The sequence below is a fragment of the Malania oleifera genome, chromosome 8 (assembly GCF_029873635.1).
Source record: "Malania oleifera isolate guangnan ecotype guangnan chromosome 8, ASM2987363v1, whole genome shotgun sequence".
In the NCBI taxonomy this organism is placed as follows: Eukaryota; Viridiplantae; Streptophyta; class Magnoliopsida; order Santalales; family Ximeniaceae; genus Malania; species Malania oleifera.
Window position 1 is genome coordinate 106,491,015 of NC_080424.1, and position 72,089 is coordinate 106,563,103.

The window sequence follows — 72,089 nt, forward strand, 5'->3', positions numbered from 1 at the left end:
TTTACATTCTTCCAAAAAATTTCAAAATAACTCTAGGATCAAACACAAAATAATCCTCATCCTAGTACAAAATCTCACCCTTCTAGTGGGGTAATACACTGACTCCACGGCGGCTACGACCCGCCGGTTACTCAGGGTCTCCTGAAAAATGTATTTAGTTCGGAGGTGAGATACTTTTCAGTAAGAGAAAATAAACTAAATACAACTGTGTGGCAACATGAATACTTATTACAATTATATATATACAGTACATTTCATATAACTGTAAACATTCATCATAATATACTGAATCATCATATACTTTCATATTTGCTCATAAATCATAACGTACATAAAACATCTGTTATAACTGATAATACTGAAAACATACCCAGGATGAATAGTTAGCTAATGTCATGTATTACCCCCATAATGGGTTGTGCAGCCCGAAGGCAGGACCCGACAATGGCTGGCCAACCATTGCCGAGTCAAATATGTCTGTAAGTACGATGGGCTCGCCACACCCTGGTCCAGACTGCCAGGTGGACGTCCACACTCTACTGAAAGCCACATCAACTATCCATCTCCCACCCCCTCGTGGAGTGGTTAGCACTAATCTAAACATAGATATCTGATCTATATAGCTACGGTACCGAACTCCTGAACTGAACTAAACTAACATCCGGGTTCTAATAACATATAGTACATGATTATATAGCATTTTTATAAGTACGGCCTCGTGCCGAACATATCGTAATTACGGCTTCGTGCCAAACATATCATAATTATGGCCTCGCACCAACATTTCATATATAAGGCCTCGTGCTAATCTGAACATAGATATCTGATCTATATAGCTACGGTACCGAGCTCCTGAACTGAACTAAACTAACATCCGGGTTCTGATAACATATAGTACATGATTATATAGCATCTTTTATAAGTACGGCCTCGTGCCGAACATATCGTAATTACGATTTCGTGCCAAACATATCATAATTACGGCCTCGCGCCGACATTTCATATATAAGGCCTCGTGCTAAAGTCATTTCATAAATACATGGCCTCGCACCGGAATCATACATAAATACAGCCTCGCGCCGAAATCATACATAAATACGTCATTCTGAAAATAATCAATTTATTATGTATTTGTCAACATCATAATATATTGTATACTTTCATAATTTCTCAAATCGTACTTTCATTCATGTCATTTTCATTTCATAATATTTCTCCACATAAAATAATATTCATGTCACACATTTGTTGTAATAAACCATACATTATATTCTAAAAATCAAGATTGCTGCCATCTTATACATATATACACGTTTCAACATAATAGCAATATTTTTCCCAAACGTGCATTTATTCCATAATAATATTCAAGTATCATACATATTTTCAGGAAATCAATTTACTCACAAATAATAGTAATTTGCTTGAAAAATAACTGCTTTAGTTTATTCCCTTACCTGGTTACTAAGAAAGCTCCTAAAATATCCTAATCTAACCCCCCTAGAACTTCTTGATCAATACACTGAAACTGAAAATTTTCAGTGCTAAACTTCAGTATTTTTATGTGTACATCATTTCCTATAACTACCACAAGACCAAATTTGGCTTAAAAAATCTTACCTCAACTTAGGGATGATTTCCAACTTGCTTTTACCAACGATCTGCTCCGGCAGATTTGGAGAGAATTTCCCCAGGAGCGTCGTGGTGACTTCGGATTGTCGATCCGGCTTAAATCTGACCCAAAATCGATGAAAGAGAGAGAGAGAGAGAGAGAGAGAGAGAGAGAGAGAGGAGAGAGTTAGCTTAATTGTGAAGTAAAATCAGGATTTTTGTATACATATATATATATATATATATATATATATATAACTGGATTCGTCGACGAGCCACGTCATTCATCGACAAAATTCAATCCCCGTCAACGAAATTCAGTCCTTGTCGACGAAATTCAGTAAGCTCAAAACCTCTCTCGGTATTTTTTTCGTCGAAGAAATATAGTCTTCGTCGATGAATCCCCTGTATTCGTCGACGAAGTTGACTTCCTCCTTTTGTTACTGTATTCACTTCCCTTCCTCTTTATTATTTAAATTCCATTTTTATTCGGGTTGTCACATTTTAAGTGTATTTTACAATCACAAAGCACACTTGAAGCACTTCTCCATTTTACCCAACTTGCTTTAATTCTATGTATTATATCATCTTCAATTTCTCTTTTAGCTTACATAATAGATCAAAGGTATCAAAATGTACAAGTGTTCTTTATTTCTTTATCATCAAGTTTAACTTTGTCTCTAATATTCCTCTTACTATTACTGAAATTACATTTCATATATTTTATTTTATTTATACTTATCTTTAAGCCTCTAGATTCTAAAACTTCTTTCCATATATTTCCAACTCAACCTTTACTCCGCCCCTAATTTCATCAATTAATACAATATCATCTGCAAACAACGTACACCATGGAGCCTCATTTTGAATATTTTTAATCAGTTGGTCCATCACTAAAGCAAAAAATATACGGGCTCAAAAGAGATCCTTGATGTACACCTATGTTGATTGAAAATTCTCAAGTTTCTCCATCTATAGTTCTTACACTAGTCATTACTTCATTGTACATGTCATTAATGACATCATTATACTACCCACCATAGAACTTCCCTAGGTATCCTATCATATGCTTTCTCTAAGTCCATAAATACCATATGCAAGTCCCTCTTATTTTTCCTAAGCTTTTTCATTAATCTTCTTAAGAGATATATAGTTTTTGTGATAGATCTCCCAGACATAAAATCAAATTAGTTTTCCAAGACCTTCGCTTATAACCTTAATCTTTGTTAGACTACTCTTTCCCATAGTTTCATCGTATGACTCATAAGTTTAATTGCACGATAGTTATTACAATTTTGCTTATCTTCTTTATTTTTGATATATGTATTAAAGTGTTTTTCCTCCATTCATATGAAATTTTCTTATTTTTTATAATTGTATTAAATAAATTAATTAACCATATAATTCCATTATCACCTAAACATTCCCAAACTTCAATTGGGATGTTATCCAGTCCCATAGCTTTCCCATTTTTCATCCTTTTAATGCAAACTTAACTTGTTAACTATAATTTTACGAATAAATCTCATATTTTTAGTCTTTTTCTCATTTGTCAAATCTAAGTTTAAGTCTTCTATTTTGTTTTCATTAAACAACTTACTAAAGTAATTCCGCCATTTTCTTTAATGTCTCTATCTTTAACCAAAACAATATCATCCTTATTTTTTATACATTTTACATTTCTCAAGTCATTATTCTTCATTTCTTTAGCTTTAGCAAGTTTATATGTAGAGACCTGAACCCGTGAATGAGGAAGTAAATAAGAAACAGATAGAAAGGGAGTATTTCTACTGGGTTCATCGACAAGGGCAGCTTTCTCGTCGACGAAGTCCCATAAGTCCTCGTCGACGAGGTAATACCGAGAGAGTCAGAAAAATATTCGGAAAGGGCTCGGCAACGAAGGTAGGGCTTCGTCGACGAAGTGTGTGGCGAACTCGTTGACGAAGACACCGCCTCGTCGATGAGTTTGACTCGGTCAAAAGCTCTATAAATATCCTTTTGTGGTTGCTTAAGAGCTAAGTTTCTCCCAAAAGCTCTCGCTCTCTCTCCCAAACCTGAGGTTTTTCTCTTTTTCTCTCTCTCTCCAAGATTCTTTGTCATTTGACGTCCGTTTCTAAAAACGGAGGTTCCCGCGAGGATCAGAAGAGGGAACTCTACAATTCTAGAGGATCGAATCGTCATTTTGAGGATTTTCGAGTTTTCCCCAAAAATCGAGGTAAGGATCTGATTCCGTTTTTTATTAGGTAGTTGTGTAGTAATCTAGATTTTAGAGAAGTTATGTTCTGTGGTTTTTAGGTTTCGGGGATCCCAGGTTGTCGATTTGGACCATTTTGTACGTGATTTCGTTTCGGGTTTAAGGTAAGGGGAATTGTTTACAACAATATTTTTTGTAAAACCAATCCACTAAAAAGTTAGTTTATATCGATATGTATATTTTGACTGTTCATTTGCTAAATTCCATCGGGTAGAAATGCTGATTTTACGATTTTACGGTTTTTGGTAAAGATACGGTTTTGGCGTATGGTCTCCAAATGTTTCAAAACTTCTTAATTTGTATCATTATGTATGTAGGAGATGCCTGAATCCCTTATTTTTATTTAAATGATGTTTATTGTATTATATACTATATAGCGGATTTTTGTTTAAATTAGTGTGACATGTGGATGAAAATGAACTTGTGAACATTTGATATTATTGATATGGATTATGGGAACAAAGTTCCAAATTGTTATACTGGAAAATGTTGAAAAACAGGTGTCGGTTATATACCGTGCTAATTATGCAAAAAGGGTAAACCGAGAGGGTGTGTGCCGGTTTATACCAGATATAGATATATGAGTTTGTGAAAATACTGAAATTGCACAAGTTATCATAGTTTGTTAAAAATTGTATATATGATTAAGGGAATCACAACTTGCTACCAAGAAGTTGAAAGAGACTTCAGTTAAAGAAGTTGAAATATACTTCAGTGCGGGGGTTGAAATATACTCCTAGGGTTCGGTTCCTTAGCTGGTAAGTACAGTGCAATCACACATGTGAATCAGTGTGAGTACGTGAGATAGTAGGCTAACAGGAGTTTGAAATCACCGATGAAGAAATAAACCAGGGGAGGCAGTTGGACTATAAAATAGATGCTCGACATTGTCTGCATGAATAGGGTATGTTAGAGTTATCAGTGCACAACCCATGCCACGGGGTAAAGAGGCATAATTATGTCACACCAAGCTGATTGTTGTTCTAATATTCATATATATGATTTAAAGGCTTTTGTGGAAGAAATTTATGGTATTTACTTTATTATACCTGTTGCAACACAGTATTGAAAAAGTTTATACTATATGTATTGAATTTGATTGAAATAAGCATATGCAATCACACTCTATTGTAATACTTTCCACCTTACTGAGAAGTGTCTCACCCCGTATCTAACCTTGTTTTTCAGGTCCATTAGGACGTCGATCCTAGTAGTTAGAGGGATTCGGGAGGTTGTATTTTTTGGGTATAGTCTACGTAAGTGTTTTGATGATGTATTGAACTTAGTTGAAAGATTTTTTTTTTTGGGATTGTAAATATTGGACACATGCTAGGTAAATGTCTGTAATTATAAACTTGACAGGTAAACTCTGGTATAAGTCTAGTAGAAATCCTAATGGATGTTTATGTTTTTCCACGACATTTACATCGAAATTTTGTATGATTTATACTCGTATGTCCTTGTTTAGAGCAGGTTGTCTATGTATGTTTAGCAGGTACATGTATTCTGTATTTGTGTTAATGGTACTGATCTGTATTAAGGGCTGGGTCGTTACATTAAATATATCTATTTTTCCTTATTTTGTATATAATCTATCATACAAATTATTAAATGATTTGTATTTAACTTCATTAATGACCTTTTTTACATATTTTTTTGTTTCTTTATACTTTTCAAAGTTATCAATGTTTCTACATTTTTACTATGTTTTATATCAAATTCTTTTTGTCTTTACAGTATTTGGATATTTTTATCACACCACCAACTTTATTTGCTATTCAAGAATCTTCCTTTTGATTTATCTAAAATCTCTTTTGTTATCTTTTTAATAGAGCTAGTTAATCTACTCAAAAGAGTATTTGTATTTATTCCATCCTTTATAGTACAATTCCCATCTTTGATCATTTTATCTTTTAATTTTATTATATTTTTTCTCTTTAAGTTCCACCACCTAGTTCTCTTACATTGATTTATTTTATCCATTTTCTTTGATTTTTTAGCACATAAATCTAACACTACGACTCTATATTGTGTAGTTAAACTTTCACCCATAACTTTACAATCCTTGCATGATAAATGACAAACCCTCGTAGTTTAAAAAAAAAATTATTTGACTCATATTTTGTTTACTTTTAAAAGTTATTAAGTGTTCTTCTCATTTCTTAAAATAAGTATTTATTATACTAAAATTATATGACATAGTGAAGTTTAAGATCATCTCCCCCAAACTCATTTTTGTTTTCATATCCATATCCTCTATGTATCATCTTATAACTTTTATTATCCCTTCCAACGTGTCTATTTAGATATTCTTCTATAAATATTTTCTCAATCCTTGATATGTCTTGTATAATACCTATCCATATCTTCCCAAAATTGTCTTTTAAGACTTTTTGTTAAGCCTATTTGAGGAGCATAAACACTAATGATATTTATTATCTTTTGGCTTAATACCATCTTGATTTTTATAATAACGACATATTTTAAGTTTTTGTTTACAATAATTCCTACTTCATTTTTATGTTTTTATTTTCCCCTATACCAAATTTTAAATTTTGATTTATCAATTTTTTTAATTTTCTCCCTCACCCACTTAGTTTCTTAAAGGCAAATTATATTAATTCTTTTTCTAATCCTTATGTCCACAATTTTCATGTTTTTACCCGTAAGTGTCCCTATATTCAAAGTTGTTAATCTTTTCATAGTTTATTGAACTAATTTCTTTACTTGCCCATGTCCAGAATGATACAGGAACCCTCACATATTTGACACCGTACCCAGACGCTGACACGGCATGTCGTTTCGGGACAATGACCTAACCTACCCTCGCCCACTTTTCGCTACACTCAGGTGGTACAAGTGCAACATATCGCTTGTAGAGGATGTCCCAACAAATATTCGGTAAGGATTCGTATCATAATGATCTAACAAATTTTACGCTTGCTGTCAGCTACCTAACGCAATCCTTCTATTTTACACGGGCTTAAGCCCTACCGTGTGTGAAAAAATTAGGACATTAAGTGCATCATAGGTGAAACTCTCTCTGAAAATTGTCTAATAATGGTAATTAAATGTCGTGCACATGGATCAGTTAATGATTGGAGCACATCGCTTGTTGAATCACTATAATTTCTTCAAATTTTGCAATTTAAATATTAATTATAATAATAAAATTACAATTCATATGAATATAATTTTTTTTACACAATGTTTATCTACATTATCTCGCACAAAATAAAACTCATTAATCATGTTCATATATTTGTAAATGGTAGCATGCAAAATTATAATAATTCACTTGTAGAAGAGGATGCATAAGATCTCTTGCATACTTGCATTTGCAAAATAGTTGATATGCCTATAACTAGATAATGATAATAATAGAACAGGTACAATTTTATTTTATTTATATATATATATATTTATTTGTAGAAAGAAAAATTGATCGATATGTTTTTTTCATGTATTTACATAAATCAAAATCCAAGTTCTCTTTAAATGTAGGATTAGAATTTTTAGTTAGGAAGTAAATGCGCATAAATCTTATTATTAAATTTTTTACATTGTTATACTGATTTTCTATCTCCATATCATGCAATATAATGATTGATGTGTCGGGAATTAGATAAATTTTGATGAATTTTTTTAATTGTTATGATTTTTTAAAATAGATGCCACAAACTCGTGAGTAATATAGCTTCCCGATTTTTATTTTAACAATTCATCATTGTTATTTATTTAATAATAAAGTTCAAGAATTCTTTCCACACAAAATATGGATTTCTATTTTTTGTATGACTCACATTAATATTAGCTTGAGGCATCAACACAATGCGCTCTAATTGTTTGTCATCCATTTTGTTGTTTAGTTTATTTCTTTTTTATTTTACTATTTGGCACTATTTTAAAATTGTTTTTGAAAGTATTTTAAAACAAAAAAAATATATTACAAATTTAGTTTAAATAAGATGAAACAATCACATACTAGCAATTACTTTAAAATCAAATAGTAATTTATACACAAGTTATAAAAAATTATTAAAAATTAAAAATCTAAATAAAACTAAATTATAAAAATAGTTAATTGATTTTGCAATTCAATTTATTTCAATTTTATATAATTTGATTTATCTATTTTCCTATACCCACGTCAATTTTTAGTGCCACCAACCAAGCCCAGTAACGAATGAACCCGGTAGAAGGCCTCTAACCGAAAAGGCCCAAGGTGAGAACAGGTCCACCCTGGAGAAGCCCAAGCCCAAGAGATTGTGTGGTGACTTGGCTCGCCCCCTGCGTAACTAACGGCCCAGCTCTGAGTCAGTGCTGCGATTCCGCACTCATCACAGTTCCATGATTTCCATCTTCTGAATCTGTTCCCTGTTATTCATTTGAAAGGCTTAGGGCTTGTTTGGAGAGAGAGAGAGAGAGAGAGAGAGAGATGGGAGGAGGAGGGCATGGACATAGCACGACGTATAAGGGTGTCACTCTGCATCATCCCAAGAGGTGGCATGTCGTAACCGGAAAAGGCCTGTGCGCCGTCATGTGGTACTCTCTCTCCCTCTTCTCCATTTTATTTAAAAATTTATTTTGCATTAAACCTGGCGACGCTATTGTCAGATTCATCACACATCTATTGTTCAATTTTCAAAATCGATTTCCAGACAATATGCCGAATGATTCCGGCTTTAGTTGTTGAATTGAATCTTGCTTGGTTTTTTTGTATCGGACTTGCTTGCCGGCCTTCATAATATATCTTAATTTTTGTCGCTGTGGCTGCTGAGTTCATTGAATTTTCTTTTGGGGTCCCCCCCCCCCCCAATTTTTTTTTTTTAGGTTTTAAAGAAGAAAATGTTAGTGTGTTGGACAGTATCTTCAAAGGACACGCGAATATTAAATTTAGTATGTTGCGCTTGAGAACATGAATGTGGGACCGTGACTATGAAAAATTCAGATATATTCTGTGTAAATTTGTCTTACAAATTCCCACAATTTCGAATTTGCAGCCCAAAACTTGTATCCCGTTACCCTAGTGGTCTGCTTGGAGCTTGGAAAATATTGGGGAAAGGCAAGAAAAATAAAAAATGATTTTATTTTTTTACGTTTGGTTATCAAGAAAAATGAGAAAAAAAAAAAAAAAAAAGCAAAATCAATGAACAAAATTTAAAATTTACGTATCTTTCTTAATTTTTGAATCATATTAGAACAATTATTCGTTTTAAATGAGATTTGATATAGGGAGAAAATGTAGTGGAAAATGTCTTTTTTTTATTTCTCTTTACTTTATTTTCCTTTCCCCAAGTAAAATCCTTGATCCAAATTGGACCTAGGTGTGTGGCAAATACTGATGGTTATTTAAAAAACTCGGGGAAAATTTCCAGTTTTCTGGAAAATTTGAAAAAGTTTTCCATGTAAATGGAGGAACAGAATTGTGCTCAAGGGCGTTTTTTTTTTTTTCATTTGAAGATTCTTTGGGTAGCTAGCCATTGTCAGCCATTATTGCTGTATATTTGGTGTTGATGGCTTCTCTGTTGTATAATTGTTCAATGTTTCACAACTGCTTACAAATCATGAGCGTGCCTTTCCCTTTTCAACACATGAAACTGCGAAAGTGAAAGAAAGTGCTTTTAGATAAATAATGTAAAAGTTATGCTTTTTGAGAAGTTAAAAAAATATAAAAATTTAAAAGCCGCATTGAGGAGAAAAAAATCCTCAAAAGAAAAAGGCAAGGGAAAAAAAAAAGAAGGTACTAGAGCATAGAAAAGAGGATCAAATTAGCCCAATGTGGCAATTGGACTATAGCAATGATCGTCAAGTGGCAGCTCAAGTTAAAGCCATGAAACAAGTAGGTGGCAAATTCAAATTAGAATTGGCACAATTCGCAGAGTTAGAAGCGTTTGCACAATTCGCTTATGATCTCGATAAAGCTACTCTGAATCAATTGGCAAGAGGTCAGTGATTGCGAGAATTGCTCAAACAGTAGCAGTCAGATCCTCTCGCAGTTCATTGAGGCAATGCTAGGCCCAAGTAAAAGGAGGTGATCTAGCTCTGTAGGTAACCATGTTGAGTTACCTCGGTTAACTTGTTTAGGTTGGCTAAGTTTGACTCAATATTTTCGCTTTATTTTATTTATCATTTAGAATTTTTATATTAAATCTCTAAAAGTGTGTAAATTTGTTTAGAAAAAATATATGGAAAAAATATAAAATGGAACAAGTTAAAATAAGAATTGAGATATTGTTTGTTTGACTAATTATGATAAAATCAAAATGTGTTTTTTGGGATAAAAATTTGTTATTTCTTTTAGTTCTTCCCTAATTATAAAAGTTTTTTTTATTAACATGAGAGTCTTTTCAAGGACATACCAGATTTTCAATCTAAGATTTTAGTATTTGCTTTATTTTTCATTCTTATTAAAGTAAATCTTCATCAATAAAAAAAAGAAAATAATTGAGGAGCAAAATAGAAGATTTTTGGGTAGTTTTAGGATTATTATTTTTACTATTTTTTTTTTTAATTTTTACAAAATAAAAAATATTTTTAAAAATATTTTATTTCTTAGTTTCATTTTTTAAATATAAAATTATTCTAAAGAATCTAAAAAATTCCAAAAAATGTAAAATTGTCATAAATCCAAAAAAAAACAATTGTTTTTTTATTTTTTTAAGAAGATTGAGTTTCTAGAATCTTTTTGGTAGATATTTACTTATTGCTCTTAAAAAATTTAAATAAAATTATAGAATTCAAAAGTGTTAAAAAAAAGAAAAAGAAATTGTGAAATGCTAAAAATGATGAATTTGTTTCTTAGAGGATTCATGATAGAATTATAGTTTGTGTAGTGTGTTCTAATATTTTTTCTTTTCGTTTAAAAAACTTAGTATCCTTGAGTTTTGTTTGCATAGATAGGTTTAATTATATTGTCTTTGTTAAGACTCGTCTTGGAAAAACCATAATTGGAAGCAAGCTGCTGATGGAGACCTGAAAAGGGCGCACTAGCACTCTCTTAAGGACTCCCAAAGGTGAGACAACCCGTAGATAGCCAATCAGATTACCATGACAGGCTATAAGAGGATTCAACTAAAAGGAAGGTTAAATTTTTTTAAGAAAAAAACTCAAAGACTATTTATCTAATTGGTTATCATACGTGGCTAAGTAGATACTATTTGTGGAATAGGTGTGTTTGGGGGCACTGGCACAAGCTGTTAGTGTGGTGAGTAAGTTTCTTTCAATTCCGGGTAGACAACATTAGGATGCAGTCAAGTGGATTTTTAGATACTTGTGGGGTACTTCACACTATGACATCATGTTCGGCAGGCAACAGAGTGATTCTTCAGTTGTGGGATATGTGGATGCAGATTATGCAGGGGACTTGGATGACAGTAGGTTTACAACAGGGTATGTGTTCATCCTTTTGGGAAGGCCTATTTGTTGGAGGTCCATGGTATAGTCTCTAGTAGCATTATCAACAACTGAGTTGGAGTATATGGCACTCGCCGAAGCTGCCAAGGAAGCATTGTGGCTTACAGGTTTAGTCAAGGAGCTGGGTATTTAGTAAGGTAGAGTTCAGCTGCGTTGTGACAGTCAGAGTGCTATTTATTTGGTGAAGAACCAAGTGTATCATGCGAAGACCAAGCACATAGATGTGAGGTTTCATAGGATTCGGGAGTTGGTTTCTTCTGGTGAACTATTTCTTGAGAAAGTTCACATTCTGAGAATGCAACAGACTTTTTGACAAAGCTTGTTACCACGGATAAGTTCCAGCATTGCTTGGAATTGCTTAATGTCTTCAATTGCTAGACGAGAGGCAGTCCCAACCTATTGTCTTAGGTGTAGCTGTGGGTTATGTGTTTGGTTTTCTTCTAAGGGGTGTATATTTGTCAAGGTGGAGATTGTAGTAATATGTGACTCATATGTTGAGTGGAATGTATAAAGAAAACATGGTGAAAAAACATAGAAGCTGACTTGCAAGAAGAAATCGGCGATGGTTTTTCTAAAACCCTCGACGGTTTTGTTTAGGGTAAGAGGAATTAGTCGACGATTTTGCGGAGTTATTTCGACGGTTTGGCTCAATTGCTCAACGCTGTTTTTTGAATTTTGAATTAGGAAGTTGAATAGGTTGGGTTTTGGGGGGAAAACCTTCGGGAGGGTTATATTTATATATACAATGTTGTATGTTGCAACTCAAGGTCTTTTGACACAAGAGAGTGAAAATTCACAGCTGTTTGCTCCCGTGGATGTAGGCATTGCCGAACCACGTAATTCTTCATGTCATTATTTTATTGCTTTCATATAATTTGCGTGATTGTGTTTTCTGTATATTTCATTGTTGATTGCTGCATTGTGTATTTGGTTTTCTACTGCGCATTAATTTGCACAACACATCCTCTTCAATTTCTCCTTCAACTTGCATAATGATGTAGGACGGGAAAGGGTTTGCCTATGTCCTACGGTTCAACCCTCACAAGCACATACATTCGAAACACTTTAAATTAAGAATTCAATTATTCGAACATAAACACAATAAATCATGCTATATTTCACATGTTTAAGGATTTTGAAAAGGTGTATGATGCTGTTTAGAGATAAGTCCCAAGAGTTTTTTCACAAAGGAATCAAGTTATGTGCAACAAAGATGTTATTTCAATATTTCAAGAAATAAGTTCTGTGTTTAGCATAACAGTATTCCACAATTGTTTTAGACTAACAAGCAATAATATTGAAAGTCTAAGGATTCAGTTATGCTATTCAAGTTTTGGAATTCTGAATTTCAGGCAGAGGGTTTATCAAATATGAAAGTGCAGAATTTGAAACTAAGGTTTAGTAATAGCAGGGGCTGTAAGATACAACAAGGGTTCAAAGAGAAACTGAAGTTACTAGGAAATTCTATGGATGCTTGACGTTGTTCAACACAAGTCTTAGACCATGCTAGAAATTTCCTTGGAACAAGCTTTGAAACACCGAGACGAACGCAGCAATGTAATTGTGGGGAAGTGGCCGTGTGGATGCGTTGGAGGATAGTTAGAACTTGTCTGAAGTTCGTCGTGCACTCTTTGAAATATGGATATGTATGCAGCAAATGAAATGATGGATTGGTGGCCTTGGGGTGTAAGTTGGTGATGGCCGTGTGGGTGATGGAGGGAAGTCGTGAAGGTGGGATAGGTATGAAGTTGCTGGATAGAATAGTGGTCTCTCACCACCCGATCTCTGAAGAGAACGATGTAGCCTCTCACTACACAATCACAAGGATTGGACAAAGCTAAATAAGCTTCAACAAAGACAATGTCTTTTAATTTAATATCAATACCATCTCTCTCTGTACATAGTTCTTATAATGAAGGGGTATATATATAGCTAGCATGGGGGGACAAAGCATTAATAAGCTTAGCTAGCATTGGGGGACAGAAATTAAACAACTAACAATTCCCACACAAGCATGGGAGACACAAATAATAAAGACACCAACTTGCTAGACACATTAATTACTCGTACAAGTTACTAACAAAATAATTGCTCCAACTTTGTAGACACAATAAATACTAAGTACAACTTACTAACACTCCAACTCACTAGGCATACTCACTCAATTTCCTAACATGCATATGCAAGCAAGTTGTCTTGCATGTTTACAAATTAAATACAAACAAAAGTCAAAGGGAGGCCCAATTCTTCTGGGCCCAATGGAGCCGTGTGGGGCCCACAAGACCGTGTGAGGCCCAAATGGGTCTTGAACTCGGACTTGCTTCGGCATCTCTACTCGGGTTTTTCTCACACTGAAAAGTCTTCAAAACAAGTCTTTAAATAATCCATTCAAAATCTACAAACAATTATGAACCGATGTGGACATTGGGAGGTCGTCCACGTGTCATCATGTCGGCAAAGGAAATGTGGACATCGAGAGGCCGTCCACGTGTCACAACATTTGAAAATGACATAGGTAGGGCATGCTCATCCCCATCACATAATAGATTCAAGGTATCAAAATTTACAACTGCTATTTATTTCTACATCAACAAGCTTGACTTTGTCTCCAATATTCCTCCTACTATTATTAAAATTACATTTTTATTTCTACTTATCCTAAAACCTTTAGATTCCAAAGTTTCTCTTCATAATTCTAACTTAGTCCCTACTCCACCCCTAGTTTCATCGATCAATACAATATCATCAGCAAACAACATACACCTTGGAACCTCATTTTGGATACTCCCAATCAATTGATCAATCACTAAAGCGAAAGATAAGGGCTCAAGGCAGATCCTTGATGTACACCTATTATGATTGGAAATTCTCTAGTCTCTCCACCTATAGTCCTTACATTAGTCATTACTCCATCGTACATATCCTTAATGACGTCAGTATACCTACTACATACACTTTTTTTTTTTCCTTCTAAAATCCACCATAGAACTCCCCTAGGGTACCTATCATAAGCTTTCTCTAAATCAATAAATACCACATGCAAGTCCCTCGTCTTTTTCCCTAAACTTTTCCATTAATCTTCTTAAAATATATATAGCTTCTGTGGTAAATTTCCAGGCATAAAACCAAATTGGTTTTTTGAGACCTTCGTTTCTAGTCTTAACATTTGTTCAACTGCCTTTTCCCACAATTTCCTTGTATGACTCATAAGTTTAATTCCACGATAGTTATTTAAATTTTGAATATCTCCTTTATTTTTGTACATAGGTGTTAAAGTGTTTTTCCTCCATTTTCATCTAGCATTTTCTTATTTTTTTTTAATAATTGTGTTAAATAAATTAGTTAACCATACAATTCCATTATCACCTAAGCATTTTCAAAACTTCAATTGGGATGTTATCAGATCCTATAAATTTCTAGTTTTTCATCTTTTTTAGTGTAAACTTAATTTCGTTAACTCTAATATTGCGAATAAATTTCATATTTTTAGTCTTTTCCTCATTTGTCAATTCTAAGTTTAAGCCTTCTATTTGGTTTTCATTACATAGCTTATTAAAGTAACTTCGCCATCTTTCTTTTATGTATTCTTCCTTAACCAAGACAATATCATCCTCACTTTTTATATAATTTACATTACCTAAGTCCTTACTTTTTCTTTCTCTCGCTCTAGCAAGTTTAAATATATCTCTTTCCCCTTATTTTGTATCTAATCTATCATAAAAATTATTAAATAATCTATGTCTAGCTTCACTAACAGCCTTTTTTGCATCTTTTCTCGCCTCTTTATGTTTTTCAAAGCTATCCATATTTCTATATTTTTGCCATGTTTTATGCAATTTTTTTTTTCTTTACGGTTTTTTGAACATCTTGATTCCACTACCAACTTTTTTTTCTATTCAAGAATCTTTCTCTTGACTCACCGAAAATCTCTTTTGCTATTTTTTAATAGAGATTTGAAGGAGTATTTGTGTCTGCACCATCCTCTATAGTCAAATCACCATCTTTAATCATTTTATCTTTAAATTTTATTTTGTTTTCTCCCTTTAGGTTCCACCATCTAGTTTTCTTACATTGATTTATTTTATCATTTCCCTTCTATTTTTTAATACATATAATTTAACACTAAAATTCTATGTTGTGTGGTTAAGCTTTCACTTGGGATAACTTTACAATCCTTACATGATAAATGATCTACCCTCCTAGTTAAGAAATAATCTATTTGACTTTTATTTTGTCCACTTTTAAAGGTTATTAAGTGTTCTTCTCTCTTCTTAAAGCAATTATTCATTGTAATAAAATCATATGTCATAGCAAAGTCTAAGATCATCTCTCCATGCTCATTTTTGTCTCCATTCATATCCTCCATGTATCCTCTCATAACCTTTATTATTCCTTCCAATGTATCCATTTAGATATGCTCCTATGAATATTTTCTCAGTACTTGATATGCCTTGGATAATACTATTTATATCATTCCAAAGCTGTCTCTTAAGATTTTCTGATAAGCCCACTTGAGGAGCATAAGCACTAATGATATTTATTATCTCTTGGCCTAAGACCATCTTGATTTTTATAATTCCATCCCCTACTCTTGGCTTAAGTTTTACCCCTCCGAAAACCTGAAAATGATATAACCAAAAAATCCTCCATTGACTCCGAACACACCTAACTCTCTCCAAATAAGCCAAAAAGATTATTCCACACCCTCTGTGAAAAGGTGCAATGATGGAACAAGTGCAAATTAATTCTATTCATAATAAAAAACCAAACAAAAGTCTTAATCTTTGTGATCGAGGGGACTTTAGCTTTACAGATAAAACTATGAAGCAGGAAGCACAAGTTTTTATTAGTTAAATGCTAAAAAAAAATACTTACTAGAATATTCCCAAGAAGAATCAAGGATCCACGAACAGCAGTCCCTCCTTTTGGAAAAAGGTGACCCTCCAACAAACTTAATAAGGAGGCGTGCTCCAACACCTCTCTATCATTAAGAGCACTACGAAAATGGAAATCCCTAGAGAATCCAAACCCATTTGAAATATAGAATGGAGAGATAGATTCATGGTGCAAAGAGGACAATTATATGAACGGGTAAAATATGTGCAAAGCAAAGAACCCTCCACCCAAACGTCTTCCCAAAACCTTGTGACCCATTTCCTAAAATACATTTGTTTAAGGAATAAAAGGAGGATATAACTGTGAAATAACCTTTGAAGGACTTCCAAAAGAGCATCGTAACCCCAACTTAGCGTCCCACCTTTATTGACAAGCCAAATTTACTTTTAATAACTTTGTGCCAAAGGGAAGACTCTTTTGAGGGACACAACCATGTATCCATTAAACTATGTTCTTAGACTCCAATTTACTGAGACCCAAACACCCATCATTCTTAGACCCACAAACAACAACCCTACTAACCAAAAGATCCTTTTTCTCCTCCATTCCCTGACCGGAAAAAATCTCTCATGATTTTCTCCATGTTATTAGCTACCCTAACAGGAATTTGAAAGACAAGAAATAAAGAGGAATATTGGCAAGGCAAGCTTGAATGAGAGTAATATGCTCGTCTAGAGAAAATTATTTTGTTAAATAATTAGTTAACCAGATTATTCTATTATCACCTAAGCATTTCTAAGCTTCAATTGGGATGTCATTTGTTGTATAGTTTCTCCATTTTTTATCTTATTTAATATATACTTAACTTCATTTATTCTAATTTTGTGGATAAAACTCAAATTTTTAGCCTTTTTGTCATTTGTCAATTCGAAGCTAAGTCATCTACTTGGTTTTCATTGGATAGTATGTTAAAATAAGTTGCCATGTTTTTTAAAATATATTTTTCTTTAACTAGCACACTATCATTTTTAGTTTTTTATACATTTGATATCACCCAAGTTTCTGCTCTCCTTTCTTAGTTTCTCGAGTCTAGTATATAAATTATTATATGTTCTAAGTTTAGTTTCATTAATAATTTTTCTTGCATCTTTTCCTCCTATTTATACTTCTTGAAGTATTTTGTATTTCTATGTTGTTGCCATGTCTTAAATCACATTTTTTTTTGTCTCAAGTGCTTTTTGGATGTCTTGATATCAGCACTAACCCTCTTTACTAGTTATTCTTCTTCATTTTTTTTTTATACATTTGATATCACCCAAGTCTCTGCTCTTCTTTCTCAGTTTTTCTAGTCTAGTATATAAATTATAATACGCTCTAAGCTTAGCTTCATTAATTTTCTTGCATCTTTTCTTCCTCTTTATACTTGAAGTTTTTCACATTTCTACGTTGTTGCTATGTCTTAAACCGCATTTTTTTTTGTCCTGACTGCTTTTTAGATGTCTTGATCTTGCCAGTAACTCTCTTTACTAGTTATTTATCTTTGTCTAGATCCACCTAAAAATCCTTTTTTCTATCCCTTTAATAGAACTAGCTGTCCTATTTCAAAGAGTGTCTTTGTCTACATTATCTCCTATTATCCAATATTTAAATTTTATTGTATTCTCTCCCTTTAGGTCCCCCACTGAATTCTCTTACATTGTTTTCACTACCTAATTTTCTTACATTGGTCTATGATACCCTTTCTTCCATTACTCAATGGATGAGTAATACTAGTACTTTTGGCTGTGTAGTTGAACTTTCACATGGATAACTTTATCCTTACATGATATAAATACAATGAAATGGTTTACCCTCATTAAGAAAATATCTATTAGACTTTTAATTTGTCCACTCTTGCGGTTATTAATTGTTCTTCTCTTCTTAAAGCTTGTATTCTTTGTTATAACATCATATGACATAGCACACTCTCAGATCATACGTATCACCAGGAAGTTATAGCTAAAGAAGAAGAAGAGTTTTCAGATATTGTGCTGTAGGTATCAGAGAGCTTAGGTGGGTCTTTCCCGAGTCAAAAGGGGAGAAAATGCTCTATTTACGAACTTGCTGTAGTCAAAGTAAAAAGAAAAAAAAAAGTCACATTACTGACTCGTTGAAGACTATTGAAAATTTGATATTTCAGGTTTTGGGTGCTGTACAGGGCTAAGCAAGATGGTCCTGTAGTATTGGTAAGCTTTAATTCTAGTTCTAACTTCATCGTAACTAAAATCTTCTTTTTAAATTTACTTCTCCTTGTGTAGTGACATTTGCTTGCAATTAGGGTTGGCGACATCCTTGGGAGGGCCATGAAGATCATTCCCATTGAAATGGACTTGAAAAAAATGAGGTAATTTCTTTCCGATTGCTTCCAAATGGATAGATACTTATAACCATCACATCTTCTATCCCGGTAAAATTGTGTTTTAAAAAAGAAAGTTAATTGAATACTGAGTTATAAGGACGCAACTACTGATTTATTTTGCCTTTTGACACTTGAAAACATGTATTGATATTTTGAATCCGATCTGAAGGTAGACTTAAGTGTATATATATATTTTTGGGTGTGTGTGTTGGGGGGGGGGGGGGTTGTGAATCAGCTTTGTTAAAGCTTGATGTACATTGTTGGTCCACAACCTAACAGCTTGAGCTTTTAGGTAAAGTGGTAATCTGACATGGTATCAGAGTGTTCTCCTTTCCCCAGACATGTTATTTTGGGATTTATGCGTGATATTTTGATCTGCAATGAGATACCTTGATTGTTGATTGGATATTTTGCGAGCAAGGGTGGTAAGTTGAATTGAAAGGCTGGAAATTTGTTTGCCAACATCAAGAATCAGATCAAATTGCTGCTATTTGCAAGTTGTTTATGAGGGTTTGTTTTACTTGAAGATTGTTCTTAAGAAATTGGGAGTGAAACTTGCGGTTTGCATGAATTATTGAGGATCGTTAGCAAATTGTTTAAGAATCTTTGGTGATATATAATTGCATGATGGTGATCATGTTGAATTGTCTATAAAGGTGGAATTGTTATCCGATAGGGTACAAAACATGGAAAATGCCTTGGAGACTATTTACCAATGCTTTGAATAGGCTAATGACTGAAGTTGCGGCCTTGGGTAAATGGCCCATGGATTTTCCTAACAAACAAGATTGTGGAATAGCTGCTGTCCCTTGTACTTTTGAGTTGTGTGAAGGCCGAAATAATCATTTGAGTAAGGGCATTAAACTAGAAGTCCCAGGTTTTTATGGTGATGGTTCTCCTGATGAATATGATGGTTGGGTGTATTCTTTGGAGTATTATTTCTGATGGTATGATATGAATGAGGCTAGAAAGTTGTACTTGGATGAATCAAAATTGAAAGGAACTGCTTGAATTTGTTAGATTAAACAATAGGAGATCTGTAGAAGGAGATTTAGTGAGATTACAACATGGGATGAGATAAGCGAGCCATGTAGGAGCAATTTGCGCTTCCCATTATTAGCATCATGTTCATCTCCAACTTTTTGATTTGAAGCAAGAATAAAAAACAGTGACATAATACACTAGTAGATTCCATCATTTGGCTTCTCATGCCGACATTGAATGGAAAGAGGATGTGATGATAGCTTTGTATAGGAAAGGGTTGGAGCCAGCTGTTGCCTCCAAACTTGCTACCTGCCGTCTCATTACAGCCAGGGATGCAGTATAGGTTGCCACTCAGATTGAGGAGGATATGCAACATAATCCTCCTAAAGCAACATCAGCCCTAGTTAGGAAATGTACTAGTGAGTTATATGAGAGAAGATAATTGACCAATTAGGTAAAGGAGTTTAGACTAGTACCCCTTGGAAGACTCTTGAGCATTCTGGAACTACTTCTAAGAGCCAATCATCTCTTAAATGCTTTAAATCAAGGTTTTGGACATTGAGCTGCACAATGTCCTAACCAAGTCATGGCTGTTGCAGAAAAAGAAGAAGAAGAAGAAGATGATGATGGCACTCAAGTAGTTGAAGCTGAAACATAGATCTTGAGTGACTTGGATGATGATGGCCATGTGAAAATCTGTTTAGTGCTTCAACATATGCTCTCTTTTCACAAGGTTGAAGAAAAAGAAAAAATCCATCCATGGTTATTTGATAGGAAGGTGCAGCATGATGGATATGAGAAAATTTTTATTCCCTCTCCATTGATAGCAAAAGTATAAGTTGATGCCATCTTGAGCTTTCTCACTTACCAAGTTGAAGCGTTCTGCTGATTTCTTTCTTGTGAAAATGAGATGATTCTATTCATGGTGATGGATTCCTTGGTACTTTCCCCAACTGGACGGATTTGAGTTCTTTTTGGAAAGAGGGAATTGATGTAGGACGAGAAGCAGGTATTTGAATGGATCATTTTGACCCAATTTGGAAGCCTATGTCAAAGAATAGGGTTAATGGTTTATTGTGTCCTAAACCCAAATGTGCTTTGTTAGTTGTTTAATTATGTGTGTTTAGTTTGCTTGTATTAGGATTATGTATGTTGGGGGCTTGTTTGTAGTATTCGCGCTTTCTATGGATATGTTTGTAATGTAATGTAGTTTTAGGGCTATATATGTAATTTCATGCTTTTAGAGGCTTTCTTGTAAATAGTGTGCGAAAGTCTTGTTGTAGGCAGTTGTTGAATTTGAATTGATTTTAACATGAGTGCGCCCCCTCCTGTCTCCTATCCTTCTCCTCCTTCTTTTCAACTTCTTCTACTTATAATTTCTCCCATGGCTGCAGGGATGCTGCCCCTGCCTCACGATGCCTTCTCTCCTTTGCCTTCTTCTGTTGGTCCATCCAGTGGCGAAGCCCTTGAGCCTCTTTTTGGATTCTATGCCTTCATTTTGACATCTGTTGCCTTTGATGTCTGTCTTGGTCAAAATCAGCAAAGGGAGGAGGGGTCTCTGCTGCCTAGGAGTCAAGTGGACAATCTGGCTTTAATCCCTATTGGGGAACCTGATCCTCTGTTTGATGCTCCTGGCCTCTCTTTTCCCTTGGAAGATCTGAATAATTTGGATTTGGCATTCCCACCTTCTACTAGAAGGTTTTGGACTGTGTTCTTGGTAAAATGAATTTTTTCTGAGCAAGGCGATTGGGGTTATCCTTTGAAGGCTTTGAGGAAGGAGCTTTGTTTCTATTTTGAGGAAATTGGAAAAAAAGAGAAGGGATGAAGGGTTGGTTGGTGAGAAGAAACATCAGGGCAGCAGCTGCAAGAAAAGAAAGAATAAGGAGCTGAAAATATTGGAATTTTCCATTTACTGTGTTAATGCAACAGGGATTCAGACATGGGTGTTGCTAGCAAGGTTGTTAGAATCAGGGTTCTAAGTGGGATTGTTGGAGGGGTCTGCAGGATCGAATCGTAGAATGGGATGGAGAATTGTAAGATTCTACTTTTAATGTAAAATAAATATTAAAATATTATGTGTGGAACTTTATGACAAGTCTTAAGACTAAACACTTGATTAGTAACTTAATAATCATAAGAAATTAAAAAAACAATAAAAAGTTAAAACAATAAAAAAGAAGAAAAAGAAGAAGAGCAAGAAAAGGAGGAGAAAGAGAGTGCTCACTGTTGAGTCTTTTCAAGAAGCAGATCTGCTTCATAGCATACCTCTGCAGCCCTGCTGGGCCTGCTGCTTGGCTCTTTTCTTGGCTGCTGCTGACCAAACAACAAGAACTCTGTTGAAGAGGACTGACGCGTTCTTGTCTAACACTAAAGAAGGAGGACTGAGTTCCTGTAAACACCAAGAAGTCAAGAACTCAAGTTGTCTAACGCCAAAGAACTACTGATCAAACAGTAAGACTGCTAGCTGCTGCTGATCGAACACCAGTCACCAGACGGAGGGTTCTCTGGTTGTCGTACAGGAGAGAGAAATTCAGGTGCTGGGTTGCTGACCTTCAATAAGTATGAGTTGTCGAACTCCAGGGAAGTCAGGTGCAGATTCTGTTGAATCTGTTCATCGATGGGAGGCTGGGATATATTTTGCTCCATTCTTTGAAGACTTTGGACCAAACATGAACCTTTTGGAGCCTTTGGGCCAAAAAAACATGTATTGGGCCGTATTATTGAAGCCCAAAAAAGGAAAAAAAAAAAAAACCCAATCCAGGTCTCAAAGTAGGATCTGTTCAATTCTACTTGATTGTGATTTTTGTTGCGACTTCGATCGTTTTGCTGAATCTGGACCGTAGAAGCATACAATTCTATAATCCAGATCGCGATTTTAATAACCATGGTTGCTAGTAACAGTGGGACTATTGTGAACTTATGTTGAGGAAAATAATCTCTTGGAACGTGAGGGGGCTAAATGACAAGGCCAAAAGAGCAGTTATTATATCCTTTCACAATGATTGGAGAGGGGATGTCATCTGCTTTCAGGAAACGAACGTTGAAACTCTAAATCGCTGATTGGTAAATAGCTTATGGGGTGCAAAAATCTGTAGTTGAGTTGCTTTAAAAGCTGCAAGCACAGCTAGAGGGATTCTCATCACATGGAACAATTTGGTAGTGGAATTACTAGATCACTCCATTAATTCCTTCTTGGTGTCTCGTCTATTCAAGAACTTTGATGACAACTTCTTGTCAACTTACACCGGGTCTATGGTCTTGGAGAAGGCCCTTCTAGGCATCTCTTTTGGAACAGGTGTGTGGAAACTGGAAATAAATGGATGCTCCCTGGATTGTTTGGGAGGGGGGTGGTTTCAACATTGTCTTGTATGCTCATGAAAGGAGTGGGAGACCCTTGGACTCTTCTAGTATTCAGGAGTTTCATGACTTCGTGAGTGATTCACCGGGAATGCTCAACTTGTTGGACTGTTTCAAACATTCCTCTGATCAGTAATATTTTTGACTGGGAGATTGATACTCATATTAATTTTTACAAGAGTCTTTACAATGTTTAGAGCTAAAACTTCCCCAACAAACCCATATATCCCTGAACAAGGAACTTTCACTATTAAATCTTATTACAGCCACCTTAGCTGCCTTATGGAACACATCAGTTTTCCTTGGAAGCCCATTTTGGAAAACAACGCCCCTTTAGTTGTTGCTTTTTTCACTTGGGAGACATCTTTGGGAAAGATCCTCACTTTTGACTACCTCCAAAGAAAGGGCTTCTATATTGTGATGGGTGTTTCTTGTGCCTTGAGGAAGTGGAATTTGTGGATCACATTCTCCTTCATTGCCCCTGGACTAGGAATCTTTGGAGCTCGGTCACTTCCATGGTTAATCATAATTGAGTCACTGTAGCTTTTATTAAAGGTGAGATTTGGGCTTGGAAAGGGATCTGCTCCAACAAGTTCAAAAGGAGAGTTCTTTCCCTTATTCCTCTTTCTGTTTTTGGGCGGTTTGGTAAGAAAGAAGCAAAAGGGCTTTTGATAGTACGACCTCCGCTCTGCAGGCTGTCAAGGATTATTGGATTTCTATGATCTCTACTTGGCATTGTGGGATATTTGAGAGGAACTTCTCTATAATTTTAGATTTTCTTGATGTACTTCACTATAAATATATTATCAATATTGTTAAATGTGACACATCTTCAAGGATTACTGTACTTCACTTTTGACAACCTCCAAAGAAAGGGCTTCTATATTGTGATGGGTGTTTCTTGCGCCTTGAGGAAGTGGAATTTGTGGATCACATTCTCCTTCATTGTCCCTAGACTAGGAATCTTCGGAGCTCGGTCACTTCCATGGTCAATCAGAATTGAGTCACTGTAGCTTTGATTAAAGGTGAGATTTTGGCTTGGAAAGGGATCTGCTCCAACAAGTTCAAAAGGAGAGTTCTTTCCCTTATTCCTCTTTCTGTTTTTGGGCGGTTTGGTAAGAAAGAAACAAAAGGGCTTTTGATGGGACGACCTCCACTCTGCAAGCTGTCAAGGATTATTGGATTTCTATGATCTCTACTTGGCATTGTGGGATATTTGAGAGGGACTTCTTTATAATTTTGGATTTTCTTGATGTACTTCACTATTTATATATTATCAATATTGTTAAATGTGACACATCTTCTTCATGCTTAATAAATATAAAGTAGTCAAGAATTGTGGCTAATGGGTAGGTGCAAGTCGGTTATAAGCATGGGCGGCTAACTACCAATTGCAGTAGCCAAATAGAACAAGACAGCAAGTCAAAAGAAGGCAACAATGTTTTTTCAAAGTTTTGTTGCCGCACACCTTGATTGTCTGCTTTCCATTTAGATGGTGAAGTTTTTTTATAAAGCCATGTGATGTGCGTGTGTGCAAAAGTTTGTAAGGAAAAGTCAAAAGTAGCTAAGTGTGTGTCGTATGAGAATTGCACTTTGGTGCAAAGTGCTACACACCATATGAATAGTGTAGTCACTATATGAATAGTATAGCCGCTATATGAATAGTGTAGCCACCATATGAATAGTATAGCCATCATATGAATTGTTTAGCTACTTACTGAACTTGAAAGCCTATAAATAGGCATGGTTGTTTAGCATTGTAAGGGGTGAAATATATGCCATCTTTCTCTCTCTCTTTCATTCCCTCTCATCATACGAATATATATGTTTTTTTATTACTTACATTTTTTTTTTGCATGAACTATTAACATAGTTTAATACTATGTATATGCACTAAATTTCCAAAAAAGTGGTATCAGAGCACAAGTCGATCACAAAGGGCACGATTCCGGCATGACGCTCGCACAATTCAAGCACTAGTCTAGCACTACTTCGACACTATTTCGGAAAAAAACAATATTGACAAAATCGACATGGCCTCATCCAGCTCAGGTCAACTTGTACTTGGCTTCACAAGAGAAAACTATGATTTTTGAAGCATAAAAATCAAAATGATCTTACAAGCCTATGACTTGTGGGATGTAGTCGAGAACGGCATTCCGAAACATGTAGAACCGTCAAAAACAAAAACGAAAACTATTGAAGAACCGCCCGCTACACCTGCATCATTTGAGAGTTCTATGATGTCATCGCCGACAATTCCGATGAAGGAATGGCTTAAAAGGATGCTGACGCACTAGCCAAAATTCATCAAGCTGTTGTCGACTCCTTTTTTCCAAGAATCATGAATTCGACTTCGGAAAAACAAGCATGGGACACATTGCGAGATGAATTCCAAGGTACCGTCGAAGTTCAGGCCATTGAACTTCAAACTCTACGAAGAGATTTCAAGAATCTCCGAATGAAAGACGGAGAGTTCATTAAAGATTTCTCTTCCCGAGTTATTAAAGTTGTCAACCAAATCAAGGCCTACTGCGACAACATCATGGATCAAAGAGCGGTCAAGAAAATTTTAATTTCTCTTACTGAAAATTTTGATTCTATGGTGAGCATCATTGAAGAATTAAAGGACCTCTCCAAGCTCTCAATCACTGAACTTGTGGGTTCATTACAAGCTCACGAGTAGCGGATTTTGCGACGAAACGAGTCTTCGACCAAAGGCGCTTTTTAGTCGCAACACAAAAATCGATTTCCATCTAAGGGTAGGAAAAATAAGAAGGGCAAAGGCATCCCAAACAACTCCAAGGAAGGTGAAAAGAAAGGAAAATACCCTCCTTGCGGTGTTTGCAAAAGAACCAATCACCTCGAGAAAGATTGTTGGCACAAAGGAAAACCGCAGTGCAAAATTTGCAAGAGATTTGGTCACACTGACCAAACTTGCAGATTGAAGCAAAACCAGCGAGTTAGTGTGGCCGAGACCGAGGAGGAGGAGGAGGACCAAATTTTCTATGCATGTCAAGCTGCCATGACAAAGAAGGATGATGTGTGGTTGATTGATAGTTGTTGCACCAACCACATGGCAAAAGATCAGAGTTTTTTCACTCATTTGGACGCTACTGTTAAAGTATCAGTCCGAATAGGTCATGGAGCTTTGGTTGAATCCAAAGGAAAAGACACCGTTGCTTTCCAAACAAACAAAGGCACCGGATTCATCAAGGATGTTCTTTACGTCCCTGGTTTGGATCAAAATTTGCTAAGCATTCCTTAAATGATGATGAATGGTTATTCATTGTTATTTGAAGAAAGTGCTTGTGCAATTTTTTACCCTAAAAAGAAGCAGATAGTACGTGGCAACATGGTGAATAAAATTTTTCCAATCAAGTGGAACCACCCGACTGAAAAATTACTGATGCAAAAGTTGAAGCGAATACTACACTTTGGCACAAAAGGTTTGGGCATTGCAATATTCAAAGTTTGAAAATGCTTTCCCAAAAAGCCATGGTGAAAGATTTGCCCACCATCAGTGATTTGAACAGTGTTTGTGAAGGCTGCCAACTCGGAAAGATGCACTGACAACCATTTCCAATAGGCGAAGCATGGCGAGCCATGCAGAAACTTCACTTAGTGCACACCGACGTTTGTGGTCCGATGAGAACTCCATCATTGGACAACAGTCGATATTTCATCCTCTTCATCGATGACTACTCTCAAATGACTTGGGTGTACTTTCTCAAAGAAAGATTCGAGGTATTTCAGACATTCCAAAAGTTTAAAAAATTGGTGGAAAATCAAAGTGGCTTCCAGATTGAGACACTATGCAGCGACCGAGGTACGGAGTACACCTCGGCATAATTTAATAAATTCTGTGACGAAGAAGTTACATCGACAACTCATCGTTGCATACACACTGCAACAAAATGGTGTTTCTGAAAGAAAGAACAGAACAATCAAGGAGATGGCGAGACCCATGATTAAAGATAAAGGGATGCCAAACAAATTCTGGGTTGAAGTAGTTTATACAACTGTTTATCTCCAGAATAGAAGCACCACTAAAGCTATCCCAAACATGACTCCTCTGGAAGCATGGACAGGAAACATTTTCTCTCCTCCCTATGAAAAGTATAGCCATTCCTTCATCGGAATTGTTGACGACGACGTCATCGAACTCTCAGATGATGCGGGTGTAGTGTGCAGTTCTTCCGTAGTTTCCGTTTTTGTTTTTGACGGTTCTACGGGTGTAGGAACGCCGCTCTCGACTACATTCCACAAGTCGTAGGCTCATAAGATCGTCTTGATTTTTATGCTCCAAAAATCATAGTTTTCTCTAGTGAAGCCAGGTACAAGTTGACTTGAGCTAGATGAGGCCATGGCGATTTTGTCGGTGTTGCTTTTTGTCAGAGTAGTGCTTGAATTGTGCTAGTGTCATGCCGGAATCGTGCCCGTTGTGATCGACTTGTGCTTTGATACCACTTGTTGGAAATTTAGTGCATGTACATAGTATTAAACTATGTTAATAGTTCATGCAAAAATAATGTAAATAATAATTATATATATATATATATATATATATTTGTATGATGATACGAAATGAAAGAGAGAGAGAGAAAGATGGTATATACTTCACACCTTACAACACTAAACAACCATGCTTATTTATAGGCTCTCAAACTCGGGTAGCTATACTATTCATATGATGGCTACACTATTCATATAGTGGCTATACTATTTATATAGTGGTTATACTATTCATATGGTGTATCACTTTGCACCAACGTGCAATTCCCATATGATACACACTTTGTTAGTTTTGACTTTTCCTTACAAACTTTTGCTAATAGACATCACATGGAAAAACTTCACCATCTAAATGGAAAGCAGACAATCAAGGTGTGCGGCAGCAAAACTTTGAAAAAATATTGTTGCCTTCTTTTGACTTGTTTTCTTGTTCTATTTGGCTACTACAATTGGTAGTTAGTTGTCTATGCCGATAGCTGACTTGCACCTACCTATTAGCCACAAGGAGAGGTGAAACTCAACTCCTGAATCTCCGCCATTGAAGAGAAGATTTTTAGTTGACATTTATGAAAATTGTCCACAAATGGAACTTTGTAAAAGTTGTTTTTTTGCAGTTCATGAACCAAGCAATTATGATGAGGCAGCTCAACACAAAGAATGGCAACTTGCTATGAAGGAGGAGATCCTGATGATTAAGAAAAATCAAACTTGGGAATTGGTTGAAAAACCAGCTCACGAGGATGTTGTAGGAGTCAAATGGATTTACGAGACCAAAGTAAATCCAGATGGCTCAGTGCTGAAACACAAAGCCATACTCATTGCAAAAGGCTTCACTCAACAATTTGGAGTAGACTACAACGAGACATTTGCTCCAATTTATAGACAAGATACTGTGAGAACCATTCTTGTACTAGCAGCACAAAAAGGATGAAGTTAAATCTGCTTTCCTCAATGGTCATCTTCGAGAGGAAATTTTCATTGAACAACCACCACGCTTTGTGGTAAAAGGTGAAGAAGAGAAAGTCCTAAAGCTAAAAAAGGCCTTGTATGGTCTAAAACAAGCTCCACGAGTTTGGTACAACAGAATTGATACATATTTTATAGATTGTGGCTTTAGGAGTCCTAGTGAACCTACACTATATATTAAGGCTCAAGGATCTGATAATTTTATTATCTCTTTGTATGTTGATGATCTAATTGTCACAGGAAGAAGTTCCACTCTGATCACGACATTCAAGGAAGATATGAAAAAAGAATTAGAGATGACAAATCTTGGGTTGATGAAACTATTTTCTGGGCATGGAGATCACTCAAACTAATGAAGGCATCTTCATCTGTCAGGAAAAGTATGCCAAGAATCTGCTGGAAAAAATTCAAGATGGAAGGAAGCAAGGCTGTCACCACATCACTAGTTCCAAATCAGAAATTGACCAAGGATGATGGTGCACCTAATGCTGATGAGAGGCAATACGGAAGCATCATCGGCAGTTTGTTGTATCTGACAGCAACCATACCGGACATCATGTTTGCAACAAGCTTACTGTCTAGGTTTATGCAAACTCCAAGCCAAGTACACCTCACTGCAGCAAAGAGACTGCTCAGGTACGTCAAAGGTGCTGTGAATTTCAGCATATGGTATAAACCAACAAATAATTCAGAGTTTGTTGGTTATATTGATAGTGATTGGGCTGGTTCAGTGGATGACATGAAAAGTACATCAGGTTATACATGTTTGTTCAATAGTGGTGTATTTTCATGGCTCTCACAAAAGCAGGATACGGTAGCTCAATCCACCGTGGAGGCCGAGTACATCGCAGCTTGCGCTGCCGCAAATTAAGCAATTTGGCTCAGAAGAATTCTAAAGGAAATGGGCGAAACCCAGCACAATGCTACCAAACTGTATTGTGATAGCAAATTTGCTATTGCAATAACAAAAAATCTGGTCCAACACAGGAAGACCAAGCACATCAAGATTAAATATCACTTTCTTAGAGAAGCTGAAAGTGATGGTGAAATTAGTTTGGTACACTGCAGGATTGATAAACAAATTGTTGACATTTTTACCAAGGCATTACCAAAAGCTAAATTTGAATACTTGCGAAGCAAATTTGGATTGCGTGGAAAGAGTGTCTATTAGCATGGGCGGCTAACTACCAACTGCAGCTGCGAAATAGGACAAGACAGCAAGTCAAAAGAAGGCAACAATGTATTTTCAAAGTTTTGTTGCTGCGCGCCTTAGTTGTTTGCTTTCCATTTTAGATGGTGAAGCTTTTTTATAAAGCCATGTGATGTGTGTTTGTAAAAGTTTGTAAGGAAAAGTCAAAAGTAGCAAAGTATGTGTCGTATGGGAATTGCACTTTGGTGCAAAGTGCTACACCATGTGAATAGTGTAGCCATCATATAAATAGCATAGTCATTATATGAATAGTTTAGCCACCTACCGAGTTTGAGAGCCTATAAATAGGCATGGTTGTTTAGTGTTGTAAGGGGTGAAGTATATACCATCTTTTTCTCTCTCTCTCTCTCATTCCCTCTCATCATACAAATATATATATATATATATGTTTTTTATTATTTATATTATTTTTGCATGAACTATTAACATAGTTTAATACTATGTACATGCGCTAAATTTCCAACAAATATAGAAAAATTATTAGAAAAAAGCAGGGCATCAAGAAGATGCCAATTAGGTGCAAAGATAACCAAGAAAAACAAAACAAAAAACAGTGAAGTACATCAAGAAAATCCGAAATTATAGAGAAGTCCCTCTCAAATATCCCCCAATGCCAAGTAGAGATCATAGAAATCCAGTAATCCTTGACAGCCTGCAGAGCGGAGGTCGTCCCATCAAAAGCCCTTTTTTTTCTTTCTATATATAAAAATATGTATTCTTGAACTATAAAATTTTAAAAAATAACGTAAGAGATTTAATATGAATCCAAAGGAAGAGTCTTAGACAACAAAGAAAACTAATGGTGTGATCAATGATGTCCAAATGGCAGTGAGACAAAAAGAATTTAATATAAAATGTGGAAAAAGTTTAGGAATATAGGAAACTTTAAAAAGCATACAGAGGCTAGAAAAGAGGCTAAAATGGTCATTAGTGAAGCTAAACGTAGAGCTTATGATAATCTATATGCTAAACTAGATACAGAAGCAGGGGAAAGAGACATATATAAACTAGCTTGAGCTAGAGAAAGAAAGTGCAAAGATTTTGGGAATATAAAATGCATAAAGGAAGAGAGTATAATGTCTTGGTAAAGAAGAAGACATAAAAGAGAGATGAGAGAAAGATAGTTAAGTTGTTTAGTGAAAACAAAATTGAAGGCTTAAACCTAGAAGTGACAAATGAGGAAAAGACAAAAAAAAAATTGAGATTTATTTGCAAAATTGGAGTCATTGAAGATAAGGTGACTTTATAAAAGAAGAAAAGTGAGAAATCTCTAGGACTAGATAACAAACCAATTAAGGATAAAGGAAGTATATGGTTAACTAATCTATGTTAACCCTATTGTAAAGGGACTTGCATATGGTTTTTAGATAAAGCTTATGGTAGGGTACCTAGGGAAGTTATATGGTGGGTTCTATAAAAGAAGGGAGTATGCAACAGATATATTAAATTCATTAAGGATATGTATGGAAGAGTAACGACTAGCGTTAAGACTGTAGGAAGAGAGTCTAGAGATTTCTCGATAACTATTGGTATACATTGAGGTTAAGCCCCTATTTGTTTGCTTTAGTGATTAATGAAAGTAAAAGTGGGGTAGTATCTAAGAGTCTAGAGGGTGGGGACGAGTAGAAATAAGACTGAATATATGATATGTAATTTCTGCCATGTAAGGAGGAGTATTGAAGACAATACTAAACTTGATAATCAAGAAATCAATAGCACTAATAGATTTTGATATCGTGGATCTATTATGCAAGTGAAGGAAGAAATTGAAGAGGATTTAGTACATGGAATCAAATCATGTTGGGTAAAATGGAGGATTGCATCGGGTGTGCTATACGATTGTAGAACATTAGTAAACTTAAAGGAAAGTTTTATAGGATAGTTATAGGACTAGTTATGCTTTATGGATCAAAATGTTGGGCAACTAAGAAACAACCCAATCAAAAAGTAAAAGTGGCTGAAATATGCATGCTAAGATGGATGAGTAATATAACAGTAAAGGATAAATTAAGGAATGGACTTATGTGAAACCAGTTTGGCATAGCATCGGTAAAAGTTAAGATAAGGGAGGGGTGACTTAGATGGTTTAGGCATTTGAAACGTAGGTCAATTAGTGCATCAGTTAGGAGGAGCAATCTAGCTATTATAAATGGTATTAGAAGAGGAAGAGATAGACATAAAGTAACTTGAAATGAGGTAGTGAGAAAGGATTTAATAGATCTTAAGTTAGTCAAAGGAAAGTGCTCATTTACGTGAATTGGCGGAAAATGATTCACATAGCCAACCCCACACACTAGACTTGAGGCTTGTTATTATTGTTATTGTAAAAAATAAAAGCTAGTTGATTTACCATCTGGTCATGTTTTGAAAACATTGGTATTATTCAATAGTTATAGGACTTCTGAGATGTTTTTAGGCAATAAATGCTTCCCAGTCAATCATATCATGGAGGTGGCGTAAAAGGATTTGTCCTGCTGAAGTATAAGGCTTCGAGTGTGGTATCATCATTTCAATTTGTTGTTCTGTCCCTAAATTAGATTTCTCTTTTGAAAGGTGTTCTGAAGGAATAATCTTCAACTGCTTAGTCAAATCTCGTTTGATAGTAAGTGGTGGAAAAAGTTCAGATAAATCTTTCCCAATTTTTATTTTGAAAATAATATTTTTAAGCAATATAAAGTGAAACAATGCAAATTATTTTTCTTGTCTCATCTAAGTTTTATGTTCCCTTAACTTCATGTTCAGTCTTGTTTAAGATATATCCTTCATGTTTTGCAAGGTTTGTTGTTAAAAAGGCTTTTATTTATTTATTTTTTTATTTTTTTATTGACAAAGATGATTTTAGGAAGAAGAAGTACAACAAGGAGCATAAGTAAACTTATTAAAAAATACAAAACAAAATAAAAATAAATCAAAACACCAGAACGAACCAATCACACTGTAAATCAGAAAATGAAAACCTTTGAAACACCCAGCTGCAAAGACCCGCAAGGAGGCCAAATACTGAATCCTATCCCAAAGCATAGCTGAAAACATCTTCCCACAAATATAAGAGCTTTCTGTTCCAACCAAATCCCCACAAAACTGCAAAAATTGCACACCTCATCTGGGCCGAAGCATCCTTTCCCCTTCCAAGACCTGAATCTTCACCAACTCCAGCCACTTGATTTTCTCCAAATAAACCAAAAAAAATTTTCCTCACCCTTCAAGAAAAGGAGCAAAGCAGGAAAAGGTGAGAAGCAGATTCTGAATTTTGAAAACAAAGAGAACAAACATTCGGTGATAAAGCCTTAAAAGGCCTCTTACTCTGCAACAGATTGTTAGTGTTAACTCTGTTAAGAATGTCCACCCAAATAAAAGCCTTATTCTTAGAAGGGACCATGGTTGTTAAAAAAATTGTGGCTATGATCTTACTTAAACAATCCTGATCCTACATAGAATCGCAAATTGGTAGGATCATAGTAGGATCTTGGTAAGATTGTAAGATCCTACGTTCTTTCATATTTTTAAAATCTTTACTAAAATACTTTTTTCATATAGGCTTGGTTTTGTCCTGTATAACTTATATATGAAATGGATGGCTTATAAAGTGATTTTGTTTATTTTACATTAACAAAATTATAACTCAAAATTTATTTTTTTTGGGTCATTGGTGATTATTAAGTGTTGCAAACTTTAAACATTGAGAAAGAAGAAAGATAAATAATACATTGATGCATTTAACAATGATAGTGATAATAATAGTGATGATTCTAATGATGGCATTGATTAAGTCTTTGATGTTAGGATACTAATGAGACAATGGGTGGCTTGGATGATGACATTTAAGTTAGAAGGTAACTCGATAATTTAGCTTTTGTTTGCGAAGAGTTTTTTTAAAAAAAGTAAAAAAGAAAAATGGATGTTCATGTTGTATGGTTGTTTCTCGACTGATCTGTGTTAAAATTATGTTCTTATTTTTTTTAATAACCTTGGAGGGGATTTTACCCTTCCAAATGAATCTATGAAGCTGGATAGACAAGCTTTTATTGGTTAAATGCTCTGAATAAGATTGACAAGAACATTCTTTAAAAAAATCAAGAATCCGAGAGCAATTGTCTCTCCTTTGGGAAAGGAGCCTACCATCTAACAAAATAAGGAGGCAAGCTTCAAAACCTCCCAATAGTTAAGAGCCCCACAAAAATGAAAATTCCAATAGAGACGAGCCCCATTAAAAAAAAAGAAAGAAGAAATTGATTCATTGTGCAAAGAGACAATCTAACAAATGGGGAGAACCCAAATGTCTTCCCAAAACTGAACATGATACCCATTTCCCACAATGAAATTTGTAAGAGGAAAGGACTATCACAAGAACATCTCGAACCCAAATTAGCATCCGACCCATTATCCTGCCAGCCAAATTTACTCTGAATGACTTTGTGCCAGGGATCCCTTCTCTAACCCTAAGGTTGGGAGCATGGGTTTCAAGCCTAGGATTCGGACAAAATGCAAAACAAAATTGTACGGAATTTCATCCAGATCCGTGCAAATTCAAATTCAAAGCTTGAAATCCATATTTCTAAACACTACCTAAGGGAAATCACTCCATTTACCTATTAAAGCAATGTTCTTAGACCAACTTACCAAGATCCAAACCTGCCAAATGATCTTTATTTTTCCCCATCCCGGACCAAAGTTAAATAGGCTTTTTATTAGTGAAGCAGGTGCTCTCTCTCTCTCTCTCTCTCTCATTATGTTGTTTTATCCCACATTGTTTACAGGCATCCCATTGAGACGATAAAAGAGCATGAATTGGGTTCTTGGTATGAATGTTGCTTGCTTTGACTCAGTTGATTTTTGTTCAATAATGTGATTGTGAAGATGAGTATCTGGAAAAAGCTAGAAGCAATTCAGTACATGTCTAAATTATAATCATGTTTACTGTTTGAGACAGATTTTACTTCCCATGTATGCTGTGTATTTACTGCTGAATCTTGTGATGAAAGAAATCCTGGCATGTTTAATCAAATGGCTCTGTTTCTTTATTCCTGGAACCTTCTGCCATTTTGACAACCCAGTGAAAAGAAAATTCTCTACTTCACCATCATATCATATACAATTGACCTAAACTCTTTGTTAGTTTTTAGTGACAACTGTTTCAACTGACATAACTTGGCAGCACGTGAATCAAAAGGACCATAGGTGTCAGCTGATGTATGCTTGGCCTGTTAGGTTATGTTTGGATAAAAGATTTTGATTGTAAAGAGAGGGAAAAAATAAGGAGGTAATAAATTTTCCATTACAGATCTTCACCATATTGAATCAAATGCTATGAAGCTGCATAGACTTCAATGTGGTTAGAATGGTGAGATGTGGAAGGGGGAACTTAATCTTGGAGGTTTTGTTCAAGATGGGTATTCTTTTTTTACTTTAGGCAATGTTTGGAGCTAAGAAAACTCTAGGAAAAGGAAAGGAAATAACAAAAGAATCTATTTCTCATGTTTGGTTGTCGAAAAAATTGAGATAGAAAATAAAAAATATATATTTAATTAATGAATAAAAATTTAATTTTACGTATTAATAATATTTAATTTTTAATTACATTAGAATTAATTTTTATTTTTTAGTAGTATTTGGAATTTGATATTTGAGAAAAAACATATTGGAAAATAATTTTTTTGGGGAAGTTTTGGCCTACTAGGTTTTTTGACTCTTCATTATGTCATTTGAGGCATTCTTCTGTAGGGGGGCATTTAAGTAGATTTAGGTCAACATAGTAAAATACTCATAGTCAACTTGAACTGAATTGTTTTTATAAATATTAAATTTAAACTCGACTCAGTCACGAGTTCATAAAACTCAAACTCTACTCGATTAAGTGATTATAAATTGATATTAAATATATAATAATGAGTGCAAGCACTGAACAATCTCTTTCTTCAACTTCTTCCTATAGAGATTGAACGCTATGAACTTCTCTTTGGTCCCCAAATTGCCACTACTCATTCTTCGAAACTTGGACCGGAGATCTTGAAGATAGCCTTTGACAAGAAAGAAGAGGGCCCTTGTTGTTCCACAAACTTCAAGCATTCTTAGGGATGCTTCCGAGGCCTCCCGAGCCGATTTCTCTGGGTGGTGGTGAACGAGTGACCATTGGATTTTTGGGGAGTGAAGGAGATCATTTGTGGAGTTGTGTAGGTTTTTAAGAGAGAAGATGAATGAATGAATGAATGATGAGAGCAATGTGAGCTAAGTTGCTAAGTTGTGAATGGTTTTAAGTGATAATAATCTATAAGATTTACAGCGAAGGGGGCTAGAGATGGAGATATCATATGTTAAATTAAACCATATCCTTGAGTTGGATCTTGTTTTTATTGAGGGAATAGTGTACAAAGTGTCCTTTTGTACGGACGTCCAGCAAATTGAAGACAGCTATCTACAGGGGACCATAGGGAACCTTCTTCTTTTGGCTCTTTCTTTCTTTCTTTATTTAGAGAGAGAGAGAGATACAAGCCAACTTGTGGCAGACCAGACAAGATGTTGCTCGCTCACCAACAAAGTGTGAAAGAGCTTTCTTATTAAATTTTAACTAGTGAGATAACTAGTCACAAGGTACGATTGCTCCAAGATTTAAAATCTATTAATCACGTAATGATGTATTAATATTTATACTTATTAAAGTGACTAGAACCCTATATCATTAAAATTCATACTAAAATATGTGTTTTGATGGTTCAAGTCCTAGTGTTCATGTGCATTTTATAATTGCTAAATTTGAATCTTGCGTGTAAAATCTTCTTTGTAAGATTTTCTTATTAATGAATGGTTACCATCTAGGTACCGTTACTGTGTCATTTTTTAAAAATATTAAGTGTTAGTATCTTACTATTATTGAATAAATTGTATTAATTTGATGATGCCCGATTGGCACTCAATATTCTTGCTCCCATTTTTTTTTTTACTTTACTAGAGTAAGATGTTGAATAGATTTTTTAAAATCTAAAAGCCCCAAAAAATAAAATAAAATAAGCAGTGTGTCACAAGCTCACATCAGAGTGTACTAAAGACATCTTGGACTTGTAAAGATGGTTTAAACTCCAACTATATGAGGTGCCTTTGAAGAGGATGTCATAGATCGTCGGATGCGTACTAGGAAGATCTTTGACTTATAAGGATAATTTGAGCTCTAACTATGTGAACCATTTTTTATAGGATAAACCAGTGAAGTCAATGAGCCAAAGCAGACAATATCTCATCGGAATTGGACCCAAGAGCATTAGTATGAAAGTTCTTGGGAGTAGACGATATTTACCGGAAGGGGGCAATGCGGGTGCTTCTATTGAGAATAATTAAACAAGTAAAATAATCACAATATGAAAATTACACATATGTCACTTGCTCAATTCGTGTGGAAATTAACGAAGAACTAACTCAAGCTCATTGTCCAAATTAACAATATTTGGAGAAATCCTAAAACCCTAAATCGAAAATGAAAACTAACGTCTTACTAGTATTGGAAATCTTAACGCCTTATTAGTATTGTTTTTATTTTTAATTTTATATTTTCATTTTTATATAGAGAAGAAATAATTATACAAAAGTATTTGTCAATGTTTCGATTTTCAATTTCTATTGACAAGTTTAAGCTATTCATGAAAAAAATGAAAATGAAAATTTATAATTTTCAATTGTTTTGGTAAATTGTTGTCTGAATAATTCAACATTCAAAATTATTTTTTTTTGGAATTAAATCATTTATTTTTTTCCTAAATAAGATAATCATATGAATATAAAATATTATTAAAATAAAAAATATTCATAAAACTTCAAAAATAAAAATAAAAATAATAAGTCCATTTTAAAAATATTTAGAAACAATAAGAATGTTATTGTGAAGTAAATTTTGAAATATAGTACTAAGTAAAATGATTATAATATTTTTTTATTTTAGCATTTTTAAATTTATATTACTTTGCAGTTTTATTTTCTTAATCATATTTTGTAATTGTTATTCGATTCAAGGACAAAATGAGAAATTGCTTAATCAAAATTGTAATTTATTTTAATTTTAAACATATTAATAAAACAAGTTGCTAGTTTTCAATGTTTAGTTTTTTTTTTTTTCTTTCTTTTTGATTTTCTTTTTCAGAATTTTTATAGTGATACCAAATGGCCCCTCAAAATTATCTATTGTTTATGTAAACTTAATTATAATAGTTCAACAAAAATCATTGGTAGGTTTTGGTTTTCAAAATTGGAACCAAATAAAAATGCACTCAAATGCAATTGTAATACAATTTTATATTATGTTTAGTTCAAAATCACAAAAATTCAAATTTTGAAATCTGACAGATACACGGTAAGTCTCAGTTCTCTAATGACTGGAAATATAAAAATTAAATTAAAATAATTTCTCTAAATAATGCCCTAGGCTAAGGATAGTAGCCACAATGTAAATCTTTCGGCTTCCTTTATTTTACCTTTTTTTATTACTTTTTTATCATTATATTCTTGTCTCAATCTGTCACCTAATCTATATGTTTGATTTGTATAAAACTACAATTCACAACCAAATTTAAACACTTTCAAAATCATAATTTGTTGCGATTCAGATCGAACTCGTTCAGATTAAGCTGGATAATCATATGAAAATTCCTACATTTCAATTAAATTATATTTCATTTAATTTTACTTTTTGATTTGCATATCTATGTGGGTATAAAACCTAAAAAATATTATTTTATTCTTTTGAAACTTTGATATACTTCATTTATATTGAGTGTGGAACCAACTCGTCTTGGTGACATCCAATATATATAATTTCTTTATGATTAGTGGGTCAAATTTATTATATATATATATATATATATATATATATATATAAAGGTACCTTATTAGGGTGTACAACGCCCATGTTATAAGTCCTCACGATCTCCCAACCGTTTTCGATGTGGGAAAGAAGCATCCTGCCTACCCCTCCTGGGTGCTTGGCATGAGATTCAACCCCACCCAATCAGGCGACATTCTCGTCGCCGATGACCACCCTGCCAACCCCCTTGGGTGCTTGGCATGAGTCGAATCGAGTCGGGTATATATATATATATATATATATATATATATATAACAAAGTACAATGCATTGCTTGAATGAATTAATATTGTCCTTGAGCGGACCTCTAAAGTGAGACAAACCTTGTCATTTTAAATTATTGCAAATTCAAACTAGTAGTGTTCAAATTAAGGTGAGTAACCGAGACATGTCGTACTCATTTTTAAATTATTAAAAAAACTCATAAAATTTAAATTTATGTGAGATTGATTGCATCACCTTAAATTAAATATTACAATCCTAAAAAAAATAGATTATTCGTGTTTGAAAACAAGAACTATGATTGGTTGTCACAGACTACAAACATGAATTTAAGTTGCATTCTAATTATTACATCTTGTAAAGGTTTCAAGCAAATTTTTTTAGTTATTTTAATTTTTTTTATAATTTGATAATTGCTATAGAAAAAATTCTTATGATTAATGTATGATTTACTGCAAATCAAAAATTTAATTCCATTTTGTTCTTAAATACCAAATATATATATTTATATACATAAAAATGTTATTAACCAACATATTTAAAAGAAAAAAGAAAAAAAATCATAAATTTACTATAATAACATTTACTTAATAGTGGATATGGCGGATTTCAAGTATTAAATTTAAAAATTACATACATTTTTTCTAGCAAAATGCAATATATTAAACTTTATTGAACTTAATAGAAATAATTCATAAATAAAAAATTGAATGCATAAGACAACACAACACCGAGGAGGGTTTAAATGATAAATACTTCCAAAAATCAGATGTCAAATGCAAATATTATTTTATTTAACTTTGGATGCCAACATTATGTCAGCCCAAAAGTTCTTCACCAACTAGTCCTCCTCCCCCAGGCCAATCCACCGTCATGGACGGGGACAGAAAGGGCCAAGACCATGGGCCACGCCCAAGCCCACCACCACAAACTAAAAGAGTATTTCTACTTTTCACACACACACACACACACACACACACACACACACACACACAGTCTCTCTCTCTCTCTCTCTCTCTCTCTCTCTCTCTCTCTCTCTCTCTCTCTCTCTCTCTCTTAAAATTTTAAAATTATAAATTAATTAACTCGACTCCTCTATTATGTATTGGGGCACATCATTTGTATTTTCTATCTTTAAAATTTTGACACATAATAAATAAAAATATTATTTAAAATAATTCGTAGTGTTTAATTCATATTAGCTAGTATTGTGATATTATGTGCTAAAATCTTGATAATAGAAAGCCCAGGTATTACGTCTTATATATGCTAGAAAAGATCATAAAGGGATAATAAATAATTTAGGGTTCAAAAGTATTTCTTTTTTATTGGACAAAATTTTGAGGTGCAACGGATCAATACATTTAATTGGGCTAAGCTAGTCTATTTGGTGTCAAAATCATTCCGACCTTGCATTTGGGAGTACTAGCTTTTAACTTTTAATTTGAACAAAATATAGTACAAGATAATGTGTATTATTTTTTAGTGCAGGAATACAAATTCAAATTCATACTTGATACCCCTAAGCCCGTGTGGGTCGATTTTACACAGAAGTGTGGGTCATTCTAACAAGGGCATCAAATATAATACAAGAGAATTTGGGCACAAATTAGGGAGATCTTCACGTATAAGGAGGATTTATGGCCTGTTTGGAACTTGAAAAATATTGAGAAAAGAAAAAGAAAATAGAAACGATTCCACTTTTTCATGTTTGGTAACAAAGTAAGAAATAAAATAAAAAAATATACCAAATAAATAAACAAAATTTTAATTTTACGCATCCTTAACACTTGATTTTTGTTAATTTTTGATCATATTAGAATAAGTTTTCTATTTTTAGTGGTATTTGATATGCTGAAAAAAATACAATGGAAAATAAGTTTCTTTCTTATTTTCATTTCCTTTCCCTAGTAAAATATTGATCCAAATTGACCCTTAATATCACGATCCCATATTGGATGTGCACTAGAAAGATATTGGACTTATTAAAATAGTTCATATTCAAGCGGTAAACTCAAGTGACTAATAAATAGTCAAGATTCAAGTTATACGGGTTTCGACTTTTTATTTGAAATAATGTCTTTATATTTAAGTAAATAAGAAGAGAAAAACAAACCCATTATTATGATGGATTAATCATTAGTTAAGTGTCTAAAGAATCTCAAACGTCATCATTTAAAGAAGGAAAAAATGCTACGCATGCATGACAGAAGATTTAAATGGAGCCAAAAATAAAAAATAAAAAAATAGAAGTGCAAAAATTCTATTATTTATATATAAATTTTTATGAAGGAATGAGCAAGAAAAGTTGTACACGAAAACACAACTAGCTAAAAAGATAGAATTGGAGGTGTCATCTTTTCAAGATGTCAATGTAGATTAATTGTGGAAACTAGATGACCACGTGAGAAGACATTCTGGCTAGTGGACTTTCCACACCCACCTATTTCTACTGATATATATATATATATATAAATATTTGCCCACATCTCTCTCTCTCTCTCTCTCTCTCTCTTTGGACCAACCATATGTGGTGGCTAGCTTGATATGACATTAGCAACTTTATACAATTCTAGTGCTTGGCCACGTTAATTAATGGGTCCCATGACTTGTAGTTCTACATTCCCATTTCCTCCCAACTTCTCTTTTCTTTTCTCTTCTTTTTCTTTTTTTCTTTTTAAAAATTATTTTTTCCCCTTTAATTTTTTTCGAGCAGCCGATGCGATGGTAACCATATTCTCAAATTCTAACGCTTTCTAATATTCCATTCCAAGATTCGAACTTCAGTTTCCCATGAGGGTGCCTGCACGTGATATGAACTACCCTTCAAAATAATTTTTGTTATTTCTAAATTTTTTTTCAAATATATTAGAAAATTTTGGTAAGAATTTGTAAAGGGTTATGAGAAAAGTGAAAGAAGTACTACTACTATAAGCCCATTTTTTCTTGAATACCGTCAATTTTTCACATCTGTTCACATCTACATTAATTCATAAAGAGAGTCATTGTAAATTTCTTTTTAACCTATAAAAAAGATTTCTTAATATATTTTCTGTATATCAAAGGAATAATACATCGTCCTTCTTTGAGAATTTATTTTCTTTTACTTCATCTTAATAATTAAATTTAAAACCTCTAACATGAAATTATCGTATTTAAATTATTGAATGTCACTGAATAAAAAACATTGTGCCCTAATTATATATACCTTTCAACTTTGGTTTGATTATAAAAGTGGGTGCACTAGTGGTATCTAATCACAACTTTAATTTGTTGGAAGGAATTAAAATGATTGAATTTGGGTTTGAATATTAATTTGGATGATGTCGTTTTGAGAGGGAAAAGGAGGGTGGGGTAGGGTTTGGTTATCTAGGGAAGAGGGAATTAATGAGGTTCAATGAACAAGGCTATTTTCTTTTTTTCTTTTTAGCTTACTTTTGAGTATGTTGGTCGTTAGGGTGGAAATATTTATTTATGGCTTAAAAGAATGATTTGTGGGTCCAATTAAATTAAACTTAACCCCCCCCCCCCCTGCAAATTGTTTTCATTTTTCATTTTAGTATATATATATATATATATATATATATATATATATATATTTATTTATTTGCACAACGAGAGATTGTTGAATTTTCAATCAATAACCGTTTTTTTTTAATCTCTTTTAGATCTCGAACTTAAAACTATAACACCTGAGTCTCAAACTTTAATCAATAAAATTTTTCAAGCGACAATAAAAACTTACTGTCATTGATAAATAAATTATGAGTAAAAATGAACAAAATGTTAGTAATAATTTATTAGTTTAATTACTCATCATTCAACAATTTATCTGCACATAAATATTAATTTTTTATTATTCATAAGTTACGATTCGTTTGCTTCGGTGAAATAGCTATTCATTGGAGTAAGATGAAATATAATTTGTTTGGTTTGCATAAGCATATTCCCCGAAATAGATTAGTTTTAGTGCTTTAGTTACAATTAGTTATATAAGAAATTATGTTGTTAATATAAAATGAATAAAAATGCAAAACATTTTATGAATCTGTAATGAGGAATAAACAAGCAGTAAAATTTTTAAATTTTATCATTAGGATGTTTATTCTTTTCTTATTACATGTTGAATGAAATAATTAGAAATATATAAAGAATAACTATTCCTTTAATTCCTAAAAATTAAAATATACTGCATCTTATTTCAAGAAATAACTATTATATTGAATCATAGTGTGTCATAGACCACATTTAATATGTGATGAATGAGCATAGATTTGCATTTCGGGTAGTTTTTGATAATTTCCTTAATGATACGTTTGGAATTTAGAAAATATTAGGAGAAAAAAAGGAAAATATTAAGGAATCCACATTTTCATATTTTGTTATTGAAGAAAATAAGAAAGAAAATGGAAATATAACAAATTTATGATCAAATTTTTTATATTATACATCATTAATATTTAATTTTTCTTAAATTTTAATCCTATGAAAATAAATTTTTATTTTTATTAGAATGTAGAAAAAAAATATAATGGAAAATAAATTTCCTCATTATTTTTCTTTCCTTTCTTTTCTCAAATAAAATTCTTAATCTAAACAGGTCATAAAATTACGGATAAAATAATGTGAACAAATAACATCAAATTATTAATTTACAGCCAATAAAAAATTATTTCAATTATATAAGAAGAAAAATTATAAAAATAAAAAATGCGGTGAGCGTGGATCGAACACGCGACCTTCAGATCTTCAGTCTGACGCTCTCCCAACTGAGCTATCCCCGCAAATCGGGAAACTGCACCAGCCGGGAATCGAACCCGGGTCTCTACCGTGGCAGGGTACTATTCTACCACTAGACCACTGGTGCTTGGTGATAATCGACGACTTTTGTTGTCATCATTTCGTCACAGATTCTTAGCCGCCACGCGCCATTGGTCGCTGGTTGTACACCTGTAAGTCAAAACAGTAATTTATGTTTTTTAGGTTGTTATGTCGCAGCCTCAAAAGATCAGGTCCCCAATCAAACGGACACGAATCTAGGAAGTCGCCACGTGTCGTAAACTCACTGCTGCTGACTGGACTGCTGGGTACCAACTTGGAGCTTTGACTGTCGGTCAGATATTTAGCTTTAGGTCTTACTATTTGCGAATTATGTTAATGCGGTGGTCGGAATAAAAATATTATTTTTTAGTATATTCCATTTTATTCGAATAAATAGTTAATCCCTCGAGTTAAGGTAACCATAAAAATAAATCATGCTGCAAAAGTGTGTAAAATATTATTTAATCATAGTTAGGCTCCTTAAAAATTTGATTCTCACAATTTCATTCTGAAAGTTTTTATTTCAATTTTGGTGATCAAATGGTCGTACAAATTTGAACTATGCTGAAAAATACGACATTTATTGAATTATTGCAATTAAAAAAATAATTTCCCTGAAACTTGATTGACGGAAATTTTCATTTAAAAAATTCTCAATCCACATGGCACAGTAGGATTCCGCGGTTGACAATAAAACACAAATTAAAGAGAAATATTAAAATTGTCACGGCTCGTTCATGGTGGGTCTATCTATATATATATGGCCATAGCCAGATCCCGTATTCAACAAGTTTTGGTACTGCGGTGGGGGGCGTCCAAGCTAGCTTGGCTTCCAGGTGATGAAATCCATCTCCCTGGAATTGGCAAACTCTGGAAATCCTGGAATCAGCCAAACGGAGGAATTGAAGAGGAGGCGAAGGAAAATCAAGAGCCAAACAAGCATGGATGAGGAAAGGAAAACAGCAGGAGGAGGAGGAGGAGGAGGAGGAGGAGGAGGGAAGGCGAAGTTCTCCTCTAGCAGATTCAAAAGGGTTTGCGTTTTCTGCGGAAGCAGCACTGGCAAACGAAATTGCTATCGTGATGCTGCTCTCGAACTGGCCCAAGAGCTGGCACGTACAGTTTGCTTTCTCTAATTAGGATTTCTTGCTGTAATTAATTAGCTAATTCATTGGGCTGATGGTGTTAATTATTTAATTTGTGAAGGTGGCAAGGAAATTGGATCTGGTATACGGAGGCGGAAGCGTGGGACTGATGGGATTGGTTTCTCAGGAGGTTCATCGCGGGGGAGGCCACGTTCTCGGGTACCAGCTTAATTAAGTAATTACAGATCGATGCATGTAGTTAACATAACTTATATATTAATGAAATATTTTTTTCTTGATTTTATAGTAGATTACGAGAGGAAAAATACGATTTTCTTTGTTATTATTAATATTATTATTATTATTATTATTATTATTATTATTATTATTATTATCTTACTTTCGTTCGCGTGCAGAATCATCCCTACGACTCTGATGCGCAAAGAGGTAGGCTGATTAATTAATCAAATCAATCTCATGATCATCTGGGTTTGGGTTTTCTCGATTCCTCAATTAATATATATAAATAAATATTATATATTTAGTGTGGAATAGAAATCATGCATAATTTTTTTAGAGAAGCGGTAAATAATGCAGATAACAGGAGAAACAGTGGGGGAGGTTAGAGCCGTAGCCAGCATGCACCAGCGCAAAGCCGAGATGGCCCGCCATTCTGACTGTTTTATTGCATTGCCTGGTTCCTCTCTCTCTCTCTCTCTCTCTCTCTCTCTCTCTCTGATTAATTAATATTCCATGTTAATTAATTACTCAATTAATTAATGAATTGAGCAGGAGGGTATGGAACTCTGGAAGAGTTATTAGAAGTAATCGCGTGGGCTCAGCTCGGAATCCACGACAAGCCTGTGCGTAATTAAACCCGCTTCAATTAATTGTTTAATTCCATCCAAACATCCCCTCTGAGAGGTGGAAATTAGTTAGTCTTAATGAATGAAAGAATGAATTGAAGGTGGGGTTGCTGAACGTGGACGGCTTCTATAACTCGCTGCTGAGCTTCATAGACAAGGCGGTGGACGACGGCTTCATCCTCCCCTCGCAGCGCCACATCATCGTCTCCGCACCCACCGCCACCGACCTCGTTCAGAAACTCGAGGTCTCCCTCTTTCTCCATCCACCTCATTCAAATTAATTCTCAAAACCAAATTAAATGATTTGATTTTGTGTTCTGATATGATGATATTATTGAAATGACGAATAGGAATACGTTCCGGTTCACGACGAGGTGGTGGCGAAGGCAGGGTGGGAGGTGGAACAGCTGGAGCTCAATGCTTCTACTAATTGGCTCTCTCAAACTGCTCGTTAGCAGCCAAATACGCTCCATCGTTTAATAATTAATTTCTCAGAATATGTAATTACTTAATTAATTATCTATTTTCAAAAAACGATAGAAAGAAAGAAAATATGTAATTTATTAGGGAGCTAGATTAATTTATTTCCTCAATTTTGTAATATTGTAAAAAGGAAAGGAAATTTAGTAGAGATTTGGAGTGAAATTAATATGTTGTTGGCAGCTATCCTTTTTTTTTTTTGTATATTTTTTCCCAGAAACAGAAGCCTTATCTGGATTGGTATTTTCCTAATCGGGTCAGTGATCTTTCCAGTTCCCATTGGATAATTAATTAATTAATTAGATTAATTAAATTAATATATGCACGTAAGGTCACATTGCACCACGTGCTAATAAATCAAGGCACGTGATGGGATCAAAACTTGATACACCTCAAATATTCCAACCACTAGTCAAAAGGAAGTTAATGCCCAACATTGATGAGGGCGGTCATCACTCAAGTCAATTGATGGATAGAGCAATTGGCTCCAACTCAATAATGGCTGGAGTGATCTACACTGGTGTGAATCTCCCAAGAGTCAAACCTCACCACTATAAAAGGGGATATTGCTAAGAGACAAAAGCATCTCATTCTTAACCCATCTTTTTCGTTGCATAAACCTCTTAAAAGTAGTTCCTTATTTCGGCATTGGAGTGATCCCCTGAAATACACCCGGAGTCCTCCAAGCAACTCATTTCTTTCTTTTTAAAGCGATCAAGATTGAAATGTTCATCGGAGGTCCTTCTAATTTTTATCCCGCAACAAAACTAGTTGAAGAAAATGATTGATATGTTAAAGTCGTGAAATGATGAACAAAAGGCTTGGCACAGGGCACTAGGGAATTTCCTTTAAGTTCTCCATTGCAATTCTGAAAATATTATAGAAAAGAAATTAGGATATCAAAAAATGAGAAGGAAATTTATTTTCTATCTTATTTTTATTTTTTATATTTTATACTACTAAAAATAAAATTTATTCTAATGTGATTAAAAATTAAGGAAAATTAAATGTGAATGGTTTATAAAACCAAATTTTTGTTCATTGATTTGATACATTTTTATTTATTTTTTTAATTTCCTTGGTAATAAAATGTGGGAAATTGAATTCTTTTATGTTTTCTTTTCCCTTCCCTCATATTTTCCAAGTTTCAAACTAGACCTAAAACAAACTTTATTTTTAATAGTATTTAATAGAGAAGGAAAATTTAAGAGAAAATGAGTTTACTTCTTAATTTTTTTTCTTTCCTTTCCTTTCTCCAAGTAAAATAATTGATCCAAACAAATCCTAATTGATTGGTGTTTTCCCTTTTTTTTTTTTTTTTTTTTGAAGTGAAGATAAAATTTGAGTTTTAACTTTAATTTTCAGTATTTTTAGATGAAGAAAAAATAATTATATTTTTCAATTTAATTTTTAAAATTTATTGAAGGTGATGCAATATTCCATATAAATTACATGTAACATTTCAAAGAATGCCTTTCATATTTTAAATTTGAACTATATTTAATAATATGTATACATTTAATTAATTTTTTTAGAAAAAATGTGTTGGGCGCAAATTAGTTGATTTTAATTACATTTCCGAGGTACATACATAGTGAATGACCAACTACTATAAGCAACTCGGTAATTAATTTAAATTACTTCTTAATTGCATGCATGATCTTTTAGATAACTAATTAATTATAATTTTACATTGCTAAGTACTTTTTAAGTAAATATATGCATTTAAACTGATTTCTTTCATAATTAATCAATTATAATCTCAAAATTTTAATTTATTGTATAAAATTTTCTCTAAAAAAAGTTACAACTTTTATTTTTTAAAACATTTTTTTATATATTTTTTATTGAATAATCCAATTTTAAAAGTCGTTCCTTAGAGGATACTCTAGTATTTAAGCTGAGCATTGTCAAAATATTTAATGTAAAATAAACTATCATTTATATTATTGTATTGTCCATATATTGTATGACCTCCAATCAACCAAAAAACTTTTTGAAAATCGTACCAGACCGGGAGTTTTCTGAAATTTTTCTTTTGAAAAAAAAAAAAAAAAACATGTGCAAGGTTGTTTGGAGATGAATTGTTTAATGGGTGGAGGTGACTCACTCAATCACTAGTTGTGATTGAAATTCAGTGAGGATTACACTCAATTTTACAAAATAAACACTCAATTTATTTCAATTTGAAAAAAAAATTAAAGAAAAATTCAAAATACACAAACACTTCTTCTCACTAGATAATGTCTCTCTCTACACCACACCTTACATTAGACACACACACACACACACATCTATTTATAACAAAGCTAGAACAATATAATCAAAAATAGTGGGCTGGTTGGTGAGGAGTTGGTGGCTGCCGATCTCCAATGTCAACATAAGTTGTTGGTTGGTGCGGTTGCTGATGACTTCAGTCAAGTTTAATTTTCAACATCCCTCTTAAACTTGACTCTCTTTGTAATACACCGACCCCGAAGAGGCCTGGGATATTAACTTTTTACTACTAATTTACAGCGGAAGCAAAATAAACTCAATTGTTATTAAATCAGAGCACTAATTATCCATATTACAATCATTTATTTCAAAAGAAGAAAAATTATACAAGCATAAATATCTGACATCATACTAATATTTCTAAGCAAATCTTTATTTTTCTGTCCCCACCCGCATGCTTGCTAAACTTGATTTCCAAATGCTCTTCAGAGTTATCTGAAATAAAAATATGATTGGGGTGAGACGACGCTCAGTAAGTAAATAAGATTATTATTAGTGTGTGGCCAAAATGAGCTTTTTAAAAAAATTTCGTAAAACAATATTTAATACTATAACTTTAAAATTTCTTTTAGAATAAATATAAATTTAAAAATTTCTGCATAAAACTTTTGTCATCAATTACAACAGTAAAATTTTATAATTATATACTATAACTATTAAATTAATTTTTTAACCTTAAAACTGTATAAACATTTAATGATAAACGTACATATACTTTTCCTTATTTGTTTTCCTTAAATCGTCATTTAAGCACCAAAATAATCATTTTCACGTAAACTTACGCTTTTCCTTCAAATCATCAGTAACTTTGTACACGTAATTAAATATGTATAAACATATATTATAAAAACTACCCTTAGGCCTGTTTGCCGTAAGTCATGTTTACCCCCATGACTAGGTTGTGCGGTCCGAAAACTGGATTTAGCTGTCTGGCCGACCAAACTAAATCAACGTACGAAAACTTTAAGTGAGATTTTTCTTATTAAGTCCTGGTCCGGAACCAGGTGTGCACTCAAGAGAAATCCACTAACATAAATAACTACTCTGTAAACAGTGTGGGTGCACTCTGATCCGTATAAACTTTAAGCTGCGGTACCGAACATCTGTAACTTTGAACTTTCGTTGCCATAAGAGGTTTTAAAATCATCTTATTATAATTTATACAATTTAAAATAATATCGTAAAAATCTCATCTTTACTCATATTTTCATAAAAAAATGCATCGTAGAAATAAACTCATGCCACACAATTTTTGTGTTAAAAATATATATAATTTTATTTTTGAATAGAAAGAAATGCTGAAAATTTACTCGAGGGGATTAAAACATTTCTTAACCCAAAAATAGATGCAAGTATATTAAAGATAGAACTAGTATAATTAAATATGCGTAAAAATAAACTCATGGAAATTTTGTGGAACTAATTAACATAATTGAAATTTACTTATAAAATAAACTCGGGTATGAATTTAAATAAAAAAAAAACTAACATAATCAAAATTTACTTACCTTCTTCCTTACGAACACTGTAACTATCTCTAAGAAATGAGATCGGAAAGAGTGGGTGATTGAGAACTTATTCAAAAATTCTCTCTCCACCACAAATTCTTTCACTTACTAATCATTCTCTTCCTTGGAAAATTGTTGTGAAAAATGAAAGTTGAGAGCTCCTTATTTATAGGAAAATTTTGGGGAAGAAATGAAATTTATAAAAGTGTGGGAAGATGGGTGAAATTATAATTTTTTTTAAAAAATTAAAGAATGGGCAAGGGATGGGCAAGGTATGGGTTGAGTATGAGATGAGGATGGAGGCCATGTGGGCGTGCTTGCCACCATTCTCATTAAATAAAATTTTAATTAATCACTTACCTAATTAATTAATTATTTATTTTATTATTTTATTATTTTTCTTAATCATTATTATCATTATTATTATCATTGTTTTTACTTTTAAACTATTTTTAGTATTTATTTATATTTATTATTTATTTTTGAACAAGAATTAAATTTGAATTTTGAAAACTCATGTGGGCCCCACATGGTCTTGTGGGCCTCACACAACTTCGAGACCCGAATGGATCCTACGTAATTCGAATAATTCTTATACGATTTTATGCATCCTACATAACTTTGAGACTCGTGTAAACCTCCATACGACTTCGGGACTCATGTGGACCCCACACAGTCTTGTGGGCTCCGCATAGGATACCTATATTATTATTATTTTATCATATATTTCTACAAATTATATTAGTCAAAACATTATTTTATGTACTTATTTATATATATAAATAGTGTCTTGTGGCTCCGGGACTCATGTGGACCCCACATAGTCTTGTGGGCCCCACATATGATACCTATATTATTATCATCTTATTGCATATTTTTACAAATTATGTCTGTCAAAACACCATTTTATGTATATATACTTATTTACGTGTACAAACAGTGTCTATCCTATTTATCCTATGAAATTTCATTTTGACTAGGCCGACCTCCAAGGAGCGACTGAGCCGCAATGGTCTCTGAGCACTCGCTAAGACAAGGTCTTTCTTTGGCATCAAACATGGAATCAAGGATCCTACAGAAAAACACTTCTGTATTGATATTAACTTAATGACCATTTTTATTATTTTATTATTATTATACCTTAATTATATATATATATATATATATATATATTTTTGGGTCATCACACTCTTGGTTTTGTCATTCCGAGCATTGTCTTTAGTCTTAAAAAAAAATACTGCCCAAGTGGCTTCGTGAAAATGTCAGGAATCTGATCATAAGTTTAGTATGATATCAACTCCACTTATTTCTTCTTGACATGCTCCCTGATAAAATGATATCGAGTATCAGTATGCTTGCTTCTTTTATGGAATATTGGATTCTTTGCAAGTGTAATCGCTGATCGATTGTCGATGTAGACTTTTGTAAGGTTATTTTAAATAAATCTCAAATACTTTAGTACATTCCTGATCTATATACCATTACAAACAGCTGAGCTAGCAGCAACATACTCAACTTCACATGATGACAGCGTTACAATGGGATGCTTCATTGATGACCATGTAAACATTGTATCTCTCATTAAGAATGTAAATCCAGTCGTACTTTTTTCTTTCACCAAGATCTCTTCCCCAATCGTTATCTGAAGAGTCGATAAGTTTGTAATCACTTCTTTATGAATAGAACATACCATAAGTGATGGTACCCTTGACATAGCGAAGTATCTTTTTCACTGCATTTAGGTGGGACTAGTCAGGAGTCTCCATGTACCTGCTGAAAAGTCCAACTCCATAGAGTATATTTGGTCTAGTGCACGTCAAATACCTCAAGCTTCTAACCAGACTCTTGAAATATGTGAGGTCAACATCTCCTTGCTTATTCTTTCTCAACTCCAATCCTGTTTCAAATGGAGTTGTCATAGGATTGCATTTATTTCCAAACATCTTCAGTACTTGTTTTGCATAGTGATTCTGGGAGATGAAGATTCCCTTCTCGCTTTGCACTACTTCTATGCCAAGAAAATGAGTCATATGACCAATATCCGTCATTTCGAATTCTTTGACCATGCTTCTCTTGAAAGCGACAAACATCTTTGGATTGTTGCCGATGAAAATCAGATCATCAACATAAAGGTAGGCAATCACCATGCTTCCGTCTGTCTCCATCTTCATATATAGCGCATGCTCGTAAGGACACTTCTCAAATTCATTCTTCTAGAAATAGTCATTAATCCTCATGTTCCACGCACGAGGTGCTTGCTTCAAATCATAGAGTGCTTTCTTCAGCTTGTACACTCTATCTTCTTTTCCCTTTTTCACATATCTAGGTAGTTGATCGATATAGATCTCTTCTTCCAAAAAACCGTTCAAAAATGTTGATTTCACGTCCAACTAGTAAATTTTCCATATATTTTGAACTGATAGTGAAATTAGTAATATGATGGTTTCAAGCCTGGCAACTGGGGTAAAGATTTATCCATAATAAATCCCTTATTTCTGCCTGTAGCCCTTGGCGACAAGTCTTGCTTTGTATCTTTGAACTTATCCTTGAGCGTTCTTCTTAGTCTTGTAAACTCATTTCACACCAATAGTTTTGCGACCCTTCGAGAGATTTGTCAACTCCCAAGTCTTGTTCTTCTCAATGGAATGAATCTCCTCATCCATCGCTTTTCTCCATTTGTCTTCTTCGTTAGCCTCCTCAAAGCTAACCGAGTTACTAGTCAACAATAGACAATATAGTGTAACATACTCTTCTATTGGTTCTGTAGTTTCATACAGATCAGTTAGATTACGAGCTCCTTTAGGCCTCATGTTTGAGATTTCACGGTCAATTGGTGATGGAGATTCATTCCTCTATAGTGAACCATATGGAGGTGTCTACAGCTCTGGAACTTGTGACTTAATAGCCACTTCTGTTGTCTGTGCGGGTTCTTCTTCTTCAGGCGTCAATTCCGAATCTTTGGAATATTTAACCTAGTCCCACTTCCAGGATTCATTTTCTTCAAAAATGACATTCGTACTGTGAATAACTTTCTTGTTGATGAGATTGTATAGTCGATATCCCATGGTGTTGTCATCATATCCAACAAGGATATATTTTCCTCCTTTATTTTCCAACTTTGCCCTTCTTGCCTTTGGGATCTTGGCGTAGCCTATGGAGCCAAACACCCTAAAATGACTCACACAGGGCTTGTGAGTACTCCAGACTTCATGTGACATCTTTGTATCAAGACTCTTCATAGGACACCGATTGAGCAGATAGACTGCACATGACATTGCTTTTGCCTAAAAACTCTTGGGCACATTCTTATCCTTTAACATACTTCTGGCCATGTTAAGGATTGTGCGGTTCTTCCTCGCAGCTACACCATTCAACTTGAGAGTGTAGGTCGGTGTGAACTGTTTTTGAATCCTTTGTTGCCTAAGGAATTCACTCAATTTCCACAAAAGCTTTGAACTCTTTGAACTTGTTGAACACCTCTGACTTCCTTTTCAGGAAGTAGACTCAAGTCTTCCTACTGTAATTGTCAATAAATGTGAGGAAGTATTGGTTCTGTCCATTTGAAAATGGCCTCAATGGACCATACACGTCTGTGTGAACTAACTGGAGCGACATGAACGATCTCCAGTCGACTTGATTTCCAAAGCTATTTTTGTGTTTCTTGCTCAGAACACAACTCTCACATATTATATTTGGGTGGTGGTTGTTGGATATGCCTTTCACCATCTTCTTACTTCTTAACTATTTCAAACTTTCAAAATTCAGATGTTCATACATGAGATGCCATAACCAGTCTTTGTCTTTGATGATAGCGCTCAAACACCTTGGCGTATTATGTTGAATGGAGAGCGAAAACATTCGATTCTTTGCCATTTGTAATAGAGTATCGAGCTTATCTCGAGCATCTGTTATCACCATCTGCTTATCTTTAAGGCTAATTTGGTAGTCTTTCTCCACAAGCTGTCCGAGACTAAGTATATTAGTCTTCAAGGCTGGCACATAGTACACGTTGGAGATAAAAGCATGGTCTCCATCCTTCCTCTTTATTAGGACATTTCCCCTTCCTCGAATTGGGACTTTAGAGAGATCACCAAATGATATCTCTGATCACCAAATGATATCTCTCCCTGAACTTTCTCATCAAGTTCATTAAATAAGTTCTTTCTACCAGTCATGTGATTACTGGCTCTAGAGTCAAGGCACCAAACATTTTGGTCCTAGTGGGTTAAACTGTGTGCCATCAGCATTAACGATTCTCCTTCGGCTTTCTCCTTTTTTGCAAAGTTGACATTGTCATTTACTTCGTGATTTTAGGGATTACCTCTACACTCATTACTATAGTGTTCGTACTTGTGGCAGTTGTAGCACTAAACGTTTCTCGTCTACGTTTGGACAGTTATTGTATCCCCTTCTTCTTCCTTCTCCTCTACCTCATCGGACATAATTCTATTGATTGCATCCTTCTCTAGTGGAACCTCTTATGCCTCTTCCGCCTCCTCTGGATTCAAAATTTCCAAAATTTCTTCCACGAGATCCTCAGCCTTGTCCTCTTCCTCACTGTGACATCCCCTCTTTATCATATCTATCTGTAGTGAAGGACAACTTCGTTTGCAGGGCTTGCTCCAGTGCTTTATCATCACTCCTTCTGTTGACTTTCTGCTCATGGGCTTGGAGTGAGCCCACAAGTTCTTCTACGGACATACTTTCCACATATTTTGTTTCTTCCATGGTCACCGCTATATAATCAAATTTTGGATCCAAAGATCGCAAATTTTTTTCACAAATTCTCTCGTCGTTGAGAGTCTCTCCATTTTTTCTCAGTTGATTTGATACTACCATAACTCGTGTATAGTAATCAACAATAGATTCAGTAGATTTCATTCTTAAGGATTCAAAATCACTTCACAATGTTTGAAGACGAATCTTCTTTACTTTGTGTGCACCTTTGTGTCTTCGATGGAGAGAGTCCCAAACGGATCGTACTCATTCAAGATCAAACACGACGCAAAGCGAGACAACTCGATGTATCTAGCTGTATAACTATGCACTGTTAGGGTCCCCTGGGTTAGACTCTAGAATTCGTTTGCCTTTGCGTCACGGGTGGAAGCTGGGAAGTATCTCTCGAAGAATACCTCCTTAAAGCGGCACCACGTCATCCTTGATGAATCGGCTCTCTGCTCCTTAAGCAGACTCACAGCCATCCACCACCTCTCGGCTTCTCCTACTAGCTAAAACGTAGCATAGAAAAATTTCTGCTTATTTGTGCAGTGCTAAACATTCAAAATATTTTTTGTCTTTTGCACCCAATTTTCTGTCACTATCGGGTCGGATCCTCCGGTAAACGTAAGAGGATGCATGCGGGTGAACTTCTCAATGGTGCAACCCACAACAGTAGGTGAACGCTCACGTCCCCTAATACTTTGCTCGATCTTTCGCATAATTTGTCTAGTCAAACCCCGAGGCACGAAAGAAGACCCTTCACTCCCCTCCGAGCTACTATCCCAGTTGCTATCCTTGGACTCCATTTTGAAAATAGGATAGGAATAGATTAGTATTCCTCTATCATAGCACAATTAACACAATCAATGCAGAATAATCATGTTAACTTCTAAACTCTCGGGTCCAGGTCTGCCCCACCACACAAACACGAAACCATCAATGGTTTGCCGTGGTTTTACTGAAATCGTCATTTTAGGAAAAGTACAATATATCGTCAATAAATCTCTGTCTAGCTACAAGACAACCCTCGACCTACTCTACCCATTCTCTACATCCTATACTCTGGTATGTTCACCTAATCATGCGTAACCAAATCTATAAGGCCTAATAACCTGGTTAGCTGTGATACCGAGCTGTCACGCCTCGAACCCGGAAATGGGCCCCAAGGCGTGATTTAGTAACCTAATATGTCCCTATATCATAGAATCATCCATGATACTACACAATATAAGGGTCCGACGCAATAGGGTTCACGTATACCCTATCCACAATCACATACACCATATACGCAGCGGAATAATTCAACCTATTAAATCATAACACCATACTAGAGTCTATACAAAACCAGGACCTAGTGCCATAATACAACACATACTCCTAGATGCCTACATAACCCAAAAATGACAACCCGACTAGAAATTAGTACTTACACAAGTACTTAGACAATGCTAACCAACAACCACGTTCCTGAAACGCTAGGATGCTAATGTTGACTACTCAAAGGACCTAAAAAAATATTTGTGTGATAGGGGTGAGACACCTCTCAGTAAGGGAGAAACAAGTTATATCAGTGTGTGGGCACATGAGTGTTATATCAACAATAAAACATAAACATTTCACAATTCCAGTATTTTCTCAATACAGTTCCAGTATATCTCACAAAACACCTCGGTCTAGTCTCGTCACACTCTTCTGCCTAAGCCGGCTGCATTACACAGTACCCCCCAGTAACCTTATAACGACCTGCTTATTAAATTGATTTTTTTTTCTCTAATATTCTACATGCTCTGATACCATACTGGGGGTAAACCCAACTAAAACCTAAGCAGCAAGAAGCGGAAATCATGTAAAATAACCATAAATTATTACATACAATACCAGAGTTCAGAAATGTTTTCCCCAAAATATATACATATGTCACTGTTCCTAAAGTAACCTTAACTGGTGAGGGCTATACAAAAATGCTCCCAAAAATGACACTCACTCTCTAGCAGGGCACTACTGAAGCCCCTTTATTTGTGAGCCTGGTCTACTCGCCTACTTGGATCACCTGAAAAATATTTCAACACTGGGATGAGCCAACGCTCAATAAGAAGAAATATGCTATTACTAGTGTGTGGCAAATAAGCTACTATATATCATGAAATCTGTTTTCATATAAACATGAATAACTGAATACGAAAGTACCATACAAATAATAAAATATACCTCCCCTTTTTCCCTATTGCTTGACATATCAGTATTATGGTTATAATTCAAAATACTTCTAGTGTATATAGTAGGATCCCCGTTTCTGTAAATCAATACGTAAGTAATAGTAATTGAAACTGTTCCCTCTGGCTATCTGTTTCATGACATGACCCTCATGATGAGGTTGTGCAGCCCGTAGGCTAGATTTACCCTGGCTGGCCAACCAGGAATAAATTAATGAACTTCGTCAGTCAACCTGCCTACCTCAACCCATATCTGGATGGGGAGCCTAACCTCTTCAAGGGCCTAGGTGGTCGATCGTACCATGTATTATCTGAATAGGTGGTTGCACTCATAAAGTAACATAGTATCTGCAGCAACGGTACTGTGCTCTGTAGCTACAAGTCCAATAGGGTCTGATATCATATAATATTTTTTTTTATACATATTTATCTGATTTACCATGATTCTGAAATAATCATAATAACCATGATGCTGCAAAACGTACTGAAATCTAAATAATCATAACATGGAACTGCATATTCGTAATACTGGAATTTGTATAATCATGGTATTGAGATTCATATAATCGTGGTACTAAAATTCGTAAAATCATGGTACTGAAGTTCACATAATCATAGTACTTAAGTCCGTAAAATCATGGTACTGAAGTTCATAAAAATCATGAAACTACAACTCGTAAAACATATTCCCATACTACATACATATTCACAAGCCACACCATACTCTAATACATAATTTTTGTAAATAAATACACTATATAATATTTAGAATTTTCCTAGCATAGCATATTTCCCTTACCTTAACTTTGAAAAGCCCCTAGGGAATACAAGCCTAACACCCGTAGGGCCTCCTACAAAACACCCTGAAACCAACATATGTCAGAACAAAATATTAGTATTTTTCGGTCTATATCATTTCCTATAGCTTCCAGAAAGCCAAAAACTAGCTAAAAGTCCTTACCCTGAATTTGGGATGAAATCCAACTTCGTTTTCCTGACGATCCACTCCAGCAGTCTTGCAGAGAACTTCGCCAAGAGCATCTGGTAGCTTCGGATCGTCGATCCGCGACTGGTGGGGCCGGAAATGAAGAGAGAAGGGAGAGAGAGTCGTAGGAGAGAGGGAGCGGTGAGAGAAATGTGAAATATCCTGGGTTTCTACTATTTATAGGGCCAGATTTGTCGACGAGACACGTCACCTCGTCGACGAGCCCTTCACAAAATTCATCGAGGAAGTCTACGGCCTCCTTTTGTTTCTGTTTCTATTTCCTCTCCCTCTAATATTTAAAATGCTATTATTCTTCAGGTCACTACATTCTCCTCTCTTTATAAAATTTCGTCCTCGAAATTTACTATCTGAATCTCTATCTATACTTCCATTATTCCGTAAAGAAAATGGTCTACTTATTTTATTACCTGCCCTCACTTATGGTAGAGGAATACCGTAGTTACATGAGTAGTTCTGGGAGGTTACATACACAGAAAAAAAATTTCTCCCAGAACAAAATATTATCTACTAACCATAATCAATACATGTACCTGCAAAAGAAAACTTATTTAACCATTATACTTTACCTGAGTATCTCTATACCTCTTGGAACAATTTTGGATATCTCTATCTAATATGCTCCTCAAGCTCCCAAGAAGCTTCCTCTATACCGTGATTCCTCCACAAAACTTTAACTAACTGTATCTCTTTAGTGCGTAAAGTCTAAACCTTTCTGTCCAAAATCTATATTAGAGCTTCTTCATATGCCAATGAATCCTTGAGCTCTATCTCTGCATAGCTAATGACGTGGGATGGGTCTAGAACGTATTTCCATAACATGGCAACATGAAACACGTCATGAATATGAGCCAAAGCTGGCGGCAAAGCTAGCCTGTAGGCAATTGACCCTATTCTCTCAAGCATTTCAAAAGGGCCAATATACCTAGGGCTCAATGATTACGCGTCAAAACTGCGTAATTGGGCATTTTAATTCGGTCTTTACGGTTTATATTTTTAATTAAATATCCAAAATTGTCCAATATTTTAATAAAGTGCCAAAAGCATCATTCTTGAACTTTATTGCACTATTTATGAAGTTTTGGTAATTTTTTGTCGCAGGAAAATTCCCGGGAACCAAAACCGACACCTGTTTGTATTTTATGCATAACTTTTCCGTCTGAACTCCGATCGCGATGATTCAAATTTCTAGAGAAAAAGGAAAGGATTATCTACAACTTTTGTGTTTTGAGTTTTATGAGCTACGGGCTCCAGAAGATTCAGATTTATGATGAACAGAGAATGAAAAAAATGGAAAAAAATATAACAATACGGTTTAACCCTTTCCGAACTGGTCGGGTCGTGGCTTCACGGATCCTAGGGCACCCAATTTCCCCCTTTTTATTCCTCTGCTTCTTCTCCCTGTGGAGGCAGCCCTGTGAGGGCTCTCCTCTCCTCTGCTCTCTTCTTCTTCTTCTTCTTCTTCTTCTTCTTCTTCTTCTCCTTTTCCTTCTCTTTACCTTGCTTTATTCTCATCCTCTCTCTTCCTCTGTTTCTCTGTCTACCTCTGCAACTCCAGCCCTGGTATTATAGCCTCTTCAGCCGCCCAACCTGTTGCCAGCTACCCTTCCCCTTGCTGTCCGAAGCATCTACTCCACGGCAGCAAATCTTCACCCGAGGCCAACTTGCTAGCTACCGTGAGTACCAGCAGCAACCAAGCCACCACAACTGCCATCATCTACTCTATGGCAGCAATACTTCAGCAGCCATTGTGATGACCCAAAAATATATACATGATTAAAGCACAATAATGATAAAATAATAAAAATGATCATTGGGTTAATATCAATACAGAAGTGTTTTTCTGTAGGATCCTTGATTCCATGTTTGATGCCTAAGAAAGACCTTGTCTAAGCAAGTGCTCAGAGACCATTGCGGCTCAGTCGCTTCCTGGAGGTCGGCCTGGTCAAAATGGAATTTCATAGGATAAATAGGATAGACACTGTTTGTACACGTAAATAAGTATATATACATAAAATAGTATTTTGACAGACATAATTTGTAAAAATACATAATAAGATGATAATAATATAAGTATCATATGTGGGGCCCACAAGACTATGTGGGGTCCACATAAGTCCCGGAGCCACAAGACATTGTTTATATACGTAAATAAGTACATAAAATAATATTTTGACTGATATAATTTATAGAAATATATGATAAAATAATAAAAATATAAGTATCCTATGCGGGGCTCACAAGACTGTGTGGGGCCCACATGAGTCCCGAAGCCGTATGGAGGTTTACACAAGTCTCAAAGTTATGTAGGATGCATAAAATCGTATAAGAGTTATTCGAGTTACGTAGGATCCATTCGGGTCTCGAAATTGTGTGGGGCCCATATGAGTTTTCAAAATTTAAATTTAATTCATGTTCAAAAATAAATAATAAAATAAATAAATACTAAAAATAGTTTAAAAGTAAAAACAATGATAATAATGATTAAGAAAAATAATGAAATAATAAAATAATTAATTAACTAATTGACTAATTAATTAGGTAAGTGATTAATTAAAAATTTATTTAATGGGAATGGTGGCAAGCACTCCCACATGGCCTCCATCCCCATCTCATACTCAACCCATACCTTGCCCATCCCTTGCCCATTCTTTAATTTTTAAAAATTATAATTTCACCCATCTTCCCACATTTTTTTAAATTTCATTTCTTTCCTAAAATTTTCTTATAAATAGGGAGCTCTCAACTTTCATTTTTCACAACAATTTTCCAAGGAAGAGAAGAATTAGTGAGTGAAAGAAATTGTGGTGGAGAGAGAATTTTTGAGTAAGTTCTCAATCACCCACTCTTTCCGATCTCATTTCTTAGAGATAGTTACAGTATTCGTAAGGAAGAAGGTAAGTAAATTTTGATTATGTTAGTTTTTTTTTTTTATTTAAAATTCATACCCGAGTTTATTTTATAAGTAAATTTCAATTATGTTAATTAGTTCCATAAAATTTTCATGAGTTTATTTTTACACGTATTTGATTATACCAGTTCTATCTTTAATATACTTGCATCTATTTTTGGGTTAAAAAATGTTCTAATCCTCTCGGGTAAATTTTCAGCATTTCTTTCTATTCAAAAATAAAATTATATATATTTTTAACACAAAAAAAAATTGTGTGGCATGAGTTTATTTCTACGTTACATTTTTATGTAAATATGAGAAAAGATGAGATTTTTACGATATTATTTTAAATTGTATAAATTATAATAAGATGATTTTAAAACCCCTTATGGCAACGAAAGTTCAAAGTTACAGATGCTCGGTACCGTAGCTTAAAGTTTATACGGATCAGAGTGCACCCACACTATTTACATAGTGGTTATTTATGTTAGTGGATTTCTCCTGAGTGCACACCTGGTTCCGGACCAGGACTTAATAAGGAAAATCTCACTTAAAGTTTATGTACGTTGATTTAGTTTGGTCGGCCAGCCAGCTAAGTCCAGTTTTCGGACCGCACAACCCAGTCATGGGGGTAAACATGACTTACGGCAAACAGGCTTAAGGGTGGTTTTTAAAATATATGTTTATACATATTACGTGTACAAAGTTACTGATGATTTGAAGGAAAAGTATAAGTTTACATGAAAATGATCATTTTAGTGTTTAAATGACGATCTAAAGAAAACGTATAAGGAAAAGTATATGTATATTTATCATTAAATATTTATACAGTTTTAAAGTTAAAAGTTTAATTTAACAGTTATAGTATATGATTATAAAATTTTACTGTTATAGTTGATGGTAAAAGTTTTATGTAGAAATTTTTAAATTTGTATTTATTCTAGAGACAGTTTTGAAGTTATAATGTTAAATATTGTTTTACGAAATTTTTAAAAAGCTCATTTTGACCACACACTAATAATAATCTTATTTACTTACTGAGCGTCGTCTCACTCCAATCACATTTTTATTTCAGATAACTCTGAAGAACATGTTGGAAATCAGGCTTAGCAAGCATGCGGGTGGGGTTAGAAAAATAAGGATTTGTTTAGAAATATTAGTATGATATCAGATATTTATGCTTGTATAATTTTTCTTCTTTTGAAATAAATGATTGTAATATGGGTAATTAGTGCTCTGGTTTAATAAAAATTGAGTTTATTTACTTCCGCTGTAAATTAGTAGTAAAAGGTTAATATCCCAGGCCCCTCGGGGTCGGGGTGTTACAGCCATGGCCGAACACAGCATCACAGGCACCCCCTGTCTCAGCAGAGAACAACCCCAGCCATACCAGAACAGCTCCGTGACACAGCAGCAACCTTCACGGCCAGCAGTAGAGGCTGCTGTTGCAGCTACTCTTTCTCTCTCTCTCTCTCTCTCTCTCTCTCTCTCTCTCTCTCTCTCTCTCTCTCTCTCTCTCTCTCTCTCTCTCTCTTTTCTTTTCTTTTTCTTGTTCTTTTTCTTTTTATTAAGATTGTTTATTTTTATTGTTTTAGTTATTAATTGAAAGATTGGATTTTTTTTTAAACTGTTTTAGTTGCATTTTATTTTAATTAAGTATTTGAACTCTCAAGTAATTTTAGCAATAAATTTTATTCGTATTAATTTAATTATTTTTTTTTCATTCATAATTTTGTTAAAGGTTCGGTTTTTATTGTCTACGTATGTGTTTGATTGAGTTTTTATTGGTGCATGTTTTAATTTCGTGTTCGAAGTTATAGTTTTTAGTTAACGTGTGTTTTGATACTTGCTTGATTAGACGTAGGATTTCCATACTTTTTTTTCTATTGCAAGCATGAGTGGCTAAGTTTGGTAACTCGGGTTGTGAGTCGATGTCGTTTGCTTTCCATGGTTTATTAGTTTTCCTAAGAAATTATTGTTAAACTTTTATTTAGTTAAAACCGAATATTGAAGGCATCGTTGATAAATCGCTAGCTCTTGCTTCTTGTTTTGTTGTTGACGTTAGGTACATCAAAACCTTGATTTAATCTAGGATTTTCATCAACTAGTTTACATGACATTCGGTTGATGCTTAATGAGAGTTTATATTTTCCTCTGTTTGAATGTGGCAAATTTACTCGAGTTTAGTAATAAAATTTCATCTTGTTAATGTCTTAATTGGATTAACAAGAAGAGGAGTAAGGCCTAGGGAATTAATAAACGATGGAAGCAAGCAGACATTGACTCGTAACCCGAGTGTTTGGTAAAATTGTTTCAGTTAATCTATTTAATTTTGGTTGCGTTATTAGATTTACATTTTTGGAAAATTGATAAAATTTCATTCTCATTTGAATAGTTTACTCAAGCATCTCCCACTTTGTTTACTATTTTCAAAATCATAAAAGATCAAAAAGATTTTCAACCCATATTTTACAGCAACAGGATTTCACTAAACTTTCACAAATACTTTGATACTCAGTAGTCCCTGTGGAATACGATCTTGGACTCATCCTTGATACAACTTGACACTTCTGCACTTGGAAGCATAACTCAGAATGAGTCACTCAACTTGCCATTCTTTCCAAATCTCATAACTCCTTTCAGAGGAGCTATCTTCAGAAAAACATGATCACCTACTCCAAATTCCAGTTCCCGGCAGTGAGTATCTGCATAACTTTTCTACCGACTCTGTGCTGCACTGATTCTATCACGAATAAGTCAGACTTTATCACAAGCTCGCTGAATTATCTGTGGACCCAAAACTCGTCTTTCGCCAACTTCATCCCAGAAAAGAGGAGATCTACATCTCCTACCATACAATGCCTCGTAAGGCACTATGCCGATGCTAGCCTGATAACTGTTATTATAAGCAAATTCAACTAGTGGTAAAAACTGAATCCTACTACTTCCAAAGTCCAAAACACACGCTCGTAACATATCCTCGAGTACCTGGATGGTCCTCTCTGTCTGAGGGTGGAAAGTTATGCTGAATGCTAGCTGAGTCCCTAGTGCCTCCTGCAAACTCCTCCAGAACTGCGATGTAAAACGTGGATCACGGTATGAGACTATGGATACCGGCACACCATGGGATCGGACGATCTCCTGTATGTAAATCTCTGCTAACCTGTTCATAGGGTAGCTGACCTTAATAGGCAGAAAATGCGCAGTCTTCGTCAATCTATCAACTATCACCCAAATGGCATTCTGACCATGCAACGCTGGCGGCAGCCCAGTAACAAAATCCATGGATATGTGATCCCACTTCCACTCGAGAATGAAAAGTGGCTGCAACTGACCAGCTGACCTCTGGTGCTCAGCCTTAACCCGCTGGCACGTCAAACACTACTGCACAAACTCTGCTATCTCCCTCTTCATGCCACTCCACCAGAAAGAATCTCACAAATCCTTATACATTTTCGTACTGCCAGGATGAACAGTGTATAGAGATCTGTGTGCCTCCTCTAGAATCGTCCTCCTGATGCTATCATCTGCAGGCACACACAATCTGGTGCGAAATCTCAAAGCCACATCATCAGAAATACTGAACTCCTCCCCCTGACCATCCTGAACTCTGGCTATCACCTCCACTAACTTTGGATCATCTCTCTGAGCAATTTTAATCTTCTCATATAACATAGGCTGTGCAACCAAACTAGTCATAAATGCCTGAGGATCATCCTCCACTAACTCTACACCAAGTCTCTCTAAGTCCATCTGAATCGGATGCTGAATTACTACTGCTAACTGTGTTGTGTTTCCTGACTTACGGCTCAGAGCATCAGCCACCACATTTGATTTACCTAGGTGGTAACTAATGGTGCAGTCATAATCCTTGATGAGCTCCAACCACCTCCTCTGCCGCATATTCAATTCTTTCTGTGTAAAAATGTATTTCAGGCTTTTATGATCAGAAATATCTCGCACCTTTCACCATAAAGGTAATGCCTCTAGATCTTCAATGCATGTACCACCGCAACCAATTCTAGATCATGGGTAGGGTAGTTCTTCTCGTATTCTTTCAACTACCTGGATGCATATGCCACCACCCTACCATGTTGCATCAACACACAACCGAGCCCTTTCAAGGACGCGTCACTGTAGATAACATAACCATCGCCTCCCGATGGAATCATAAGAACTGGTGCAGTGACGAGCCGCTGCTTTAATTCCTAGAGGTCTGCTCGCACTCTTCATCCCACACAAATTTGGCATTTTTCCTAGTCAACCGCGTAAGAGGACCTGACAAGGCTAAAAAACCCTCAACAAAACGACGGTAATAACCTACCAGTCCTAAGAAACTCTTGACTTCCTGCACATTTCTTGGCCTAACCCAATTTACCACTGCATCAATCTTGCTGGGATCCACTGCTATACCGTCCCCTGAAATCACATGGCCTAAAAATGCCACCTTTCTAGCTAGAATTCACACTTGCTAAACTTAGCATAAAGCTTCTCCTCCCTGAGAATCTGCAGCACCTGCCTCAAATGTACCTCATGATCCTCAAAACTTCTCGAGTACACCAGTATATCATCAATGAAGACTACTACAAAATGATCTAGATACTGGTGAAAAACTTTGTTAATTAAGTCTATGAACACGGCTGGGGCATTCGTCAGCCCAAACGGCATAACGAGGAACTCGTAGTGTCCATACCTGGTCCTGAAGGCCATCTTCGCGACGTCCTCTGCTTTTACTGTCACTTGATGATATCCAGATCTGAGGTCAATCTTAGAATATACCCGTATACCCTGGAGGTGATCAAACAAATCGTCTATACGGGATAGAGAATATTTATTCTTGATAGTAACTTTATTAATTTCTCTGTAATCAATGCACATCCTCATGGACTCATCTTTCTTCTTTACGAACAGTACTGGAGCTCCCCATGGGGATACACTGGGTTGTATAAACCCCTTGTTCAACAAATCCTGCAACTGCTCCTTTAATTCTCCCAATTCAGCTGGAGTCATACGATACGGGACCTTAGAGATCGGCGCCGTACCTGGAGGTAAATCTATAGGAAAATCTACCTCTTGCACAGGAGGCAACCCAGGTAGCTTCTCTGGAAAAACATCCAGAAATTCTCATACCATTGGAGTGCTATCAATCTTCAGTTCATTTTCAGATACTTCTTTCACAAATGCTATAAATCCTTGACCTCCATCCAGGAGTAATCTACTTTCCTGCACGGCAGATAGTTGTGTTGGAGCACGTACCCGTGAACCAACGAATCTGAATTCCTGCTCTCCAAGAGGTCTGAAAATCACTTCTTTTTGGAAGCAATCAATGTTAGCGTGATTGGCAGCCAACCAGTCTATACCCAAAATTATATCGAACCCACACATGTCAAACACAATAAGATCTTCTGGTAGTAATTTTCCCTAAATCTCTATCGGATAGCCTCTAAGTACCCTTCGACATCTTATCACTGACCTTGATGGTGTAGCTACTGACAGTGCTATATCTAATGACTGGGTCTCACTCTCAAATAATTTAACATAAGATGCAGAAATGAAAGAATTAGTAGCACTCGAGTCAAAAAGAACAATAACTGGGTATGATAAAACGGTAAATGTACCTATCACCACATCCGTAGCAGCCTCTGCATCACCTGGCGTCAGGGCATATACTCGTGCTGGGGCCACATTCCTCTGCTGGCCACCCCGAGGCACTTGATGTCCTCCCCTAGCTGCCTGGTGTCCTCCTTGATAAAGCTTGGGTGCTGGGACCTGGTCCTGGTGACCTAGGCAATCACGCATCACGTGACCTGGTCTCTTACAATGATAACATACACTCTTGCCTACCCAGCACTCTCCCAAATGATGTTTCCCACATGTCTGACAAACTAGGTAAGTCTGCGCACCCTGGTTCCCACGAGGTCCTACCATTTGCCTTTGGTCACCCCTATCGCGACCACCTCTCCATGGTCCTCTACTAGAGCCAGCCTAAAAACCTTGAGGGGCAGGCCTCTTTCTCTAACTTTGAGCTGCTACACCCCTCTGAATGTCACTGTCAATAATCGCTGCTCTGTCTACAACCTCTTTGAATGTCTGCGACCTAAAACCAATCACCTGCTCAAAAAGATTCTACCTCAACCCTTCTTCAAACTTCCTAGCATTCTTCTCTTCATCAGGTGCTAAATGTGGAGTAAAACATGACAACTCGAAAAACCGAGCCGCGTACTGAGATACAGTCATCTGCCCCTATACCAGATGTAGGAACTCTACTGCCTTTGCACTCCGAACAATAGCAGGTAAGTACCGCTCGAAGAACATATATTTGAATCTGTCCCATGTCACTGGAATTGGGACCGGACTCTGCTCCTCTATCAGACGCGCTACTCTCCACCAACGCTTCGCCTCCCCTGTTAATTTAAAAGTGGCAAATGCTACCTTTTGCTCATCCGTACATGGAAGCACCGCCAACATCTCCTCGATATCTTGGACCCAATTCTCAGCTACAGTCGGTCATCTCCTCCAACAAATGATGGGGGCTTCATATGTGTAAATTGGTTAATCAAACAACCACGCTCCCTAGATTTCTTGGCTATCTCAGCCATCACCTGTTGAGTGACATTACGCAGAACAGCATATGTGTCTCCTCCACCTATGCTGGAAGGTCCTGGCCTGTCCTCCCCAGCATTCGTGCCACTACTTCCTGGGTCCATCCTGAAAATAAGAAAACATACTTAAGCAACTTATCCCCTATAAGGACCTATCCCGTATCAACTCAAAATTAACTACCTTCCCTGACCATACCCAATATCCAGTTCTGTCACCTAGACACATAACCCGACAATAGTTTATTATGGTTTTCCTGAAATCGTCACTCCAGGAAAAATATAGAAACCACTACGGAAATCCTATACCCAAACACAGAACAAACCTTGAATCCTTTTCCTATACTTTGGTATTACTTTTGCTGCACTCTAAAGTCTACAGAACCTAGAAAACCTAGGCTCTGATACCAAACTATAACGACCTGCTTATTAAATTGATTTTTTTTTCACTAATATTCTACATGCCCTGATACCATGCTGGGGGTAAACCCAACCAAAACCTAAGCAGCAAGAAGCAGAAATCATGTAATATAACCATAAATTATTACATACAATACCAGAGTTCAGAAATGTTTTCCCCAAAATATATACATATATCATTGTTCCCAAAGTAACCTCAACTGGTGAGGGCTATACAAAAATGCTCCCAAAAATGATACTCACTCTCTAGCAGGGTACTACTGAAGCCCCTCTATTTGCGAGCCTGGTCTGCTCGCCTACCTGGATCACCTGAAAAATATTTCAACACTGGGATGAGCCAACGCTCAGTAAGAAGAAATATGCTATTACTAGTGTGTGGAAATGAGCTACAATATATCATGAAATCTGTTTTCATATAAACATGAATAACTAAATACGAAAGTACCATACAAATAATAAAATACACCACCCCTTTTTCCCTTTTGCTTGACATATCAGTATTATGGTTATAATTCAAAATACTTCTAGTGTATATAGTAGGATCCCCGTTTCCGTAAATCAATACGTAAGTATAGTAACTGAAACTGTTCCCTGTGGCTATCTGTGTCATGACATGCCCCTCATGACGAGATTGTGCGGCTCGTAGGCTGGATTTACCCTGGCTGGCCAACCAGGAATAAATCACTGAACTCCGTCAGTTGACCTGCCCACCTCAACCCATATCTTGATGGGGAGCCTAACCTCTTCAAGGGCCTAGGTGTTCGACCATACCACGTATTATCTGAATAGGTGGTTGCACTCATAAGTAACATAGTATCTGTAGCAACGGTACCGTGCTCTGTAGCTGCAAGTCCAACAAGGTCTGATATCATATAATATTTTTTTCTATACATATTTATCTGATTTACCATGATTCTGAAATAATTATAATAACCATGATGCTGCAAAACGTACTGAAATCTGAATAATCATAACATGGAACTGCATATTCGTAATACTGGAATTCGTATAATCATGGTACTAAGATTCATATAATCATGGTACTAAAATTCGTAAAATCATGGTACTGAAGTTCACATAATCATAATACTTAAGTCCGTAAAATCATGGTACTGAAGTTCATAAAAATCATGAAACTACAATTCATAAAACATATTTCCGTACTACATACATATTCACAAGCCACACCATACTTTAATACATAATTTTCGTAAATAAATACACTATATAATATTTAGAATTTTCCTAACATAGCATATTTCCCTTACCTTAACTTTGAAAAGCCCCTAGGGAATACAAACCTAACACCCGCAGGGCCTCCTACAAAACACCCTGAAACCAATATATGTCAGAACATAATATTAGTATTTTTCCGTCTATATCATTTCTTATAACTGCAAGAAAGCCAAAAACTAGTTAAAAGTCCTTGCCCTGAATTTGGGATGAAATCCAACTTCGTTTTCTTGACGATCCACTTTGGAAGTCTTGTAGAGAACTCCACCAGGAGTATCGTGATAGCTTTGGATCGTCGATCCGGCGACTGGTGGGGCCGAAAACGAAGAGTGAAGGGAGAGAGAGTCGTAGGGGAGAGAGAGAGAGAGAGAGAGAGAGAGAGAGAGAGAGAGAGCAGCGAGAGAAATGTGAAATATCTCGAGTTTCCACTATTTATAGGGCCAAGTTCATCGACGAAACACGTCACCTCGTCGATGAGCCGTTCACAAAAATCGTTGACGAAACCTTGTGTTCGTCGACGAAATTCAGAGCAGCCCGAACCGTCTCTCGGTATTTTCTTGTTGATGAAGCCCTGTGTTCGTCAACGAAATTCTGAAGACCTTCGTCGACGAGGCCTTGTGTTCGTCGACGAAGCTGGGGAATTTCCTGAATTTATGATTATTTAATATTATCTCCAACATGCAATGTCGTCGACGAAGTCTACGGCCTCCTTCTGTTTCTGTTTCTATTTTTATTTTCTCTCCCTCTAATATTTAAAATGCTATTATTCTTCAGGTCACTGCAAACCTGGCATAGCATAAACCCCCATAACGTTGAACCGGTGCAAACATTGTGTCTCACACCCTTCGATGACCAACCGAATCATACGTGGTATTTCATACCCTCGACCTCAAGCCGGATATCTGAGTCAATGGTAGTTAACTGACTCGGCCGCTAACGGTATTATTCCGTCTCAGTTCAATATCTCAGCCTACGGAGTTTTAATCCGACCCGTTCTGATTTATCCTCTACTGTATTATTCTGACTCTACATTTTCACAAAACTTGGAACATTTTGGAACTCTTGTTCCTATATCTTATTTCAACATATCACAACTCAACTCATTTAAATTCACAAACTCATGTCACACTTATTTGGGTAAATAAACAATTAGATCATAATTACTTTGAGAATACAGTTTAGCATAAATAAAGGTACGGTCATCCCTATATTACAATTTATTCAAAATATGATATTCCAACAGAAACTGAGATGATACTCGAAACCCCAATTTTCCCAAAAATCGTAAACCCAAAAATCTCGTAATTTCACCCGATAGATTTTTCCAAATAAGTAACCAAAACATTCGTATCATCGTAAACCACAGTTTTATCAATTAAGATTTCACAAATAACTGATATAAACAGAATCCTCTTACCTTTCCTCGAAAACTGAAACACGAACTACACGGCTCAAAAACAGCGAACCGAGTTCCCAAAACCTAAAAACCAAAGAACTAAACTTCAATACAATCCTATATACTACAAATCTACCAAACCAAAAATGAATTCAGACCCTTACCTCTATTTTGGGATAAAACCCAAAAATTCTCGAAACAAAGATCTGGTCTGCCATAAACATAACGATTCTCCTCTTAATCCACGTAGCAACGTTGAATCGTTGATTCGAGTAATAGACAGCCTGAAACCTTAGAGAGAGAGAGAGAGAGAGAGAGAGAGAGAGAGAGAGAGAGTGGTTTGAGTTCTAGAGAGAGAGAGAGAGAGAGGATTTTTATGTTTCTTAACCATTAAGCAAGTGAAAACTCAACCAATAGACCTTTGACCCAGCCAGCTTCGTCGACGAGCATAAGAAGGGCATTCATCGACAATGGAGCGGCCTCATCGACGAGCCTGATATTTCAGAATCCCCAAAATCTCTCGGTATTCACTCGTCGACGAACCTCTGAATTTCGTCCCCGAGCTATGGAAGGGACCTCGTCGACGAGCCTTGCTATTTTCACCTTTCAAAATTCCTTCCCATTTTCTTATTTTTTTAATCCATATTTATCGGATCGAGTTCTTACACATCTTCAACGATGTCCATGACATCTTGAGAACCTAGTAAGGCTCTCATTTGAATAGACCAATTGTCATAGTTCTCCCGTGTCAGCTTTGGAATAACAGCTTGTGTAGTACCGCTAGCCATTAAATTTAATATATAAAAAAATAGAGTGATGAGGATAGATTTTGGCAAATGTGATGCCACTAATGTGTTCAAAAGGTCAAAAAAGCTTAGGAACCGGTTTTGAATTGCAAAGAATTGGTTTAAAAATCACTGAACCAGCTAAAAAACAATTTTAGACCGGTTTGACTTAGACCAATTTTTCTTAATGGAGCTAAACTGCGTCAGTTCTTACTGTTGGTCCATGTGGCGGCTTCTGGGCGTGCTACGTGTCGGCGATTGGATGCGGGTTCGTCAACCAGGTCGAGTCGTGCTCGTGGGTCCGAAACCGGGTTGCTAGTTGCTGGGCCAGGTCGTGGATCGGGTGTCCAGGTCGAATCACGTCAATCAGGCCAAGAAGATGCATGCAAGGGTATGAGGGGCGTGGCGTCAGCGGTCGGTATCTTTGCCGGCACGTGCGGCTCGTGTGGAGGACCCTGTTTCATCTGTCGGCGCATGAGAGCGAGTGTGGGGGCTCTCATACTCCATTTGAAGCACGGTTTTCACCGCCGAACTCATCTCAATACGAATTTCACAATGGTATACTCAATTTTGGATTTCAAGCAACTTTAAATCTGAGAAAAAAATTCAAATTTCCCCTCTGTTCACCTCTGTTTGGCGAATTTCGGCAAACCTAAAACTCTAATACCACTTATGGGTAAAGGTGACTCACTCAATTATTGGTTGTGATTGAAATTCAGTGATGATTGCACTCAATTTTACAAAATAAACACTCAATTTATTTCAAATTGAAAAAAAAATTACAGAGGAATTCAAAATACACAAACACTTCTTCTCTACACAATACCTTACATTACACACACACACACACACACATCTATTTATAGTAAAGCTAGAACAATATAATCAACAATGGTGGGCTAGTTGGTGAGGAGTTGGTGGTCGATCTCCAATGTCAACATAAGCGGTTAGTTGGTGTCGCTGCTGACAACTCCAATCAAGTTTAATTTTCAACATTAGTGAATCCAAATAATGGGTCTGTCCTTTTATTTTATTTTTTTCTACTTAAATATCAAAGTATTATCTAAAATAAACAGTTAAAACTCCCAAGACTCAAACCAAGAGTTAGCTCTCCTCTTCAAGTTGAGCTAATAATATTTATCAATTAAACAATAATTCAGTAAAAAAAAATTGAATGGATC

The 72,089-nt window shown here is 35.3% G+C and overlaps 4 protein-coding genes and 2 non-coding genes across 7 annotated transcripts; 4 read left to right on the forward strand and 2 right to left on the reverse strand.

Annotated features, from left to right (window-relative positions):
• Positions 1-8,179: 8,179 nt before the first annotated feature.
• Positions 8,180-34,568, forward strand: LOC131162177 (NADH dehydrogenase [ubiquinone] 1 beta subcomplex subunit 2). Of its 2 annotated transcripts, none has more exons than XM_058118374.1 (4): positions 8,180-8,410; positions 18,297-18,342; positions 18,435-18,500; positions 34,305-34,568. In XM_058118374.1, exons 1-3 carry the CDS (start codon positions 8,304-8,306, stop codon positions 18,477-18,479), a joined length of 198 nt encoding a protein of 65 aa, XP_057974357.1. In that variant the 5' UTR covers positions 8,180-8,303; the 3' UTR covers positions 18,480-18,500; positions 34,305-34,568. The 2 variants fall into 2 exon arrangements, with proteins under 2 accessions (XP_057974357.1, XP_057974358.1); XM_058118375.1 differs by lacking the exon at positions 34,305-34,568 and adding an exon at positions 33,331-33,381.
• LOC131162883 (uncharacterized) lies at positions 25,201-26,124 on the forward strand. Its single transcript, XM_058119489.1, has 2 exons — positions 25,201-25,515; positions 25,618-26,124. Exons 1-2 carry the CDS (start codon positions 25,201-25,203, stop codon positions 26,122-26,124), a joined length of 822 nt encoding a protein of 273 aa, XP_057975472.1.
• On the forward strand, positions 28,661-29,478 carry LOC131162175 (secreted RxLR effector protein 161-like). The gene is made up of 2 exons (XM_058118373.1): positions 28,661-28,973; positions 29,052-29,478. The coding sequence occupies exons 1-2, from the start codon at positions 28,690-28,692 to the stop codon at positions 29,206-29,208; spliced, it is 441 nt and encodes a 146-aa protein (XP_057974356.1). The 5' UTR covers positions 28,661-28,689; the 3' UTR covers positions 29,209-29,478.
• Positions 34,569-43,324: 8,756 nt separating the features above from the next.
• TRNAF-GAA (transfer RNA phenylalanine (anticodon GAA)) lies at positions 43,325-43,397 on the reverse strand. Its single transcript has one exon. It is a non-coding gene; the product is annotated as a tRNA-Phe (tRNA).
• Positions 43,398-43,409: 12 nt separating this feature from the next.
• Positions 43,410-43,480, reverse strand: TRNAG-GCC (transfer RNA glycine (anticodon GCC)). The gene has a single exon. It is a non-coding gene; the product is annotated as a tRNA-Gly (tRNA).
• A 677-nt stretch (positions 43,481-44,157) lies between these two features.
• Positions 44,158-46,031, forward strand: LOC131162178 (cytokinin riboside 5'-monophosphate phosphoribohydrolase LOG1-like). The gene is made up of 7 exons (XM_058118376.1): positions 44,158-44,543; positions 44,638-44,735; positions 44,933-44,963; positions 45,114-45,213; positions 45,309-45,379; positions 45,484-45,627; positions 45,733-46,031. The coding sequence occupies exons 1-7, from the start codon at positions 44,274-44,276 to the stop codon at positions 45,835-45,837; spliced, it is 819 nt and encodes a 272-aa protein (XP_057974359.1). The 5' UTR covers positions 44,158-44,273; the 3' UTR covers positions 45,838-46,031.
• The last annotated feature ends 26,058 nt before the right edge of the window (positions 46,032-72,089 follow it).

Bases quoted from the DNA above. Each gene is read 5' to 3' on its own strand.
- LOC131162177 (XM_058118374.1), top strand. From the start codon at position 8,304: ATGGGAGGAGGAGGGCATGGACATAGCACGACGTATAAGGGTGTCACT. The intron at 8,411-18,296 runs GTACTCTCTCTC...TTGATATTTCAG, and splicing joins GGCCTGTGCGCCGTCATGTG to GTTTTGGGTGCTGTACAGGG. The intron at 18,343-18,434 runs GTAAGCTTTAAT...GCTTGCAATTAG, and splicing joins AAGATGGTCCTGTAGTATTG to GGTTGGCGACATCCTTGGGA.
- LOC131162883 (XM_058119489.1), top strand. From the start codon at position 25,201: ATGAATTCGACTTCGGAAAAACAAGCATGGGACACATTGCGAGATGAA. The intron at 25,516-25,617 runs GTGGGTTCATTA...TTTCCATCTAAG, and splicing joins AGCTCTCAATCACTGAACTT to GGTAGGAAAAATAAGAAGGG.
- LOC131162175 (XM_058118373.1), top strand. From the start codon at position 28,690: ATGAAGGCATCTTCATCTGTCAGGAAAAGTATGCCAAGAATCTGCTGG. The intron at 28,974-29,051 runs GTACGTCAAAGG...TTATATTGATAG, and splicing joins GCAGCAAAGAGACTGCTCAG to TGATTGGGCTGGTTCAGTGG.
- LOC131162178 (XM_058118376.1), top strand. From the start codon at position 44,274: ATGAAATCCATCTCCCTGGAATTGGCAAACTCTGGAAATCCTGGAATC. The intron at 44,964-45,113 runs GTAGGCTGATTA...TAAATAATGCAG, and splicing joins CGACTCTGATGCGCAAAGAG to ATAACAGGAGAAACAGTGGG. The intron at 45,214-45,308 runs GTTCCTCTCTCT...TGAATTGAGCAG, and splicing joins CTGTTTTATTGCATTGCCTG to GAGGGTATGGAACTCTGGAA.